At 39.0% G+C, this 64967-nt stretch overlaps 1 protein-coding gene and 2 long non-coding RNA genes across 3 annotated transcripts; all 3 read left to right on the forward strand.

Annotated features, from left to right (window-relative positions):
- Positions 1 to 21513: 21513 nt before the first annotated feature.
- On the forward strand, positions 21514 to 23859 carry LOC121395619. The gene is made up of 2 exons (XR_005962596.1): positions 21514 to 21742; positions 22924 to 23859. It is a non-coding gene; the product is annotated as an uncharacterized LOC121395619 (long non-coding RNA).
- A 4740-nt stretch (positions 23860 to 28599) lies between these two features.
- LOC108695896 (carcinoembryonic antigen-related cell adhesion molecule 16) lies at positions 28600 to 54090 on the forward strand. The gene is made up of 4 exons (XM_018224847.1): positions 28600 to 28668; positions 29283 to 29358; positions 53010 to 53372; positions 53799 to 54090. Exons 1-4 carry the CDS (start codon positions 28600 to 28602, stop codon positions 54071 to 54073), a joined length of 783 nt encoding a protein of 260 aa, XP_018080336.1. The 3' UTR covers positions 54074 to 54090.
- LOC121395618 lies at positions 38937 to 42710 on the forward strand. The gene is made up of 5 exons (XR_005962595.1): positions 38937 to 39023; positions 39202 to 39330; positions 41117 to 41181; positions 41953 to 41985; positions 42417 to 42710. It is a non-coding gene; the product is annotated as an uncharacterized LOC121395618 (long non-coding RNA).
- Positions 54091 to 64967: the final 10877 nt, after the last annotated feature.

Raw genomic sequence — 64967 nt, forward strand, 5'->3', positions numbered from 1 at the left:
TTCTAATATAGTTAGTTAGCCAAAAATGTAATGTATAAAGGCTGGAGTGATTTGATGTATAACAAGTCAGTCAGAACACTACTTTCTGCTTTTCATCTTGGTTTACACAGACTGGTTACCCTGGTTACCAGGCAGTAACCAATCAGAGACTTGAGGGGGGGGCCACATGGGTCATAACTGTTGCTTTTGAATCTGAGCTGAATGCTCACTGAACAATTATGTACCATGTGGCCCCCTTCAAGTCGCTGACTAACTCAGAGTTAGAGAGCAGAAAAGCAGAAAGTTGGATTCTGGCTATTATGTGAGACATCTGTTCACTCCAGCCTTTATATATGATATTTTTGGCTAACTAACTATATTGGAAACATTTTTTATTTTGCACAGCCTATCTATTTACACAGTTTTTATTTTCACACTGAACTGTTCCTTTAACCATATCTACAGACACCGTCCAGAGGTGGTTTTACTGCAGGAGACTCACTTAACAGGACCAAAATAGCTGGCTCTAAAAAGACACTGGGTAGGACATGCTTATCATGCCCCATTTTCAACTCATTCCAGGGGTGTTTCCATTTTGATAAAAAAAAAAAGGTGTTCCGTTCGATCTCCTCACATTGCACACTGACTTTTTCGGCAGATTCCTTATTTTGCATTGTAAGATTCACAACATGCCATTAATTCTGGTGCATGTGTATATCCCACCTCCATTCTTTCTCACAATCTTAGAGCAAATTTCCCAAAAAGTAATGGCCCTCCCCACTGATCCTTTATGCTACATGGGACTTTAACTTCACAGTGAACCCATTGGTGAACAGGAGTGGAAGGTACTGCTACTCATTAAAGGGCTGGATGGAAGCCCTAGCATTACAAGACCTATAGCAAAATAAATATCGACAGACCATCAATACTCATGTCACTCCAAAACTCATAAGATGCTTTCAAGAATAGATTTAGCCCTAGGGACAACATCTTTTGCACAACTCCTCCAGGAAATTCAATACTTAACAAGGGTTCACTCTGACCACTCCCCACTAGAAATTAAAATTTCCCTGGGCATTTCTCCAAAGCATGCCTTTTGGCGTCTGTCGCCACTATGGTTATCGAACTAATCAGTGGCCAATAGTTGTGTTACTGAATACAGGCAGTATTGGGAAACTAATGACTCCTCTGCAAATACTAACATAGTTTGGGATGCTTTTAAAGCAGTCTCTAGGGGTACCCTCATAACGGCAATAAAAAGCGCTAGGGAAACTACCAAAGAGGAAATGAAACAAAAAGAGACAGCAATGCAGGCGGTCCAGGCCGCATTTATCAGGGTAAAATCTGAGGAGAATCATACTGAGTTAGTGAGGGCTTGACCTGCAGCAGGTGACTTTAACTAAGAAAAACATACTGTACCAAAGCCAAAGAGTATTTGAGTATGGTGATAAAAATGGTAAGGTGTTAGCCCACCTATCCAAAATATCTGAAGCCATAACAGTAATATCAACTATTAGGGATAGAGCTGATGATCTGTGTATGGACCCACAAGAAATAGCAAACATTTTTGCTTCATATTATAGGATATTTACACTGAACAAACCCATAAAGTTCAAACAAATCTTAAAAATGACCTAGACTGTATCCCAATCCCCTAAATGTCCATTGAACAAAGACACTTTCTAGACAATCTCATTCCCTCCCAGGAAATTGAGGAGGCCATAAATAGTCTACCCTCTAATAAAACACCTGGCCCAGATGGGCTTCCAGCAGCATGGTACAAGGTTTTGTGTACAGATGTGCCCCCTCCCCCGCTTGCTAAAGTATTTAATGAGTTTCTAGATTCCCAGACACTTCCTGAGACATTCTGTGAAGCTGTGATTATTCTAATCCTCAAAACCGGGAAAGACCCAACTCGCTGTCACTCCTATAGGCCTACTTCTTTAATTAACTCTGATGCTAAAATATTATCGAAAGTACTTGCTAAAAGACTTGCTGGAGTTATAACGGAGTTGATACATTCAGTCGGGTTTTATGCCTAAAAAAACTACTTCAATAAATCTGAGAAGAGTTTTCACTCACCTGCAATACTCTAAACTAACACAATCAAAGGGACTACTAGCATCTCTCGATATAACGAAAGCATTGGACTCAGTTAGCTGGAAATTTCTATGGGCAGTGCTAGAACAATATGGGTTTGGCCCCAGGTTTAGTAACTGGATTCAGATATTGTACCAAAAACCTACTGAACGCGTTTCTGTAAATACCATTCTATCTGATAGAATAGGTCTGGGCAGGGGTACTAGACATGGCTGCCCCTTGTCTCCCCTATTGTTTGCATTAGCGGTTGAAAGTCTGGCAATTGCTATCCAGCTCAATGCAAGGATTAGGGGTCTAATGGTCAGCAGGGCTGAAGATAAAATTGCCCTATATGCCGATGACATACTGTAATTCTTTTTTTGAAAGATGAAGGGAACTCACTTACCCAAGCTTTGAACAAGGTGGAAACGTTCGGTGACTATAGTGGTCTCAGAATAAACGAGTAAAAAAGCAAAAGAGAGGGAGACACTTTGCATGGGTTATGCTGGGTATCCCAGTTTAGATACCCTGGTCTGGAGATCACCAGAGATACTTCTAATTTTTGTGACACTAATTTAGACCCTATAGTAACCAAATTCAAGAAAGATGCTATTCATTGGATTAAACTATCTCTAACGGTTTGGGGCAGAATTAATTTATTTAAAATTATATATCTTTCAAAATTTCTGTACCCCCTTCAAAACGCCCCAATACTAGTGCTAAACCGGTTCTTTAATAATCTCAATAGTGAAATTTATATGGGCCAACAAATCTCCTAGAGTTGGATGGGCCACCCTTATAGCTCCATACCATATGGGAGGCCTAGCTATGCCTAATATGCAACACTACTATCTAGCGGGTAAGTTAACCTATGTGCATAACTGGCATAATGTGACATACAGGACCATGAAAGATCTGCCTGCTATACCGGAGGTCCTTATCACCCCAATTAGAGTATGGGACAAGGTAATGAAACAGAAGTCAGGTACTTCTAAAACTCCCTCCCCTCAATTCCAACTTCCAACAGTTTTTATATATTCCTGATCACCACTATTGGCCCCATATGGGAGTAAAATTGTTGTCCGATCTAATAGTTGAGGAGAATTTCCCTCAATTCGAAGCTCTCAAAAACAAAGTAGGGAACCAAAACATTCAATTTTTTCAGATACTTGCAGTTATGTTATTTGTTTAAGGTGCAGTTTGGTTCCCTCAAACTGGAGATGTGCAGAGCTGCATGGGAAGCTAGACTATAGGAGCCCACAGCTGATAAACTACTTTCCCAACTATATAAATTGCTTGCACAGGCTACGCCTTTGCTAAATCGAAAATTAAATGGAATAATTTAGTTAGCACGCTTAATGATGGACAATGGGAGGAAGCAACTGATCACATTTATGATTTTTTTGATTGCCACCAGAGATCAATTTATACAATTTAAATGTATCCACCAAGTGTATATCACACTATGTAAATGGAAAATTATGGGGAGATTACCCAATGGTGAGTGTCCAAATTGTCAGGAAGTGAATGCTGGTTTTGAACATATGGTATGGGAATGTGTACATATTAATGGATACTGGTCCGAGGTGATGGGGTACATAGATGAGTAGTTGGCCTTGCCTAGGGTTAAGTCTCCTGGAGTTTGCCTCCTGGGGGCAGTTGATGACATCATTCTCCAAAATGGTTCTAGGCAACTAATGAGAGCAGTTTTGTTTTATGCAAAAAAATTGATTGCCATAAAGTGGATGAGGCCTGAGACACCAAAGTTGGTAGATTGGATAGCACTGGTGAACAAAACTTTACCACTCATAAAACAGATATATGTAGCATTGGGCGCTCCCTCTAAATTTGACAATATTTGGACCCCATGGGTTGATGCCAATCCAACAGTAACACTCCCCAATTTAGCATGTCCAAGACAACCCCAACAGTTGAGATAAGGATTGGTACTCCTAAATGCAATAGGCTGGTACAGGCTATAGGTATGGTGATTGTCCTGCTATAATATACCTTTGTTAAATTGATGCTAAGCTGTAATTGGACTGTGAACGTCTTTGTCTTGTCTTATGTTTGTTAAAAAACAAAATAAAAACCTACAAAAAAAAAAAGAAATGTTCTTTAGAAGGTTTCAAATTCTTGGTTTCACCCTAAATCTGTTTTAGGTGAAAATGGGAAATACATTTCTATTTCACAATAAAGATTAGATGCAGGGCAAGTCCCCCAGTCACTGTAGGGATAATGAAGAACAGAGAAAACCCTTTCCATGTAAATAAGGCACCTACTTAATGCTATTGATACCTATTTCTGCAGGGAAAATAAAAGTAGCTCAAACAGTTCCAGAATATCAGTACAATGCTTCCATCCTAGTTTTGTCTTTTTCTTTGTTTCTATCCCTTAAAAACTTTTTTGCTTGTTACAATGTGTTATTGTCACCCCCTACAATTTAATGGCAGCTATTGCAGATAGGATGCAGAATCTATTGGAATGGGATAAAAAAATGTTCTAGTATCTATATATTGGGCAGAATACCCAATCCCTAACATCTTGAAAAGTAAAGCCTTATACTCACCTCTACTAATGGGTCATATTAATAATAAATAATAATAATTCACTGCTGTCATTCCTTATTCTTAATCTAAATGTTACTCTAACTTTTTGTATGCTGTACAGAGCAATATTTTGATGCAATTTGCAATTTTTAGTTATTTCACTTTTTACTCAGTAGTTCTTCAGTTTGCAGTTTTAGCAATCTGCTTGTTATGGTCCAAATCCCCCCGATTTGAATAAGAGACTCGAATATGAACAGGAGAGGGCCTGAATAGAAAGATGAATAATAAAAAGCAGCAATAAAAAAATGTGTAGCCTTACAAAGCATTTTTTTAGATGGGTCAGTGACCCCCATTTGAAAGATGGAAAGAATCAGCTGGAAAGTTGGAGAGTCAGAAGATGAAGAAGGCAATTAAATCAGAAGCTATAAAAAATAAATAATGAAAACCAAATAAAAGTTGCTTAGAATCAGCCATTCTATAACATACTAAACGTTAACTTAACTAAACACTACTATAGTTCATATAAACAAGCTGCTGTGTAGCAATGGCAGAAATTGAAAAAAGGCTATATGGCACAGGTTAAATAGTGGATAACGGGGGGCGCATGCGCGGATCAGTGTAGGAAAGACGCAACTTCGCTGAGCTCCGTGATCGAGCGGTATAACAGCCGGTATATTAGCCTCCATACAGCCTACTACAGCACCAGAGACTAAAGCAGCAGTGACAGGACACGATGGGGAAAAAGAAACTGAAGGAGCCCGTCTTCCCAGCGCGCGCAACAAGATGCCGACGAGCTGGAAAGCCTGCCATCGCGCTCACATGTCCCGCAGTCCCCCTCCATCTCAGCTATGACGGGTTCACGGAGCCCGAGTCCGCCACATGTGGATACGCAAGAGCTGCTTAATACTATTTTGGATGCCCCTCCAGTAACGGAGGACATCTTGCTACAGCATTTGAATACTTTAAAGGACTCTCTCACTCACACAATCACCGATTCACCGATTCGGTGGCTCAGGCCCTTACTACAGTAAAAGCAGATATCGCTGAATTGGGCGATCGCACAGATAAAGTGGAAAGCTCCTTAGATGAACTGATTGAGTCTTACAATGTTTTGACGGAGGAACATAATACTCTACAGGCAGACCATGCTCAGCTCAAATTGCTCTGCGAAAACTTAGAGAACCGCAACCGCAGAAACAATCTGCGCATTAGAGGTATACCTGATGCGGTCAAACAAGTAGAGCTCAAGGACTATCTGCATAAGCTGTTTACTTTTCTGGTCCCTGACCATCCTCCTGACCTGTGGCGTATAGACAGGGCACATAGAGCCCTAGGGGCCAGACCACCTGAGGTTAAGTTACCTAAAGATGTCATTCTATGTCTACATTATTTTGAAAGCAAAGATCTCATTATCCAAACTACTAGGAGTCGCCAGTCCATCCCTTTTCAAGGGATAACTCTCCAAGTTTTCAACGATGTTTCACCTATCACCTTGGCAAAGAGGAGAGCCTTAAAACCACTCACTCAACGTCTGAGGGAGAACAACATTCCCTATAGGTGGGGCTACCCCTTCAAATTGATAGCTGTTAAAAACAGCAGGTCATATGTACTGCACAATATCTCTCAGGCTAAACAATTTTTACTAGCCTTGGAACTGTCAGCCGCCGATGTATCTATACAGCCATTGCGACGACCGATCCCCAACAAGTTACAGCCCATCTGGGACAAAGTATCTGCTTCGCCTAAACATGGGGCTACCAATGGCAGGCCCATACAACCTCTCCCTCAACGACCACGGGATAGAACAACAACCTCCGTCGGAGACCTCCAGATGTCAAATGTTGCTGCTGGACATTGAATATTTTGTTGCGCCGCTGAGATGGGCTCAGCGAGGACCTGGACATACTTTTACCTACTCTGATAACCGAGACTAGTTCATACCCCGAGATAGAGTCTGAGGATTATTCATCGACCTCGGCTAAATCTACTCCATTGAGTGTATCTACTCATTTACATAGAAGGATAAGAACTAGTGGACTGTGACTCACAACTCTGCCGTTTGGCATTCTCACTATGATTGCCCATTACAGCTGTGGCCTGCAGATGAGTACACAAAATTTCCACGCTTCCTTCATATTCTGTTTTATTTGTTTTTTTATTACAGTTTTATTGTTTTTGTTTTGCTATGCTCTCAGTTTAGCACTAAGGTTAAATTTATGTTTATTGTTACACTTGTGGTACTTAGACTTGTGTCATCATACTAGGCAATATAATATGGAGGTGACCCTGAGAGACCAAGCACCAAATATTGTGAAATGTCTGCTTCCAGTGGGGTTCAAAAGAAAAACGTATGTAAATCGTGATGGCTAATTTTGTCTCTTTAAACCTTAAAGGTGCCAATTCCCCATTGAAACGGAAATTGTTGTTTAAAGAATTACGCACTTTACATGCAGATGTAGCTTTCCTTCAGGAGACGCACCACAAAAAAAATGAGATCTGGCGATTAGCTGATTCCAGATATCCTAAATACTAATTTGCCTCGAATCCGCAAAAAAAAGCAGGAGTAGCCATCTTATTGCGTAATACGGTTAATACACAAGGAAGTGGACATGAATGGTCATTATCTATTGCTGAATGGTGTCTTGGAGGGGGTTCGGTTCACATCTATGCGCCCAATAGAGGCCAGATTAGGTTCCTTAACAAGTTAAGTACGCATCTTAAAAAATATCTAGGGGACCCTGTAGTCCTGGGAGGGGATTTTAATCTGGCACTCTCACAGGTTAGGGATGTCCTGAGGGTTAAAACAACTACGCCTTTGAAGGAGTTAGAGCTTTCCTCACAAAGATTGCGTCAAATATTAAGGAAACTCCCGGTCCTAGATATATGGAGTGTGTCTCTGATGAAGTACATAGTTACGAAACGCGTCAGACCATGTGTTAGCATTTCTTTTTTAAACTGATGTAACCAATAAAGGATGAATTTTTAACCAACAATCCATGAGCGATCCTTTGACTTTGGAGTGCGCCGCGACGACTTGGATGTGAAGAATTAAACATCCCACACTAAAACAATATACCTTCTACTCTCACCCCCATAGTATGCATAGCCGAATAGACTATATACTAATTTCGCCCCAACTTAGTCATCCTGATATTAAGGCTGAGATAGGCCAAATAACTTGGTCCGATCATGCGCCAATCACAGTTCAAATACCATTGCAGGATCTTTGTAGGGTCAAGACCTGTCAATGGAGATTAAATGAATCCTTACTGGGGTCACCAGAGCACTTGAAACTTTTAGGGACAAAATTAGAGGAATTTTTCCAGCTGAATACTGGCTCAGTACCAGATTTCTCCACTGTATGGGAGGCCCATAAGGCTTTTATACGTGGTGAATTAATTGCCCTAGCTAGCCAGCTCAAACGCGATAAACAGGTAACACTGAGGGACCTCCAGGACTCTTTACACTTGTCAGAGCGACGATTTTTGAATAGGCCCACCCTACCACAGTTGGCTACAATTACTAGCTTACGCAATAAAATTAAAGATTTACAAACACAAGACGCAGAGAAAACATTGCGGTGGACCAAACAAAGGTACTATGAATATAATAATAGAGCACACACTATGTTGGCTAATAAATTGAAAGACCGTACAACACTTCAAAGACCACTACTGATCGACACAGGACATCGAATAGAGTCCAACCCTAATAAGATTTTAGACTGTTTTAAAGACTATTATGCTCATTTATACAATTTACCCACTCCAGTTAGAGACCCTATTCAACACCAAGTGGCCTTACATAACTTTTTAAAGCAATCTGGACTTCCCATTCTTACTGAACAGGAGCTCAGTCAGCTAAATGCCCAGATAACAGTTGAGGAGTTAGATTCGGTCCTCAAGGAACTCCCAGCCAAGAAGTCACCGGGTCCTGACGGTCTGACATATAAATATTATAAATGCTTTCCCAAACAACTGTACAGCAGAATGTGTGATTTATATAATAGCTATTTACAAGGTGAATCCATGCATAGAGATACTCTGAGATCATATATTACGGTCATTCCCAAGGCAGGACGGGACCACACCAAATGTGCCAGCTATAGGCCGATATCGCTTCTAAATGCGGACCTTAAAATTTTTACCAAACTCCTAGCGAATAGGCTAAATGAAATTCTCCCTCGACTAATTCATAAGGACCAGGTGGGTTTTGTCCGATTTCGGCAACCTGGAGATAACACACGCAGAGTAGTCGACTTAATTGATATACTAAATGCAGACAAAAGAAGTGCCCTGGCATTGAGTGTCGACGCAGAAAAAGCGTTCGACCGCCATTGGACATAATGGGTTTTTCGGGGTCCTTTGTTACGGCTCTTAGGGGATTATACTCTGAACCATTAGCGCAGGTGAAATCGGCGGGCCTGCTGTCTGAGACGTTTCAGATACGCAATGGGACGAGGCAGGGCTGTCCCTTATCTCCGCTGCTGTTTGAGCTGTGCATTGAGCCTTTGGCAAATAGGATACGGCTTAACCCAGATATTAGAGGAGTTCAGGTGAAAGGAAAGTCTTTTAAAGTCTGCTTATATGCGGACGACGTACTTTTTACGCTGACTCAACTCCTCACCTCCCTCCCGAATTTGCACCAGGAATTGAGCTTGTACAGCCTTTACTCCGGATACAAAATAAATAATGATAAAACAGAGGTATTACCAATAAATGTCCCCCCAGCTATGCTGAAGCTGTTGAAACTGAACTTCGATTATAGGTGGAAATCACAGAATTTTAAATATCTGGGCATCTTCATTACTGCATGATATGACACCCTTTATAAGGCAAATTATGGGGTACTGTGGAAGTCTCTGACGAGTGAGATACATAAATGGGAGAGGTTAAACTTGTCGTGGTTTGGCAGAATTGCCACATTGAAAATGACCATCTTGCCTCGACTTTTGTATTTCTTCGAGACTCTGCCAATAGCTATACCTAGACCGGCCCTACAGAACTTCCAAAATCTATGCTATAAATATATATGGGGGGGTAAGAGACAACGAATACGTAGGGGGGTGTTGCAAACTCGGCGGACACAGGGGGGACTAGATGTGCCGGACTTTTATACATATTATTTAGCCACACAGGTTAGGCAAACAATACAGTGGTCCTTTAAGTTTGCATATACTAAATGGATGGAAATAGAGAAACTAGTTCTCGCCCCGATTCACCCGAGCACATTACTATGGTCCGAACATACTATTAAATTAGCAACCTTGGCCCCGCGTACTATATCGTTCACAAAACAAATATGGTCCAAATGTAAACATAGATTGGTCCCGACGGATAGAACGAGCCCCCTTACTCCCTTCCTTTTTACTGAAGCATTTCCTTTAGGATTGGAAAAACAGTTTGTTCAGCTTTGGCAACATACAACTGCACATCAGCTTGTCAATTTATTTGACCTCCGTACAAGAGTTTCCTAGACAAACAACAGCTGATAGAAGGGCATGAGCTCCTTGGGCTCAAAGACTATATGTATTATCAGTTGAGGCACTACGTTAAATCCCTATGCTGCACTATGAAATTACCAGATTTGTCCCTATTTGAGAAATTGTGCATTTATGTCGGGGAGCGGAAGGGCCATATTTCCCAGCTATATAAGGAACTAATTTCCTATGATGTAGAAGGCCACCCCCATTTGTACATGCAACTCTGGGATAGAGATTTGGAAACTCTTATCCCCGTCGATCAATGGGAACGAATTTGGGCTAATGCTACCAAAACCTCCATATGCACGACTACTAAAGAGAATATTTACAAGGTATTGTTTAGGTGGTATCATACCCCAGCCCTTTTGCATAAATTCTCCCCCACTATACCACCGAATTGTTGGAGATGTGGCGCCTCACCAGCCACATTGTTTCATATGTTCTGGACATGTCCCCTAATAACCACTTTGTGGTCTACGGTACAAATATTGGTGACAAAGGCTACTTGCCTAGATTTACATAGAGACCCCCTGACTTACCTACTGGGTCATCCGGTGTTAGGTGTAGGGAAAAGACTGCAGAAAGTGCTAAACTGTATATTTACTGCAACGAGGTGTTTAATTGCAGCTCGATGGAAAGATCCCACACCCCCATCATTATGGGACCTGATTAATAGAATAGAACAGGTGAGACGTATGGAATATTTAACTGCTATACTACATAACACTTCATTAGCTACAGAGGAAGACTGGTTTATGTGGAACTCTTATTGCTCTGAACTCCAAAAGGAGGTATAGCAACCAAGAAGGACGTTGGGCGTTTAGACACTACTCTCTTTCCATACTCCATCTCTGTTGGGTGCCTCTCCCTCTCATGAGGAGGGGAGACCGGATAGACTCTTAACATTGGAACGCATTACGGATCTCCCTACGTTTATAGCACTATGAGGTGAAGTTAGCTTCTTGCTCTCAGATAAGATGCACTGCCCAGTACCACGCATTTTGCCTTTTCTTTTTTGAGTTGTTCTTTTCTGTTTAATTTTTGTTTACTGTGGATATTGTCAATGAATGACCATATACATCATGTATGTCTACATTGTATCTTTCTGAAACTCGTTGTGTACCGCTTTATTTGTTTCTGACTCTGTGAACTTCAATAAAAACACAGTTGAAAAAAAAAAATAGTGGATAACAGATAACATTATGTTCTACAGAGCTTATCTGCTGTGTAACCTGAGCCTTTTCTCCTTTGAATGACTGCCCCCATTGCTACACAGCATCTTATTTATATAAGCAATAGTAGTGTTTATGAAGTAAACACAGCAGTTTTGACAGTGCAGGGCAACACTACATTATATTTTTATTACTTTAAAGCAATTACAATTGTTGATGTTACTGGTCCTTTAAAGGTGAACCACCTCAGTATTCAGTATTCCTATTGGTCTGTTGGCTTACAGACAATACATATATTTTGATTGTAATATATATATATATATATATATATATATATATATATATATATATATATATATATATATATATATACAGTATATACTGTACAGGTATGTCTACCAGCAGCCCTTTCTGCTGGTTCTCCATGTGTTTCTAAAAGGTATTTACTTTCCACTTCTTATTTCCTAATTTTAGGTCCAGTTTACAAAAAAGGAGTCTGAATATGTGGTAAGCTACCTGTAACTTTATGGTAAGTTAGGATTGCCCATGAATTATATTAGTATGCTTTTGTTCTCTGGACCAGTGCCCCTTACAAGTACCACATTGACATCATCTCAGGCATCCCTGGCTTAGACATGGGCATTGGCAGTAGAGTAAATTTACCTCTGGAGAAGCCTGGGAAACTTAGGGGTCCGTTTACTAAAGTGGGGTAAATCTGCCTTTAAGTTTCCACATGTTATCGCTGAGAATATTTTTACACCAGAATATTCACAGCGACTAAGTTTACTAAACAGCGATGCACTCAGAAGTCATTGCGATCACTTGCGGTAACTACGTTAATGAACCAGCTTACGTTAGCGGTAATTATAGCGAGTTTCGACAAATTACGTTTTTGCGAATATGTATGCTATACATGGCGGTTATTATGGCAATTTTTACTGTGACATTTATGGCCAGAAATGCATCTTCAAAACTCATAAACTTTATTGACTGATGATTATACCATCCAGCAACATTACCAGAGTAACACCAATCAAACATGTATGCATCATATAAACCCTTCTGCCAATAGAATCATAGGAACAAGAAATGATACCAGTCAATCTATTTGCTTTATAGAAATGCACAGTTTAATGTAGCCAATCACATTGAAACCAAAAAAGTGTCGAGGCTGACGAATCCTTGGACTGTGATGCCCGCTGCCAATAAAACGCCTCTGAGCTGAAACTGCTGCTGTTGCAACAGATAGAACCAGAAGCCAAAACATCTGTCAGCAATAACTACAGATCTCTCTCCTGTCAGCAAAGAATGATGGGTAAAATAAACAGTATTATGGGATATTTCCTGCCCCTTGAGAATATTCTGGTGAAAAAATACTTTTACGCCACTACATAGGTGGCGGTAAAATATTGCGAATATTCTTGCGTAAATTTTGTCTTTTGCACATTTCATTGTTTAGTAAACCAGGCGTTAATATGTACGTAGCGTTATTTTTAGCGAATGCGATAACTGGCGAAAACCTATTTTTGCGCAAGAAAATTCTTCAGGTTAGTAAACTGGTTAGTAAACTGGCGAAAACATATTTGGCGACTAATTTGTCTATATTTTGTGCGAATATTTTTATCGCGCTTTAGTAAACGGACCCCTTAAAGTCAGATTTACCGCACTTTAGTAAACGGACCCCATAGAGCTCTTAAACTGCTCCTTCTTTTAAATCCATTCTTGTCACTTATGTCATTCATTTAGAAACTAAATGAAAAAAATACAAATTTAAACAATTCATAACAAACTCGATATTTGTATTTCAGGGACTGGAGTACCCAAGTCAGAATACATACAACGAATTGAAACCACAATGTGATACAGAAAATACAAATCCACTGTTAGTGTGTAATATGGAATGAGACTGTGTGTATAAAATATGTATATACCTTTATTGTCACTCTAAAATATACTGTATGTAATATAGGAAATGACCCACAGTAGATGGACCATAGAAAGGATCAAAACTTGATAAGAAAGTAACACATAACTATGGGGGGGGGGATTTGTGGATGCACACCTGAGGCCAATTTCAAAAAGTTTAGTTAGGGACCACCATGTGGGGTTTTACCTTGACGTGGTATAGTGGCTTATCAATATTATGATCATAACTTTGTAACAAAAAAACCCTGTTTCAAAATTACATGCACTTGCATATTTACTTGAATTACTTAGACAGGGCTTTAAACTTTTTGAAATTGGCCTCAGGTGTGCATCCACAACCCCCCCATAGTTAAGAAAGTAACACAACCGTACAATATTTGTGTTTTAAATACAGTAACTATATGAATAAACCCCTTGACAAAATTCACCACAAGCTCATTCGTCATTTTATCCTTCCCCTCTCCTTCATAAAGGGATCTGGGCCGTTCCACTGTCTGTATAAAGACATACACATAAATATATGGTTTATTTATTTTAATGTGGGATACAAAGCAACCAGATATTTGTTGGTGGTCAAATTTATTATTATTAGTTGTGCCTGTGTTTGTAAGATAATAGTAATATATAAACTACAGATGGTACTTTTTGCTTAGACAGCAACATAGTATAGATGTATCTAGTATAGGTAAATCTAAAAACAACTGGACTTGCTGAGTAATCAATGAAGACGTTTCACTACTCAGCCGAGCAGCTTCTTCAGTTCAACTGACTGGTGTGGGAAGTTCTCGGCATATAAACTCTTCCACTAATCCAATCACTACGGCACATTGTAACTCTTTAAAGAGGTGACATCTGAAGAAATTCACAGAGGTGTTGATTCTGTGTAGTTACTGTGATAGGATAACCAATGTGTCATGCAACTCCTAGATACAGGTGTTACTTGTGAGAGTTGCATGAATGGATGTGTGAAGTGTTCTAAATCTGCCGGGGTACAGATGTTAGAACAGCACTGTATGTAGCAGACAGGTGGTGTCGAAGGCCCCGCCTCTGTTCAGGGTTGGTTTCTCCACCTTGACATGAATCGTCTCTTTTACGCCTATTTCAAACCAGTGGTCAAAGGAGTTTCCCTTTTGTTTTAGGTATAGAAAGACAGTCGAGTCCTGCCCTGTAGAGTTCGCCCTCCTATGCTGAGCCATTCGCTTGGAGAGCAGTTGTTTTGTCTCCCCAATGTATAGACTCCGTATACCACATTGCTTTGTTTTTCTTTTGGTGTTGGATCCTTTGGGTGTACCCAAGTACCCAAGTGTGTTGCTAGGTTTGAAAAACCCAGGGACGTGGCGTTTGTTGAAATTCCTCCTGTGTTTCTCTTACACTCCAGCTACATATGGGATGACTATGTTTCGCCTACTGTGTGTCTCTGGGCGGTTATATGTGTAGACCCAATCCAACATAAAAAAATCAGTCAAATCCCCCTTTTATATCTATACAAAAATTAGTAGACAGGACATGAGATAACAATAAAAATGGGACAGAATTCTCAGAACTCTACAGATACTTATAGGGGAGCACCCAATATTCCTAATGCAACACCCTGATAAAGTGTACTTTACAGAGCTAAATACAGAGGATTTCAATGATGTAAGCCAGAGCTTTCTAATATGATATGGCCAGTGAACAACAGGGAGATTGTTCCTTCGCTCTGCCAATGCTAGAATAAGTTTGCTGGTGCCTCAATCCTCCATAAAGGGTTACCGCAATCCCATATTAGTCCATAAAATAGTAGTTAGAGGAAAGCACTCATAGAAGCAGATACTGCTAAAACATTTTATTATTGACTACAAATCACACAACATGTTTCGGGCATGGCCCTTTCGGGGGGTCTCCGACACTCTAAACTGTTCTAAATTGATACATTTAGTTGATATATTTCTTATCTTTGTCCCTGCTTAACAGAATCCATGAGTTTCATTACAAGCAAGAATTGATTAATAGATGGTAATACTCCAGAGATCCTGCTGAGAATTGTATCAACAGCACAGAATCTGCACCCGAATTACTGAGCTGCCAGACTGAAACACTAGAGACAGGAACCTTAAACTTTAAACTTAGATTTTGGAAAAATGGTAAAAAATAAAAAAGGGAAAGCAATTGAAAAAAAGTCTGGTGAACAATCTGAAAACAACTCAACTGAAAAAGTGTTTGGAAGATGAACATCCCCTTTATACACCGGAGGCTTTTTCCCAAGTGTTCGATCTTGTAAAACAATCAGGCAGTGCCTTCAAATTATTTGTTCAATACCTTTACTTTGAGTACCAAACGTGGATACAAAGGGGAGCCGTTTGTTCCCCACTTGTTCTTATAACATAGCAGGTCTCTCCAATCTGTCTGTGCACCATTTGTTTATCATTCTGTGATTTCATGTGTGTGTTTCACCTGTTGCTTATCTGGCCACAGGTGATCCATGTAAGCCATTAGTCCGGTTATAAAAACCCCCTACTCTGTAATGACTCATTGACCAACGTTGGTCTATTTCCTCATAGTTCCTGGGTGTGATTATTGTTTGATCATCTGTTCCTGACCCTTGCTGTTTTTGACCTTTGCTGTATCGCTGCCTGAACCGACACTTGCCTGTTATTCAGACTCTGTACCATGCTACCGGTAGGTTTTGATCCTGGCCTAGTTATCCTGACTATACTCCTGGTTCCAGATCCTGTACTAACTGGTACTTACCCAATCTGTTTCATGACTACTCTGACTGTTCCACCTCCTTTCTGCATACATTACAGTTCCCTTGTCTGCCCAGAACTCCCCCTTGGTTCTCTCATTTTAAGTCCTGGTGGCATCTGAGTAGCAGAGGGCTCCTCCCAAAGCAAAAGGCTGAGACTGGAACCTTGGAGTTTGCTCTGGGTTTTGGGATACCATACATTACAGCTATGAGAAATGTCTCTAGATTATCAAAATAATTTTTATCAAAAGTAGTCTAGATGTGGTTGCAGTCGGTCATGCGCCTGTTTCTTGTAGTCCTTAATGTCGGCTTCTCTCCAATGTGGTCTGGAATCGTGTTCGGGTACGATTCGGCGATGTCCTCTATTTCTCTACAGGATTGTTTGGCTCAATGGATACTGTGCACTCATTCACAGTATTCATTGAGCCAAACAATCCTGTAGAGAAATAGAGGACATCGCCGAATCGTACCCGAACACGATTCCAGACCACGTGGGAGAGAAGGCCGACATTAAGGACTACAAGAAACATCTGACCGCTGTCTGAAAGAAAGGATCGTATTCCTTCCAGCGCAGTCGGAAGCGCAAGTGAACCAGCTTTGAAGAGGCCGGCTTGGAAGGAACCGTTCCCAGCAGAGAGCGCACTAACACTGACCTATATGCTAGCCTTACACTAACTCCAGGTAAGCGCATTATCGGCTAATGGTCTAAACAAAAAGTGACGGTACTACACTATCCTGCACTTTCAACCAACAGGCGCATGACCGACTGGTATTAGACTAGTTTTTTGTGACACGATCTCTTCACAAATGTGAGTAGACCTGATGTAAAATAGCAGCTCCGTGTACAAAGGATATTATACCATAGAGGCTTTGTCTTCTTTTCCTATAGGAATCTTCATTGTATTTCCAGCGCACCTTTCATTTCCCTTTCGATATATATATATATGACTGTTTACACTGTAGTGACTAAAAATATACTGGGTATATCGGATTGCTATTTTAGCACTTTTTGTATGTTATCATAAAATATTGTAAAAATGATAGGACAGCTAATATTATACTAGTATATATATATATGATATAAATAATGGTATGAATATGAGTACCCTGTAAAGGTGTAACTTTAACGAGATAGAGGTGGGGCAAATTTCATTGAGGATGGGATCACACTGGTTTTAAATTTTGTGATGTATGTGATACTGCCAAAGACACTTATGACTAAGTACCGGAGGGTACGAAACTTGGAATTAAAGTGAAAAAAATTTAATCGTACAAATTTTTCTTATTTTTGCCAAATAAACACGAAAATCTTCGGATTATTGCACGAAACCCAGTGCAGATCAGTATATCTTCGGGACTTCTGTACAACCTCAGCAAGTCTGAATCGAGTTTTTTTCATTAAAAATTCGGATTTTATGGTAAAAAAAAACTTGAATTTTTCGAGTTTTTGGCATTCAGACTTTAAAGGGGTGGTTCATGTTTAAACTAAATTTTAGTATGTTATAGAATGGACAATTCTAAGCAACTTTTCAATTGGTTTTCATTATTTATTTTTTATAGTTTTATAATTATTTGCCTTCTTCTTCTGACTCTTTCCAGCTTTCAAATGGGGGTCACTGACCCTGCCTAAAAAAAATACTCTATAAGGCTAAGGGTTGCTAAGGGTAACTTGGATTTAAGCAACCAGATTACTGACATTGCAAACAGGAGAACTGTTGAATAAAAAGCTAAAAAACTCAAGAACCACAAATAATAGAAAATGAAAACCAATTGCAAACTGTCTATTTCATTCTAACAGTTAATTTAAAGGTGAGCAACCCCTTTAATAAATAACCAGGATAAACAAGATGTGAAGAACTGTTCAAACGCAGTGGGTTGCTGCAAACTTCAGTGCTTTATTTCACACGACATGTTTCGAGCATAGCTCTTTTTCAAGTGTAACATGAGAGAACCCAACTACCACAATTTAAACATGGAGCTCCACCCCTCATTGACAGAAATTGCAACTGGTGATACTACCCAGTGATTCTAACCATTCACATAACCAATGTGCAACTACACCTCACTCACAGCGGTACAAAATGTAAAAACAAGTCTTTTTAAAAACTTTTTTGAAACCAATGTGCAAGTCCCCATCCATTGGTGAATGTAGAATCTGAAATATAAAACCACAAAAAATTTTTAAAAACAAAATGCTGGTACTACTCATAAAGAGTCTACCCTGAGCTAGCAATAGTACTTCTTAGTACATCAAACGATGTCTCAATATCTTAATTATTAAAAGAAAACATTCTTACCCTTAAGTAGAATTTCACATTCATATATATGTAAAAGTATCCATTTTATCTATAAAAGGAGAAAGATCAGAAAGGTAAGGCTGTATGCATTATTTAAAACACATTATTGCCATTAGAGGAAACTACTGATGTTCCAGTGTTCATTTAACCCTTCTGGATGTAGACTATTCAGTTTTTTGATCCATTTTGCTTCTTCTTGCAGAAGTAATTTAGAAACGTTACCTCCTCTCTGTGGTCTACTAATCACCCCTAACACTTGCCATTTTAATTGAGATACATTGTGTTTGGCAAAGCTAAAGTGTCTAGAGATCGAGGTGTCAGATTGAGACCCTGCTTTGAAATTGCGTATGTTAGATTTATGTTCTTTTATTCGCTCTTTAACGGCACGTGATGTTTGACCTATATAAACAAGCCCACACGGGCACTTTAGCAAATAAATCGCATTTACGCTCTCACATGTGGCATAGGACTTCAATTGTATCGCCTTGCCACTAATGGGATGGTACACAATGTCCCCTTTTATAATCGATGCACAGCATATGCAGTTTAGGCACGGAAAAGTGCCTTTTTTTGGTGGTCCCTTAAAGAGCGACGATTGTTTTTTTATAGTACGTAATTCAGCTGGGCATAGCTTATCCTTTAATGTCTGTCCCCTTGTGTAGCAGAATAAAGGAAGCTCCATGCAATGTTGTTTTAAAACCTTATCTTGTTGCAATATGGGCCAACATTTTTTAACTACTTGTTCAATTTGCATACTAGCTGATGAGAATTTACTCACAAAGGTTAACCTTTTAGTGTTTTTGTTGTTAATGGGTATGACTCTCTGATTAAGTAATTCACTTCTAGACATTCTGCCAACTTCATTGGCTACTTTTTGTAAGTTGGTTAAATTGTACCCTTTAGTTGGAAACCTTTTAATAAGCATATCAGCTGACTTCCAATACTTGGTATCGTCTGATGATATGCGTCTTGCCCTCAAAAATTGACCTTTTTATTTTTTATAGTTTTATAATTATTTGCCTTCTTCTTCTGACTCTTTCCAGCTTTCAAATGGGGGTCACTGACCCTGCCTAAAAAAAATACTCTATAAGGCTAAGGGTTGCTAAGGGTAACTTGGATTTAAGCAACCAGATTACTGACATTGCAAACAGGAGAACTGTTGAATAAAAAGCTAAAAAACTCAAGAACCACAAATAATAGAAAATGAAAACCAATTGCAAACTGTCTATTTCATTCTAACAGTTAATTTAAAGGTGAGCAACCCCTTTAATAAATAACCCCTATAGACTTACACATGCACAAACATTCAGTCAGGGTAAAGATTTGGCAGTACATCTGTGCCTGGTGGGAAACAATAAACGGTGGCTCCCAAATGCAGCAAAAACAAAATAAATAAAAAAAACTCAATAAGAAAAGTAATCGACAATCATTGTAGTTATGGTAAGCAGGCAGAGATAAGGAAAATAAAAAAGAGAAGTGGTCAGATAGAGTTTTCTTTGACATGAGATTTAGTAAGAAATTACATAAATTGCAGGCATAATTTTCAGACAAAAGTTCTGCAAGAAGACACTTTGCACAATGTAACAAAAGGGATATATCACTATTTTTAGTCAATACAGTTAAAGCCCCTGCTTGTTGTGAGGGGTAATCTGTTGGCTCTGTTCCCCAAAAGAGGGTATTTTTGCATTTATTACTTACAGACAAGGATACCATATGCTTTAAATGATTATTTTGATTCTTTAAATTATTCTTTAGATGGTACTTGTTATATAATAGGTTAGGGCTGGACTGGTTGGTATCTATAGATTGGTTGTAAATGTATGTACTATACACAGTGAATTGAACGTAGAATAGATTACTGTTTATGCAAGTAAATTCTACAAGATATTTATTGGTGATAAAACACAACCCAATATAAGTTTTGGATCTGTTATCCAGAAAGCTCTGAATTACAGAAACCATTAGACTCCATTTTATCCAAAAAAAATATTTTCTAATATTTTCTAATAAAATAGTACCTTGTAATTAATCCAGGCTAAGATATAATTAATCCTTATTGGAAGCAAAACCAGTCTATCGAGTTTATTTCATGTTTTGAATTATTTTCTAGTAGACTTAAGGTATGAAGGGGAGGTCTGTGACGTCAGTGGGCATGTATGTGACATCAGTGGGCGGACCCATGACAACAGTGGGTGGGGCTATGGTGCGGCAATCAGCGATTGGTCGATCACCGTGTCAATCAAGGGAATCCTGCCCGGTTTTCCTTATTTGGAAAACCGGGCAGGAAGTATAGACCCGGGCAGCCCCTCAAAATACCGGGCTGTCCGGGTCAAAACCGGACAGGTGGCAACCCTACTTGTAGTATATATGTATTTATATATGTATATATATATATATATATATATATATATATATATATATATATAGATATAGATATATATGTGTATATCTATCTATCTATCTATCTATCTATATATATATATATATATATATATATATATATATATATATGTATATATCTATCTATCTATCTATCTATCTATATATATATATATATATATATATATATATATATATATATATATATATATATATATATATATATATATATATATATATAGCCAGCTAGATGTCGGCACAACTTGTATAAGAGTGAACAGTGCCCGAGTGCAGTAGCCTGAAACAATAAATGCAGGACCAAAAAAGGCTTGCACTCACAGGTCTTATGAAAAAACCTGTGAGTGTTTATTTAGCAAAATACGACTAACATTTCGGCTAACACTCTAAGAAAGGCTAGAGAAGGCTTGGAGAAAGGCTAGAGTGCTAGCCGAAACGTTGTCATATTTTGCTAAATAAACACTTTTGTTTTTTCATAAGACCTATGAGTAAGAGCCTTTTTTGGTCCCATATATATATTGTAGCATGGTTGTGAAAATCATAGATGGAAAGTATATCCCTCCCAGAATCCTCTATGAAGCAGTGCAGAGGGATGTGACAATGAGGCACTGAGTAGCAGGGAGATAATTTTTTATTTTTTATTTAACAGTTTTTACAAAAATCGTACAATAGCAAAGATATAAATAGATAGAATAAAAAAAGTAGATGAGAATAAAGTAGAGTAGATTAAGAATATATAAGACACAAGCTACCTTGTAGCTGTACACTTCCATAATTCGCTTGCTTAAACCGCAAATCATCTCTTTAACTTTCAAGGTTACTTAAGCCAGTTACAAATTTTATTACTCCGACTGACTCACTTGCCCCATCCCCAGGTCAATCATGCTTATATACAGAAAAATCCTCCATTTGATCCTCTTTCAACCTGACATCCCTTTTATACCGATTTGTTTAGAAACCTAACCCATGGTTCCCAAATTTCCCAGTATTTAACACTCCTATTATGAATAATATGTGTTATTTCTTCCATCTTCCTAGTATCCTCTACTACCTGCTGCCACTCCATGCAGCTGGGGGGAGCTGACTCCTTCCAGTGTCTTGGGATTATTGACCTAGCCGCGTCCAGCAAATGTAAGGTGAGTGGGTCCCTTAATAAACCCTTTTTATCAATATCTAGGCTTAACAGGATCAAAGAGACATCTTTCGCCGACATATTGATGTTCGTTATTTCTTTTATTACTTTCAAAATATTAACTTGCAAATCCTTACACTTATACCATATATGCGCGTGTGTCCCCCTCTCCGTAGCACATCTCCAACGTGAATCTGTAAGTTCAGGGTACATCCTATTCAACTTAGCTGGTGTGAGGTGCCATCTAGTAACTATTTTGAAATTCATTTCCCTCACTCTTACCACTCTAGATGATTTGTGGGCTTGTAACTGGATCTTATTCCACATCTCGGGGGAGATCTTGATGTCTAATACTTTTTCCCACTCCCTGCGAGCTGTGTCTTTCCCCAGAGAAATATTTGATAATATAAATTTATATATAATGGATATTGCTTTATTAGGGACCTCTTTGCTTTCCAATAATTTTTCCCATTTGGTCAGTTCTCTGTCCCCATCTTCCTCTTTAAATTTATAAATATAATGTTGCAATTGGCGGTAGTTCCATGCATCTCCAACATGGTTTCCCCATTTCTTTAATATCTAATACTGTGGTTTGTCTTTTAAAAGGAAAGTTATTTATTAACCTCTCCATTATATTTTCTGGGGTATTGATATTCAGAATTTGGGATTTTGTAAGGTTAACCTTAAAATTTGATAGGGTTCCAAAATATTCTATAAGTGTTAGAAGGCAAGGTAAGGAGAACATCGGATTAGAGACAAAAATTAGCATATCATCAGCGAAGGCTATTGTTTTATACTCTTTCTCTCCAAACTTTATTCCCCCTATGTTTGCCTCCAATCTGATATGTGAAAGTAATGTCTCAGTCACCAGCACAAATAGCAGTGGTGATAGCGGACAGCCCTGCCTGGTTCCATTGCAAATATATACTGGGTCAGATAGTTTACCAGTCAACTCTTGCGTATGGATCTTTATATAGAGCTAAAATACGATTTATGGTGATCTCCCTTATTCCAAATCCTCTCCAAAAACCGCTTTTTCCAAAAATGGCCATCCCACTCTATCAAATGCTTTTTCAGCATCTGTTGTAACTAGTATTGATGAAGGTTGAACTTTGTGCCTATCCATTTGCCTTATTTTCAATAATGATAAGATTTTATAGATGTTATCTTTTCCCTCCCTTTTAGGTATAAACCCAGCCTGATCATCATGAATTAAATCCGGTAAGTATCTTTTCAGTCTGTTTGCTATTATTTTAGCGTATATTTTTAAATCTGTGTTTATTAGGGATATTGGCCTATAGCTTTCACAGAGCTGGGGATCTTTCCCCTCTTTTGGGATAATAGTAATGTTAGCTTCTTTTGCCTGTTTATGAAACCCATGAGTTCGATCAATAGTATTGTAATAGGAACACATCAAGGGTATTAGTTCTATTTTATACATTTTGTAGTACAATGCACTGAAACCATCCGGACCCGGACTCTTTTCCACTGCCAATGAATCTATAGTGTCACTTATTTCTTGAGGTGTAAAAGGTAAGTCTGTCTTTCACTCTTAAAGATGGTAATTGGGCTTCCTCTATAAATTTATCCATTTCCTCTAATTTATCTTTTTGGTCATACCCTTCCTGTAGTCTATATAATGTTTGATAGTATTGCTGAAATGTTTTGGCAATATTATGTGTATCATAATAAATCTTTTGGTCCTTACCTTTTATTGATGTAATATGCGTAGCCCTGTTCATTTTTTTTCAATCTTTGGGCAAAATATTGATTACATTTATCCCCCAGTTCATATCCCTTCTGTTTACTATTCATATATGCTTTGTATGAGCCCTGGTCAAGTATTGCTTTCAGTTGTATTCTTTTCTTTTCAAGTTGTTCTAATATGTCTTCTGTCATTTTTGTTTTATGTATCTGTTCCAATTTAGAAATCTCTTTAATTAAACTGTTAATTGGTTTCTCTTTTTCCTTATCAACTGGCCTCTAAGCACACATATCTTAGTTTCCCATAATGCCGCCAAACTAACATCTGGTCCTGAATTCTCTTTGAGTATTTGTTGTAGCATATCCCTGATTTTATTCTTTGTGTCTTTTCTGTGTAATAATAAATTGTTGAACCTCCATGTGTATTCTTTATCATTTATTTGAGGTAGGTCCAACCTGAAAGATATTGGGTACTGGTCTGAAAACAGATTTGTTGCATTTTTGACCTCTGTAACCCAGTGGAGCCTCCTTTGTGAGACAAATAAATAGTCTATCCGTGTATAAACCTTATACTTTTTTGAATAGTGTGTGTAATCTTTAACTTTCGGATGTAGAACTCTCCAAGTGTCAACCAAACATAAATCTTCCATTTTTTGCTTTATACTTTTTATCCCCTTATAGGATATTTGGCTTTTCCCATTGGAAGAGTCCATTATTGGGTTAAGCATCTAGTTAAGATCCCCTCCCATTATTACTAAGCCTTGCTTAAAATTATTTAACTCTTCTAAAAACTTATTTAAGAATTTCACCTGTGCTGTGTTAGGCGCATACACATTTGCTATGGTTATCCTGAATGCCCCTAGGTTCCCCTTTATAATAACATATCTGCCTTCTTTATCTATTTTCCTCTCTTCGAGTACAAAGGGTAAGTCTTTGTGAATCATTATCAAAACTCCTGTTGCTTTCTTCTCAGGGTTATTACTGTAATAAATCTGTGTATAGTGTCTATCCATTATACTTGGGGTATGACCTTCTTTGAAGTGTGTTTCTTGCAGCATTATTACTGTATATGTGCCTGAAGTTTTTTACATGTGTTGAGGATTTGGCTACTCTTAACCGGTTCATTCAGCCCATTTACATTATAGCTTAAAATTGAGCACATTCACTTTAAAATACCTTATTATGACGTGTACCATTGTAATTTTTATCACTTGTCCTATATCATCTACTCTAAGAAAGTTATAGTCCACCCAGAAAAAAATTTGGCCTATGGCCACAGAGAAAATAAACAAAAAATGAGATATAAGAAAAACAAGTTAAAGGATTGAAAAAGATGAGATATCCCACTTGCATGGTGGGAAATTAATATGCCGCCTCAGACTTATAGAGGATATATCCTCTTGCTGTTCCCCAAGGGCGGCTAGGTGTGGCTAGGCGCAATTTTGTGGGGAGTTATAGCTGCCGCTTTGCTATCTCCTTCAAGAGACAGCCGGGTTCTTACTCCATTTAAACCTAAGCCTATTTGGGTTGTTTGCCAGAGCTTATCCTTTTCACCCCCCCTTTTTTTTTTAATTTCCATTTTGATCTAACCTTTTCCCTCTGCCTTCTTTTTCTTTGATCTCTGATATAAACCTTGCTACTTTACTACCCTCCCTTAACCCTCTTCGGAAAGGAAAAGAAGAAGCAAAAGATCTTACATTCCATACCAATGTTACCCCTCAATACTTCAAAGCTGACTTGGCTCACGGGGGCATCTCATGCATGCGGGTATGGCAAATCGCAGTCTTCCAGGGTTTTCAGTGAACTTACTATATCGGTGCCCCATCCCCCCTTCTCCATGGTGCTTATCTCCCTTTGTTTATTTTTAAATTGTGTAGCCCTTATCACGCTTATCTGATATCTTGTACAATAACCCGTAAAAAAATTACTACTGCCCCTATTGTGTTGCGTTTGTACGCCTCAGGATTTCCTGTGGTTTGTGTGTTTTATGTGATCTTTTATTGCTCCTGCCCTCTTTAGGTGCCTGCTGTGCAACCCAACCCCACTCTAAATGTGTTGTACTTAATCAGTACTTATCTACACCTCCAGTGTACCCACTGTTAATTTTGTTACAACCTTCTCCACTCTCTATACCACTGTGTGGGAGACTCTCTACCCCCAATGATATATATATTTTAGCAGTGCGGTGTTTGTTTTCCCTGGAAGAATTATGCTATTTGCCCAACCACATGTCTAATCCTCCCCCCCTCCCCTTGTCGTGCATATCAAAAGACCATTTAAAAAAAAAACAGCAGCAACAAACAGTAATTCACATGCACATATCTGTACTTTATTTTTCTCCCACTCTTTCCTTCCTTAATCTATTTGGATATTTATGTAAAGATAATTAACATTTCATTACGACCCCCCCCCTATGCATAGTAAACTCAGTTCAGTTTGTAACAGTTCGAACACCCAGTCTCTGAAAGTCATTCATATTTACCCATCCTGCGGGGTGCACTCTCCTTCTAGTGTCTTCTGCTTGACCTTACAGGACTCTCGCTGAGATCTCTAGAAGTCGGGGTACTTGATTTCTTTTTGGATACTTCGTTCTGTTGCCACAATCCCTGCTGTGCAGGGCCCCAATCAATTTCACAAGGTTCTTCTGTTTTCCATCCTGGGAGATCCAGATCAGGCAGCTTCATCTTCCTCAGAAATCTCTCTGTGTCCTTTGGGAAACGAATCGTCGCTTGTTGCCCTTCGCTGTTTGCACTTTAAGAGAATGGAAACCCCCATCTGTACTGTATGTCTTTATCTTGAGGGCTGTTGTCAAAGGCTTCAGTAGTCTGTGTTTATTTAATGTGCTCCATGAGATGTCTTGAAAGAGTTTCAATGAAGAATTTTCAAAGTTAATTGTACCTCTCTCCCTTGCCTTCCTTAATATTTCTTCCTTTAATGTAAAACTTTTGATGCAGCAAACTATATCTCTAGTTGCATTTAAAGGTGCTGATTTCGATTTTTGGACTCTGCGTGCCCTCTCGATGTCGGTTTCTAGCACCAGTTTTCCTTCCAAAATGTCTGTGAACAGTTTACTTAAGGCTTATTTTATATTCTCTTCTTTGTCCTGTTCTCTCATCCCTCTAACTCTTATATTGTTTCTCCTTCCTCTGTTCTCTTGAACTTCCATCTGTCTTTGCAGATCTGACAACCATGAGTTGTGGGATAACACCGTCTTATGTATTGTTTTCTGATTAGTAATTATCTTACTTTGAAGCCTTTCCACCTCCTCCGTTCGGTTCGCCAGAGTCTCAATCTTTCTTCTGATCCTTTAATTCCTCTTTTATTGTGGACGTTACTTCTTGCAACATTTGTCTTATGTCCGCTTTGGAGGGCAATTTAGTCAGGTACGAGGCTATGTCTGTATTTCCCTCACATTCACTTTCATGTTCTGAGGATTTCTGTTGTATATCAGCTGATTCATCTAGTTGGTCTTTTGCCAGCATCTTTTTCCTTTGCATCCCAGCTGCTTTCCCTTTTGTAAACATTGGAGCAACTTCTATTTGCCCATATGTTTGTTGTTTTTATTTGATTTCTCTTTCTCGCTTTTGGCTTTTTGCGATTTCCCCATCCTCTTTTCCTCCCTTGGCTTCCCAGCAAATACCAATTTGCTGTACTTATGTGCCTTTATAGCGAGCCGCCTTCAACTTCTAGGGGTTTAAAATGCAAATACTGTTGTAATATATTAATGGAGTAAGGTAGATAACTGCGTAGCCGTGAAAATTAAATGGCCGTGGAGCTTGGTACTAGGCAGTGATACTGGTTGTGTCTTAGAATTTAAAATACAGTAATTTCTTTCCAATAACACCTTTTATGTGTAAGGAGGTTGTGAGGAAGTTATATAGGAGTATAATCAGACTGTGGACAGGGTAAAGGCAGGGTATTTTTCTCAAAAGCAGCGGTTATCTAACATCCCAAACCAGGTGCTGTTAAGACTTAATCTTGGAGCCTCTTTAAGCTTTTCACAGGTCTGGAGGTCAACCTACCCTCAACCTTCCCTGCTTACCCTTTCTTGGCTTTCTTTGCTGCTCCCCTGCTCCTCCTGGACGCCTAGATACTTTAGCCTCTGAGCCTGGAATGGAGGCCCCTCTAGGCCCCTCCACGTTTTTCAGGCAGCTCCAGTCATCCAGCACCCCTACAGCTCCTCCATACCGCTTGTGGGGCTTGCGGGCGCGTATTCCTTTCACTCCGCAACTACTTATTGCGGGGTGCAGGCGCTCCTGCTCCCGCCCGTCCTCTCTCCTCCCTGTCAGTGGCGGATGGCTATCGCCGCTCCCCCAGCGATGCGTATAGAGCTCCTCCTTCGTATCTGGCCACACAACGGCTTGGGCCTTTGAAGCTCTCTCGCAACCTCTCTCCTCTACCGCCGAGCTTCTCACAGCCGCTCTCCTCCGCTCGTCGCCACCTGGACCTTCCGCCTTGCCCCCCCCCCTCCACGGCCTCTACAAGGTATTTTATTTATATCCCCTTTGCGCTGTTTAACATCCTCTGGCCCTGGCTTGTTCCCCCGTGCTTAGGTGCATGCAGCCATCTTGCTGACGTCACCCCTAGCAGGGAGATGATTAGCCTCACCTGGAGTAAAAAGGTGGCTGCTCTCTGCACTGTCTGAGAGAGAAAGGAGAGCTACTGGGGCTGTGTTAAAAGTGTTAAAAGTTTTCAGTGTAACTGAATGTGACCTGTGTTGTTGAGCATAAGGACTGTATTGCTGGACACAAGTTTTGACAAGGAGATATGGGGTGCCGTTTGTCCCAAATACATTCTGTATACAAAACTATCCCTAATACACAGAATGAATGTCTGTCATGGTATATAAGTATTTGTGATATAATGACATCCGTTTGTGCACTAACCAGATTTTGTTCTTTCTTTAATAGAAATAAGTCTTTTGTATATTTTTTTTATCTGTGTATGGTCACAAATACTTATATAACATGAGAGACATTCATTCTGTGTATTAGGGACAGTTTTGTATACAGAATGTATTTGGGACAAACGGCACCACATAGGTGAGTGGGTAGAGCTATGATGGTCTCATTTGTGATGTATGTCTCAGATGACATACACACACACACACTACAATACAGAGGAACCTTATTTGTATCATTTAATTTCATGCTTGACATGCAATACTGCACCTGGGAAAACTTAAGACCTTCTATTACACATGGTGTAAACAGGGGCATCATACGAGTAAATTAAAAAGTGAATAAATACATCAGTGCTATGCAGTTTCTAAACACAGTTGGAATGAGGAACCTGTCCTGATGTGCTTTTAAATCAATGCACCTTGAAATTGTGCATCAGTGGGTTCTCAAAACTCCTGACCCCTTCCCAAGCAGTTGCAGATTCTGATTCCCGTTTTTATACCCCATTGATAAATAAGCTTTCTGTATAATTTATACAGGTATGGGCAATATTGTCCAGAATATTTGGATTGCAGTACCTTATGGTAGAAAAAACATTTAAGCATAAAAAAAACAAACAGGATTTGTTAGCCCCACTAGGGATCCATGCAGCTTTATTGCCATTAATAGCCAGGTATTTTATTATTACAGAGGTTAAAGGAAATAACAAATAAAAAAAATGTTTTTAAGTGAGATGCCCTTCTTTTCATTCTGAGCTTTCTGGATAGTGGATTCTGTATATATATATATATACTGCATTGCATCTTTACTGTTATCGAGTAGATTGTGCAGAAAAGTATTGCACAATAAGATGAACAATTTCCTGCTGGTTATGATAGAATATTAAGATATTCTGATGTTGACATGCAGAATAAAAATACTTCGGACTTCCTCATATAGTTAGAGACTAACACGATGGCCAGAGAGAAAGCAACAGCAGCCCAGGCCCTTTGCATGAGGGGATATCTGCTCACAGGTAAGTCACTTACTTAAGGGGGTTGTTCACCTTTGTTACCTTTTAGTATGATGTAGAGAGTAATATCCTCAATCAATTTGCAATTGATTTTCATTTTTTATAATTTGTGTTTTTTGTTTTTTTTTAGTCATTTAGCTTACCCTAGCAACCATGCTTGATTTGAATATGAGAATAGGAAAAGGGCCTAAACAGAAAGAGGAGTAATAAAAAGTGGTAATAATAATATATTTGTAGCCTTACAGAGCATTCGTTTTTAGATGGGGTCAATGACCCCCATTTGAATGCTGGAAAGAGTCAGAAGAAGTAGGAAAATCATTAAAAAAAAAGAAATAATTAAAGGACCAGTAACATCAAATTTGTTTTTTAAAAAAATTTGTTAGTACACAACGAAAAAAAACACCAACACGAATTATACTTTTAAAAAAGCAAAGTCTTTATTAAGAAATAACTTACAGAAACTCCTGTCTTGTACAGAAACGGCGAAAGGGTGACCATCCATTGAGCGGCACTTGATTTCTCCTCCCTGGCTCTCTGCTGCTTGATCTTTTAGCTGCCACATTCTGTGCTTTCTGTAGTACAGCAGCGCTTCCAGCATTCTGCAGATCTGCGGTGCCTTGCTCATCGGTTCCAGCTGCGGTGCAATTACCAACATCCCGAGGTGCCTTCTGCATTCGCTAATTATCCCAGATGTATGGGTACAGGACGGGAAGGTCTGGACATTAAAAGCCGGCTCTGGATGCTGCTGCTGCCCTTCGCCTCTTGAGCCAGTTGATCTCTTACTGCTGCCCCTGCGCACCGGCACCGTATCTTCCTGGCCCAGTCTTCCCTCTTGCTGGCTGCCCGGGAACAACTGCCGGCGAATTGCTTTTGTTTTGCAGTAAGAGATCAACCAGCTCAAGAGGCGAAGGGCAGCAGCAGCATCCAGACCCAGCTTTTAATGTCCGGACCTTCCCGTCCTGTACCCATACAGTACATCTGGGATAATTAGCGAATGCAGACGGCGGGGATGTTGGTAATTGCACCGCGGCTGGAACCGATGAGCAAGGCACCGCAGATCTGCAGAAAGTTCATGCTGGAAGCGCTGCTGTACTACAGAAAGCACAGAATGTGGCAGCTAAAAGATCCAGCAGCAGAGAGCCAGGGAGGAGAAATCAAGTGCCGCTCAATGGATGGTCGCCCTATCGCCGTATCTGTACAAGACAGGAAGCAGAGTTTCTGTAGGTTATTTCTTAATAAAGACTTTGCTTTTTTAAAGTATAATTTGTGTTGGTGTTTTTATTCGTTGTGTTTTTAAAAAAAAAATTGACGTTACTGGTCCTTTAAGATCAGTTTAAAAGTTGCTTAGAATGAGCTATTCTATAACATACTAAAAGTGACCTTAAATGTGAACCACCCCATCTCTGTGTTCTTTGTACCATATATAGGAGCAATGGATCCCCTACTGTAATTTATAAGACTATTAGAAGAGAGTTATGCAAACAAGTACTCCTGCAGTTGGTCTGAGCATCCATGTCATTGTTGCCGGGCATGCAGCTCTGACTGTTCCAGTGTTAGTGTCAATGAAATACCAAATGAGCACCTTATCAGAGCAGCACCCATAGTAAGGCTGGATGATATCAGCACCATTTGAAAATACACAATACACAAAAAACATAAATATCTTGTAAAAATAGTGTTTAGTGATGTCATCGGTGGCAAGTGATGCAATTTGTGTCACTAAAGTCCTGAGAGTATTAGAAAAAAGAAATAATATACCCCTTGGAAAAGATTTATCAAGGGCCGAATTTCGAGTTCATGGGAATTAATTTAAACTTGGGTGAATAGGATCGACCGAAATATTCGAATCGAATTTGATTCGCGTTTTAAAACTCGATTCCAGTTTTTTTGTTCGAAAAAAACCTCAAATGTCAGGAAAGCAGCAAACATAGGCTAAGAAAGCAATTCGGCAGGTTTTAGATGGAAAATAGTCAAATTTTGAATTCTTAAAAGGCCAGTGTATGATAAATTTTCGAAAATTTAATTTGAATATGTTAAAAAATATGTTAAAAAATTCTAATCAAATTTTAACAATTCCCTAGTTGAATTTGACAGTTTTGGCCATGAAAATTCGAATTTCACATTTCAAATTTTTCCTTTCGACCCTTGATAAATCTGCCTACTTGTGTCTTTATAAGGTCAGAGAACTACTAGGTGGCTTGTAATCTCATTATATTTTATTACAATTAGGATTACTTTGTTCATCATTTACTGAGTACCCAACTTGTGCTGGAGTCTCCTGAATTAATCTCACTCCTTTCTCCGTATCAGCTCTCTTCAGTGTCTGGATAAATCTGATCCATGGAATCACAATTCAACTGAATCCGAAATATCCAGTAGCCAATCAGCCTGTCACTTTCAGTGTCAGTGGATTCAGGGGGACGGTTCTTTCTTTCTCCTGGTACAGAGGTTTACCAGTTGACAATTCCTGCCTAATCTTAACTTATAATTCATCTTCTAATCCTAAAGAAACACGAGGGCAACGATACTCTTCTCAGTTCAGCGTCCTTCCAGATGGATCATTAAAGATCTCAAGCCTTTCTTCTTCATACAGAGATTATTACACAGTGCAAGTACAGGCAGAAAGTTTAACCCAAAAAAGTATTTACCCGCAGTACTATGGTGAGTACTCCTCTGAAGCTCCAGTGACTTGCTTAGTAGTGATGGGCGAATCGGACCCATTTTGCTTCGCCAAAAATTTGCGAAGTGGCAAAAAAATTGCCAAAATGGATTATCTATAGGCGTCGATTTTTTTTTGATGTACAATTTTTTTTAACCCATTGGAGTCCATGGGCATCATTTTTGCTGCAAAACTCTGAGAAAAATGTCGCTCGTCACTATTGCTTAGTATTTTTATTAGCTATACGGTACGTGAAATTAATTGCTTCTTCCGAATAATCATTGGCTTGCTACAAACCATTAGTAATGATCCTTGAAGTGGTAATTTCAGGGGTACAGTCATGGAAAGCAAAGCAGTATGTGCGGTGGCTGTGAGCAGCAAGTCTGCACTGCATTCCAGTAAAGGACAAGTGGGTTATATGATAAAAGGCATTACGTTTTCCCAGTAACCCATAGTAACTAATCAGCAGGTAGCAGTTACCTGTTTAAAAGCAAACATCTAATTGGTTGCTATGGGGTACTGCTCCTGGGCAAACTTAGAGCCTTTTATTATTATATGGAGGTAAGTCTTCAACAGCCTCCATCATCTCAACTTAAAATTTTTTGCAATTTCACGCAAAATTTGCGAAACGGCGAAAAAATGTGCGAAACGCTCCCGTAAATTTTTGCGGCGGTTTCGCAAATTTGATTGCAGACGGCGAATTTGCGCCTGCCGAATAAATTCGCCCATCACTATCTGTCACCACAATGTTATAGGTTCCTGGGGGCCTGATCAAATGTTGAGTTGTAAAAGCGAGTTAGGGGTATGATATATGAGCCCAAAAACAATGATTTTTTTTGTTGTTACTTTATAGGGAACAATTGTCATTTTTTACCTTCTAAAGCAGCTCTGGGAGGGGGGGGGGGGTTGCCGACTCTGTTAACTGTTCTAAATTGAAACATTTCTTATCTCTGTCCCTGCTGAGCAGAATCACTGGGTTTCATTAACCCTTTCCCTGCCAGCCGTTTTGTCCTAGATGCGAACATCTTCTGCCAAGCAGTTTTTAGATATTTTGCACTCTTTCACTTTAAGGGCCTTTCCTGGGGCAGTCTTTTAGTTTACCCAGGAAAACAATATATTGTATATTTTTCAGGACAATATGAACTTTCAAAATATGCAAGAATTTTGGTGTAATTCTACTTCTGTAAAAAAATATAGGCTTCTAAGTGTCTAATAAAATGAAAAAAAATCATGTTTCACAAAGAACAATCACATATATCAGAAAGATCATTTATTTTATGTACGAGAACACAGACGATTTGGAAAGGTCTATGTCTCCTGAAAGCGGCAATACCAAATATAAAGAGTTTTATGGAGATTTCTCACTTGTATAGATCAAAATCTACAAGCAGTACACTAGGAAATTTCCAAAGCACCGCTCCCCAAACGGCATACTTCTGATTTCAAGGCCAAACATTCCACTAACAGTAGGTTTACCCTAGAAAACGACCCATTATTAGAAAGAACAGATTCTGGTGAATCAAAAATGGGTAAATAAAAATCTTTGTACTCTAAACTACCAAGTTGCAATTGTTTCCTAAAGTTATAACGTTTTATAGAAATTGGTGATTTTTTTTAAACATGACCTCAAAGCTTCCACTCTACAGCATCATATCTCCCACACATCATTAGGTATCAATGTAAAACACCCCGAATATGAAAGCCTGGGGTACAATGAACAGTTTGATGCCCAATATGTATAGGTGTACCCAAGCATGTGGTATATAGGGGTCCTAAAATGTAGACACCTCATTTGAGCTATCAGTTCTGTAATTCCAGATACTGAAAAATCAACACATTTACATAGTTTGGGGGGGGGGGGGCAAAGTTAGAAAAAAGTACGTTCACCCCAGAAAATCATATATTTTTGGAAAGTACACATTCCCCCGAATCCAAATTGTGTATGCATGTCTTTCTACTCCAAAGTACCAAGCCGCAAACCATTCCTAAATTTGGTGATTTTGGCGACATTTCCAAAAATCACTACAAAATTTCTATCCTGAAGCATCGTATTACCCACATACTTTTAGGTATCAAGAGAAATCACCCCAAATATGAAAGCCTAGGGTCCTCTGAACAGTTTGATGCCCAATATGTATAGGTGTACCCAAGCACGTGGCATATAGAAGCCCCAAAAGGAAGACCCCCATATGGTCTGTCATTTCAGGTACTGCAAAATCAACAAATTTACATCGTTTTGGGCGGGCAAAAGTAGAAAAGGGTAAGTTCACCCCAGAAAACCATATATTTTCGGAAAGTACACATTCCCACGAATCTAAATTGGGTATGCATGTCTTTGTACTACAAAGTACCAAGCCGCAAACCATTCCCAAATTTGGTGATTTTGGTGACATTTCCAAAAGTCACCTCAAAATTTCTACCCTGCAGCATCGTATTACCAACATACTTTTAGGTATCAAGAGAAATCACCCCAAATATGAAAGCATAGGGTCCTCTGAACAGTTTGATGCCCAATATGTATAGGTGTACCCAAGCACATGGCATATAGAAGCCCCAAAAGGAAGACCCCCATATGGTCTGTCATTTTAGTTACTGCAAAATCAACACATTTACATCGTTTTGGGGGGGGGGGGCAAAAGTAAAAAAGGGCAAGTTCACCCCAGAAAACCATAGGTATCAAGAGAAATCACCCCAACTATGAAATCCTAGGGTCCTCTGAACAGTTTGATACACAATATGTATAGGTATACCCAAGCACATGGCATATAGGGGCCCCAAAAGGAAGACCCCCAGATGGTCTGTCATTTCAGGTACTGCAAAATCAACACATTTAGATCGTTTTGGGGGGGCGGGCAAAAGTAGAAAAGGATAAGTTCACCCCAGAAAACCATATATTTTCGGAAAGTACACATTCCCACAAATCTAAATTGGGTATGCATGTCTTTGTACTACAAAGTACCAAGCCGCAAACCATTCCCAAATTTGGTGATTTTGGTGGCATTTCCAAAAATCACCTTAAAATTTCTACCCTGTAGCATCGTATTACCCACATACTTTTAGGTATCAAGAGAAATCACCCCAAATATGAAAGCCTAGGGTCCTCTGAACAGTTTGATACACTATATGTATAGGTGTACCCAAGCACGTGGCATACAGGGGCCCCAAAAGGAAGGCCCCCATATGGTATGTCATTTTAGTTACTGCAAAATCAACACATTTACATAGTTTTGGGGGGGGCAAAAGTAGAAAAGCGTAAGTTCACCCCAGAAAACCATATATTTTCGGAAAGTACACATTCCCACAAATCTAAATTGGGTATGCATGTCTTTGTACTACAAACTACCAAGTCGCAAACCATTCCTAAATTTGGTGATTTTGGCGACATTTTCAAAAATCACCTCAAAATTTCTACCCTGCGGCATCGTATTACCCACATACTTTTAGGTATCAAGAGAAATCACCCCAAATATGAAAGTTTAGGGTCCTCTGAACAGTTTGATGCCCAATATGTAAAGGTGTACCCAAGCACGTGGCATTTAGGGGCCCCAAAAGGAAGACCCCCATATGGTCTGTCATTTCAGGTACTGCAAAATCAACACATTTACATCGTTTTGGGGGGGTCAAAGGTAGAAAAAAGTAAGTTCGCCCCAGAAAACCATATATTATCGGATAGTACACATTCCCGCAAACCCAAATTGGGTATATATGTCCATGTACTCCAAAGTACCAAGTCTCAAGTCTTTCCTAAATTTGGCGATAAAAGCAACGGTTTTTACATTTTTGAAAGTAGCCTAAAAATATTGCAATTGGTCGCATTTATCTCACCCAATTTCTTTCATACAATTGTAAAATAACATAAATATTGATGCCAAGGGACTACTGAACAGTTTGATGCCCGATATGCATAGATATACCAAGGCAGCAGGCATGTGCGGGCCCCAAATAAAAATAGTGAATATGAGTTTTCTCCGCTGCCGATTCGCCTTCTGTAAACATAGACCATTGACTTCATATATGTGCCTCAAGACCCTCCTAACAGCAAAGACCCCCCAAAACCATATGTTTTTGGAAAGTACACATTCTGACGAAAACAACCAAGATAAAGACGTGTTTCTACACCAAACTACCAAACTGCAAAGCTTTTCTAAACTTAGAGGTTTTTACAACATTTCTGAAAATTGCCTAAAAATGTTGCAGTTTGCCGTTTTACGTACAAAGAAAAATCATCCTAAATATGGACGTCAGAGGTCTACTGAATAGTTTGATGCCCAATATGCAAAGATTTACCAAAGTATGTGGTGTGTACAGACCCCAAATGAAAAACATGCATATGAATTTTTACACTAGCCAACTAAGCTGCTGAAAACAGTACCCCAACTGTGCGTTATGTGTTGTAAGACTCCCAAACTGTAAAAAGCCCCCAGAACACCATATATTTTTGGAAAGTACATATTCTGACAGAACAAACATAGTAAAATATATCTTTCTATACCAAAGCACCAAACAGCAAAACTATACTAAAGATACATAAGGAAAAATAATGCAGGGATAAAATTGCAATAAAACCACAAAAATTGTGTAAATCAATGAAATAACAAAATGACTGATCCAACAGTATAATTAGTGGCCAAAATCGATTACCCAATAGTCATACTGCCAAAACAAATGGTGTTTAGGGGTAAAAAAACACAAATTAGTAAAATGAAAAAGCAAAAAAAAAAAAAAGCCCTCTTTGTGAGTTTTTTGTGTATACATGTGTATACACTTCTAAAAGTGGTGTGACAGTGTGTATATAAGTGTGAAATAAGTGCAAATAAGTGTACATAACTTTACAAAAAAATAAATAAATAAATAAAATCTTTACTAAAATGATTGTGTAACTGTGTATAGATCTATACCAGTGTAGTGTGTATGTATTTTGTGTGTAGTGTGTAGGGTTGCCACCCGGCCGGGCTCGGTATTACAAATTTACCGGCAATGTAGCTGCCGGTAAATTTGTAATACGATCAAAAGGAGCCCTCGGCCTGCCCTCAATCCCTGCAACTTACCTTTTTTTTGCCTCTTCTAGCGTCCGCGGGTCTCTGTCGCGTGGCCCCGTCCCTTTTGACGTCACGCCCCACCCCTTTTGACATCACACCCCACCCATTTGAGGCCCCACCCACCAGCAGCCGGTAAAAAAAATTATAAAAGGTGGCAACCCTAGTAGTGTGTAATTTGTAAAATAAAGGCCACTTACCATTGCTGGAGCAGGAGGGATAGTCCGCGGGTCTCCGTCGCGTGGCCCTGCCCCTTTTGACGTCACGCCCCACCCCTTTTGACGTCACACCCACGCGACGGAGACCCGCGGACTATCCCTCCTGCTCCAGCAACGGTAAGTGGCCTTTATTTTACAAATTACACACTACTAGGGTTGCCACCTTTTATAATTTTTTTTACCGGCTGCTGGTTATTTTTTAATAAAGACTTTTAAAGTTATATTTTAAAAGTTACATATGTCTTGGTGGGTTTTTTTTTTCGTTCTATACAAACAAATTTGATGTTACTGGTCCTTTAAAGGGGTTGTTCACCTTCCAACACTTTTTCAGTTCAGTTGTTTTCACTTATAAAGACTTTGCGATTTTAAAGTTACACATGGCTTGTTTTTTTTTTTTTTTTTTTTTTTAAATTACGTTACTGGTCCTTTAAGTGAACCCTATAAAGAAGCAAGGCTAAGCACTATTATACCATTCGTGGCATTACACAATCACTTCTTATATCCTCCTACTTCATTATATTTTATAATACAGACGTTTCAATGCATCAAGCAACATTATAAATCACTAATTAGGGATGTAGCGAACCGCCGATAATGTGTTCGCGAACGCCGTTCGCGAACACCGGCAAAAAATGCAAACAGTTCGCGAACAGTTCGCGAACTTCGAACATCCGAAAATCGTTCGATTCGAACGATCGAAGGATTTTAATCAATCCAATGGCTTCGATCGTTCGATTCGAACGAAAATCCTTCGATTTTAGCGATCGAATGGTCGAATGGTCGAACGATTTTGACGCGAACGCCTATTGGCGAACGTCGCGCGACGTTCGCGAACTTGCGGCGGACGCGAACAGTCGAAGTTCGCGCGAACTAGTTCGTCGGCGAACTGTTCGCTACATCCCTATCACTAATTATAGCTGTCATACATACCTCCCAACATTTTGGAAGTAAAAAGAGGGACAAAAATTTTTTTTCTGCACCTAGCGCAGCAATTTTTTTGACCACACCTATTTCTGTGACCACACCCCCTAATTACCATGTTTGTTTTACAAAATTTGGCAGTTTATGAAAGTTTGAAAATATTTCTCCTTATCTAAACTGTGTTTTTGTGTCTCAAAATTGTTACCAAGTATCTTATTTGCACCTGTTACCTGTTCTGGGCTCTCTGCTAAAAGCCAATTAAGTGAGAAACTTTGTTTCTTTTTCTGGCTGTTCAGTGCAGAGAAAAGAGGGACTTTCCAGTACAAATGAGGGACTGCTGGTTGAGCTGTCAAAAGAGGGACTGTCCCTCTGAAAAAGGGACAGTTGGGAGGTATGGTCATAGTGATAATAATACATTACTAAGCACAGTAATAAGCACATATTTTAAAAGTCACTCATGGCTCCTCTGTATTACATGCACATTTTTGTATTATACTCTTTTTATTTTCCAATGTAAATGTGAAATAATTTGAAATAGTCCCTGTGTTGTTGCTTCATTTACAGTACCATTGACTCAGCCAGTGATCAGCATAGCCAACCCACGGCCAGGGGAAGGTGATAACGTTACCCTTTTGTGCAAATTAGAATCAAAGAAAGCAAAAGTCTCCTGGAGCAGAATCAATGGCAGCATTCCTTCTGAAGCCACATTTGATGCAAACAACAGAAATATGAATATTCCCAGGTTCACACAGTCACATATTGGACAGTACCAGTGCACAGCGGTAAATAAAGTCAGCAAGAATATTAGTGACCCCTACACACTGTCCTTATACAGTAAGTGATATTTCATTGTGATTCCCATACACACAGCTACTGTAGCTGTACATACTGTAAGTCACTGCAAGTCTATTATTATTACATTTATTTTATTTATTTTGACATTTCCCATAACATATATTGCAAAACAGCTCTTTTGACCAAATTGCGTTATTGTGTGTTTCCGATTTAATAGATAATGAACCTCGTTCAGGCAACTCTGCGGCCTTTACAGCCGCCATCATCTGTGGGTGCATCTTGGGGACTGTGCTCATCATCTGTGCAGTGCTCCTACTGTACAAAAAATATATTCTTCCCCTAACAGGTGAGGCTTGAGATAGTATTGAGATAATAGAAGATTGAGATAATAGAAGTGGGGATAATTCCCTCCAAAGTAGGAGTATACAGGGAGAACAGCAATGGAAACAGATGCCCCTACACTATAGGGAATGGGTTAGAAGGGTGGTTCATCTTTAAGTTAACTTTTAATATGTTATACAATGTCCTATTCCAAGCTGGGCTGGGTTCATTATTTATTTTTTACAGTTTTTGAATTATTTTCCTTTCTCTTCTATATATTTACAGGTTTCAAACGGGTCACTGTAGCTAAAAACTGGATTACTCTGAGAGCTTACAATTGTTTTTATTATTGTTACTTTTTATTCCTAGTCTTTCAATTCATTCCCTCTCCTATTCATATTCCAGTCTCTCATTCAAACTATTGCCTGGTGGTTAAGGTAAACAAGACCCAAGCAACCAGATTGCTGCTAAATTAACAAACCAGGGCCGCTGAACAAAATGTTAAATAACTGAAAAACCACAAATAATAATAAAAAAAATTAAAACCAATTGCAAATTGTCTCAGAATATCACTCTCTGCATCATACTAAAAGGTAACTCAAAGGTAAACAACCCCTTTATGAATGTTAGTAGCATAATAAGAAGAATACTTTTATTTCAGATAAACAGAGCAAATGGGAGCCATGTATAGCAGCAGGGACTTGGAGGAGGGGGTGACATGTATCAGGCTCACCTCAATAAAGGTTCCCCTCGGTCAGTATATTATTGTCAGGGGAGTTATATCTAGGGGAGGAGTTGGTTCTCAGTTAGCGAGATTTGTTTACCCAACATTTAAAGGGGTTGTTCACCTTAAATTAACTTTAAGTATGATGTAGAGAGTGATATTGACATTTTTTTTATTTGTATTATTTGTGGTTTTCGAGTTATTTTTTCCAGCAGCTCTCCAGTTGTAATTTCAGCAATCTGGTTGCTAGGGTCCAAATGACCCTAGCAACCATGCATTGATTTGAACGAGAGACTGGAATATGAATAGGAGAGGACCTAAATAGAAATATGAATAATAAAAAGTAGCAATAACAATAAGGGGCAGATTTATCAATTACATTCCAGGTGAAGTTTCGAAGTGAAGAACTTCGAATTTCGAGCTATTTTTTGTGTACTTTGACTAGGGAATAGTCATACTTCAATTTGAAGTTGAAAAAATAGGTCGAAATTCGATGGTCGAATTTTTTTGAAGTACTGCCTCTTTAAAACTTCGACTTCAACCATTCGCCACCTAAAAGCTGCCGAAGTGCTGTTTTAACCTATGGGGGACCTCCTACAACCTTTATGGAGGCAATTGGGGGAGTTTGGGAGATCGAAGGTCGAAGTTAAAAAAAATTTGAAGTAGGTCGAATTCGGCCCACTTCAACCCCAAAAAACTTCGACCACCATTTGGTTGGTCTTTTTAAATTCGAAGTTCGAAGTTTTATTAACTTTGACCTTTGATAAATATGCCTTATTGTATCGTGTAGCCTTATAGAGCATTTGTTTTTTAGATGGGGTCAGTGACCCCCATTTGAAAGCTGGAAAGAGTCATAAAAAGAAGGCAAATCCAAAAACTATTAAGAAAAAGAAAAAATGAAGGCCAATTGAAAACTTGCTTAGAATTAGCCATTATATAACATAATAAATGTTATCTTTAATATGAACCACCCCCTTTACGGTAGGTAGCTGAATAACATGGCTGCATCCCAAGTTTTTTTTTAGTTTGTTGTTTGGCTAGTTGTCACTCATGTTGTCTGTACTGAGTATTTGTATCTATCATTTAGGACAATCAGGTGACACAGAGGAGGACCCATCCCAAATATATATTAACATTCTCAATACTGCAGGGGTAAGTGATCACTGTACAGGCAAGTAACGCTTTGCACTACCAAGTACTATGCATAATTCTCCCCACTCTATCACTGCTCAACATATAACAAGACAGATTATATATAGTTTACATATATATAAATATACTGTACTTTCTAATATGAATGGGCACATTTTTTCGCCTCGTTTCGCTGAAAAAATGATGCCCATAGACTTGTATGGCTGCGTGCGTCAAAAAAAAAAAAACTCGCATCAAAACAATTTCGCCGCGCAACATCAATTTTTTGACGCCCATAGACTTTAATGGGCGTCTGAGACATTTCGCCGGTGGCGATTTTTTAACGAAACGGGTCAAATTCGCCCATCCCTACTTTCTAACACACAAAGATAAGTGGAGAAGAGGACTAATCAAGACAATACATTTGGCATGGAAAGAATTCAAGTTGCTGAAATGTCTGAAAAACAAAATGCCATGTTTAGTACAGGACCTGTTAGACAGATACATTAACCCTTGCAACACTTTCCACTCTCTCTACCTCTGTTTATAAAGGCAACTATATTTCTATGCAGGGATAATGAAAGCAGAGCAAAGAGTAGCCTCTTGTCTCTTTCCCTGTAAAAAGACACCTTCCTAGGGCTATCAATTCCTTTTGCAGGGGAAATAGAAATAGACAGCAACAGTTTCAGCTCTGTATATATGTATCTACCAGCCACCCTTTCTGCTGGTGATTAAGCCCTCAATGCATAAATAAAAAGCATTTTCCTTCAATTTCTTATTTACATATTTTAGGTTCAGTTGGCAAAAAAGGAATCTGAATATGCGGTAAGTTACCTGTAACTCTATAGTAAGTTAGGCAACCCTATGAATTAAATCACCACTTTTTTCCCTGGGCCAGTGTTCCTTTCCAGGAAAAAAAAAAGCCCTGGCAAGTGCCGTGCCAACATCTTATTCCTTTTTCAGGCATCTCTAGCTTGGACGTGGGCATTCACATTAGAGTAAATTCACCTCTGGGGAAGCCTGTGAAAATTGTGGCATGGCACTTAGTTTTTTCCTGGGGTCAGTTCCCCTAAAAGGAGCCCCAGCCAAAGGCAAAAACATATTGGATAATACAGAGGATACTGGTTAAGGAGACAATTCTGTCCTTTTATTACCCACACCCAAAGCATAGCGAGCAAAGAGAAGGGTGGATCACGAGGAAACTAAATAAAAAAAAAGACAAAAAATGATTAACAAAATTAATTTTTCTATTTCAGACACTGGAGTACCCAAGTCAGAATACGTATAGCGAGCTGAAACAATAACGTGATACATACAGTTGGAGCATGTGTAAAATATGTATATAAAATATGTATATGGCCATAAGACTTGATAAGGAAGCAGCACAACTTTTTTTTTTTTTTACAAATATTTTTGCATTTTAAATTACTTCAATAATAAAACCCCTAAACAAACAAGGGTGTCGGCATTTGTATAAATCAGTAAGCAATAACCATTTCCAATGGAAGACACTTCTAGTGTAACAATCAAATTGAATAAAGGGTAAGAAGAGGCCGGTATTACATTTATGTTTCAATAGTTCAAAAGATACATATAATACACAAAAGCCATGAATATCTTGTAAATTATATCCTTATAAACGGTGAGTTCTGATGTCATCAGTTATAAACGGTGAGTTCTGATGTCATTTCTGTCACATGACTCTCCGAAACTTGTGTATTATAATAAATAAAGTACCCCCAGTTGCAAAATATGAGGATATTAGAAGTTACCTCGGAGTTCCATGACCTGTATAAAAACACTTGGCCTTCGGCCTCGTGTTTTTATATGGTCATGAAACTCCTCGGTAACTTATAATATCCTTATATTTTACAAGAGGGGATACTTTATTCACTATATATCCACCATGATAACAAAGAAAATCTCATGTTCACATATAACATATTTAACATACTCATATACTTCAGTAGTGTGATACACCATCTAATGTCTGTGGGGCTATTAAAGGAGAAGGAAAGATACTGAGGCCACACTATTGCAAGCTAGAACTCTATGTTTATTCTGTAGAATGCTTTACCATACCTGAGTAAATGCTCTGGAAGCTCTGTCTGTTTGTTTAGTATACAGCTGCCATATTGGCTTGGTGTGACATCACTTCCTGTCTCTCCCTGCTCTGGGCTCAGATTAGAGCAGGGAGGGGAGTAGGGAAAAGGGAGAAGGAGAGGGACAGAGGAGCAAACTGAGCATGCTCATGCCTGTGCCTTGAAGGTTTTAGCTGAAAGAAGGAAGTCTGATACAGAAGGCCATGTGTAAACAACAGAAAGAAATGCAGTGTTCAGAGCTGGGCCACACCGGGCAGGTGCCCTAGGCCGGCGCACATGCGAGAGGTGATGCCGGTGCGCATGCAAGAGGCAATGCCGCAAGAAGAAGCCGGGGAGTAGGGGACCGGACGTGGGGTAGGTGATAGAGCAGGTATGTGCATGGCGCCCCCCCCCCTGCTTTGCACCCTAGGCAAGTGCCTACTCTGCCTACCCCTTGGCCCGGCCCTGGCAGTGTTTCTTTTGACAGAGGACTCAGAGCAGCATTACTTTGAGGGTTTACTGGTGTAAAGAAAAAACTCAAGATGAGTTAAAAAAGAAATGAGGGAAAGGTGGAAAACAAAGACCAGAGAAAAAGGGAAAGAATCAGTAGCATAACTACATATACAGCAGACCCCACAGTCTCAGGGGGGCCCGGACCGCAGGTCTCCTGTATCCTTTTCCCCTCCCCCAGCCGCTCTCATACTTTAAACTGCATCAACAAGAAGAAATGCACCGCAAGTATCGAGTGGGCCAGGAGGCGGTGGAAAAGTGGGAACTGTTCACGCCAGACCCTCCAAAGATTTTCTGTGCAGGGGGGCCTGGCTCTTCCAAGGTAAGCCACTAAAAAGAATTCAAGTAAACCGTCAGAATAGTGGGCCATTTTCCTCTCTTTTCCTTTGCTTTTTAAATTGTTTATTAATGACCTGGAGGTGGGCATTATAAATACTGTCTCTGTTTTTTTGCTAATGATACTAAACTGTGCAAAACTATACGGAGCTTGCCACTTTGCAGAGAGAGTTGACTAACTTGGAAAACTGGGCAGAAAACTGAGACATGAGGTTAAATGTAAATAAATACAAGGTTATGCCTGGTAAGTGCTAGCTGCTGATGGTTACTATGGATAACTAGACAAGTAGAATGCGTATGGCCATTTATTACATTACCTACTGAACATAGTCTACAATTTCTATCCTGATGGTTTCAAATGTTTTGCCATGTTGTGTCTGTGCCAGTTATATACATGTATTAAAGCAATAAAATGCATGGTTTGTATTATTAGTTATAATTCTATTTTTTTAAATACATGGGGGCAAATTCACTAAAAGACGAAGCGCCTAACGGTACCGTTAATTCGCTAGCGTAGCGCATTTTCGTTAATTCGGAAACTGGCGTAAATTCGCTAGTGTTACTTCGCACCCTTACGCACCCTTTGCTCAATGGACGTAACTACGCAAATTCACTGACGCGCGCATTTTTCTGAACGCTACCTTTTACACCAGACTTCCTTCGCCACCTCAGACCAGGCAAAGTGCAATAAAGTAGGTAGGGATTGCTTAAAAAAAAGTTAACATTTTTCTATGTCCCAAAAAACTCTGGCGTTTTTTCTTTTTTAATGGGTGATAGGCTGAAAAAGATCGAATTTTTTTTTGGGGCTACCCTCCTTCCCCCCTACATTTCCTAACTCATGGCAACTTAACTATACAGTGGGCACATGTGTAGGGCAAAATAAAAATTTTATTTGCTGTTTTGAAGGTTTCCCAGGCTTGTGTAGTGATGCTGCATATACCTCCAAATTAATCATCGCTAGCGTAACTTCGCAACCTTACGCTTCCCCTGAGCGCAACTTCGGATTTTAATGAAATTGCGTAGCGCTGGCGAAAACTTGCCTGGCGAAGTGCGGTGAAGCGGACGCAGGCGCAACTACGAATCTTAGTGAATTTGCCCCTTGGTGGGGTCTTAGTATAGTATATTGTGAATAAGAAAAATAGACAGAATAAAAGAAGATAAAGCGACAAAAAAGATTAAATTCTGAAAGGTAAAAATGTAAGATACGCACAGGACAGACCAAACAGAAGTAGCATAACTGAGTCAGTATATATAAGGAGAATGTATAGCAACTATATCCCAACACCCACACTCTCAGCTCTTCCCTTTCCTAAAATGGTCAGGGGTTCTTACATAGCCTTTGCCAGCAGAGGGGGTGAACCTACAAGACCAGTGCAGTTCCTGAGAGCATGCTGCAGCAGAACACGGTCTATGAGACGAGCTAGAAGGTAAATAATAAAAAATGGCCACAAGGGGGTGCAAAGCTCTGCATTATTTATAATATTTATAATAATCATTATACTGACTACCCTCCCACTAGATGTGGCAGGACCAGAGGAAACATAGGTTAACATGCAGAATATACAAAACTAAAGTAGGCTTCCTCTTACTGTTAGAGAGACACACCATGGTCAGACAGAAAACAACACCAATGCGGGCCCTTTGCATAAGGGGATATCTGCTCACAGGTACAGTGCCTTTGGTAATTTACTTACGCATATGCTCTGAAATACACAGGGAATAATGTCCTCCCTACTGTAAAATGTAAAAAGAAGATTATTAGGTATATATACAAATTTCATTATATTCATGGCTCCAGTTACTTGGCTATATTGAGGTAGTATTGCTACCAGTCTATTATCTTACTAGCCTGGTTACTAAGAAACATACTGTACTTTAATTGTACACTTATTTTATAGACTGCTGTGTCTCCAAGCAACAATTACTTTAAAGCACTTGTGCATGGCAACGAGGATGCCTCCTGCTGCGCTACTAGAAGTGACAGGTGCCAAAGCACTTGAAGTCTCTTCATCTATGGCCATTTTCCCAACTAACTCTGACCCTAATAAGCACATAAATTTCCCAAAACTTCAAAACAAATAAAAAAAAGTCGATTTACCTTTATTTTAAGTAAGAGTATAACATTAAGTACTGCAGACAGAGTGGCTGCTGAAGGGGTGACAATTAATGGAGGCCTGATTGGGACCCTTGTTGTTGTGTTGTAGGCTTTGGCGTCCTTATGTCATGAGAGCATTTCATTATGTTGGACAGAAATATTATTGGAGCTAATGAAGAGTTCATATTACTACAGCAAGATGTAAAGGCCACTGGGAAAAAGCCAACAATCAACCTACTTCCTTCCATAGTGGTAAAATCAAAAGTGGTACAGCCAGTACTTAATATGATCATCGCTCCTCCAAGTTCTAAAGCAGTGTGTGGAGTTGTTTCTCACTGAGGTTAGCCACATCGATGAACCTGACACGCTACTTTTTTGCCCTTTAGAACTGATGAGCTGATGGTTTTTAAGTACTGCAGACACCGGCTGTATAAGGATTGGTGCAGGCTGTAGCATGTGCGAGCAGAGAGAAGGAAGAAGTGATCTGCAGAAGATCATGTTTTTTTTTTTAAATAAAAACTGTACAGATTTTTTAATTTAAGTATATTGAAGATAGGTTTCTTTTTCAGCTGTGGGCATGATAATGGGATTTTATTTTTTGACTTGACATTCATTTTAAATAGAAGTTGTCTGAACTTGATAGAAGAGTTTCTACAGATCCAGGACTTAGTCAGCTTGGGGTGGGCTTCAAGTGATCTTAAATGATTCATTGAATATTGTGATTCCCTTCTATAAAAACATTGGTGATGCTTTAAACCTCTATTACCCCTTACTGGGTACATTACTCATTAGATAGCATTTTGAGATCACCCCTTGGTTATTGTCTAGAGTGTTGTTTGGCTCAAAGGTGAACTAAAGCCCCCTACAGAGCCCTCCCTTAGTCTCCTAAACAGTACCTCTTGTTGCCATTTGCAGTAACTTGTTCTGAAAAGCAGAGCAGTGGTTGGTGGGTATGCAGGGCCAGAACTAGGGGTAGGCAGAGTAGGCACGTACCTAGAGCGCAAAGCTGGGAGGGTGCCAGGCACGTACCTCCTCTGTCGCCTACCCCAAGTCCGGTTCCCTTCTCTGCCCGTTTCTTCAGGTTTTTTTGCGCTTCTGCACGTTCCCTTCTCTGCCCGTTTCTTCATGCTTTTTTGCGCTTCTGTGCATGGGAGTGAACTTCACGCATGCACACTATATTGCAAATGCGCGCATGCGCATGCGAATGCGAGCGTAAATTTGCGCATGCGCACACCAAACAGGCGCTGCGACTGCCCGGCCTGCCTAGGGCGCCTGCCCAGCGTGGACCACACTGACACTAGTTTTAATTAATCATATGTATCCAAATATATATAATTCTCTGTGATCAACTCTTTTTAGTAAAAAGGAGGTAGGGCATTGTTTTTGCTATAGATGGGGTATCCATCTTAATGAAAACTATACCCCCAGAATAAATATTTCATCAACTTATTATATTATATGTTGCCTACCAAGAAATCTCATCAAACTAGAATAAATATATATATATATATATATAAATATTGCCTTTTTACATCTTTTACCTTGAGCCCCCATTTTGTGATGGTCTGTGTGCTGCCTCAGAGATCACCTCTAACTGTAACTGGAAAAAATGTGGGAGCAAAAGACAGAACTTTGTTTGTTAATTGGCTCATGTAACCTTTAACATTTATGTGTAGGATACGGGGGGGGGGGGCAGCCCTTAAGACAGTAAATGGCAATTTTCTCTTTAGGATTACCCAATAGCACATGCTATTAAAAAAATTTATTATTATGAAAATGACTTATTTAGATGAAGCAATTTTTTATATACAATCTGTTTTATGCTATTTATTTTTTTATGGAGACCTACATGGGTATAGTTTTCCTTTGAATCTTTTTATTCATATATATGTAAAAATCTGTTTTTCAGAGGTATTCAGAAATTTCCTTTGTAACAACCATGACAATTCCACAAACCTGTAAAGTACCTTGTACGATGCCTTTGCTTGGATAACAATGACCCAGTGCAGAATCTTATTTTAAGACATGCAAGAAAGCCAATCATGTTTAGGTCATATTTATGCAAAAATATTTCTGCACACTTTCAAGCTCCCCTGCGGGTATTTGGAAGCATATTAATTACAGAAGTGAGACTATTGTTTCACTTCTGTAAGTTCACCTAAGAAAATGCACCTAAAGTAAAGATCACGCAATAGTGACTATATGTTGATAATTAAAGTATGAAATCTGGTTGATGTTAAAGGGTAAATCATCCAAAGCATGGCAGTAACTTTTAATGATAACTTAGTAGGGTCTCTCTGCCTGAAATCAGCAGCCTCATATCTGCTACTTTATTTAATTTCCATCCAGAGATTGGGCCCCCTGCTTGCTCCCATAAAGCTGAGAGAGCGGTGCATTTGAGTCAGAGACTCCTTCTGCTTTAATGTGGTTGACACAGTTTTGTTTCAGTGTATCATACCTCCCAACATTTTGGAAGTAAAAAGAGGGACAAAAATTTTTTTCCCGCACGTAGCGCAGCAATTTTTTTGACCACACCCCTTTATGTTGGCCACCCCCCCTAATTACCATGTTTGTTTTACAAAATTTGGCAGGTTATGAAAGTTTGAAAATATTTCTCCTTATCTAAACTGTGTTTTTGTGTCTCAAAATTGTTACAAAGTATCTTATTTGCACCTGTTAGCTGTTCTGGGCTCTCTGCTAAAAGCCAATTAAGTGAGAAACTTTGTTTCTTTTTCTGGCTGTTCAGTGCATAGAAAAGAGGGACTTTCCAGTACAAATGAGGGACTGCGGGTTGAGCTGTCAAAAGAGGGACTGTCCCTCCGAAAAAGGGACAGTTGGGAGGTATGCACAGAGATTGACTAGGATGCTGGATCACATATATAGTGCAAGAACGCCATTGAATGTATTAATAAACATATTAAGTAGGAACTGTCTGAGAAATTTTAGGCTGGGGCAAAAGAAGTGCTTGCTTGATGTCTTCTGTGAATGCTAGTTTGCTGACTTTAAAATTGTCTCACAAGGTTTCCTGATGTTTTATGGCTTTGGCCTAGATCTCACAAAAGGCAGGAACGTAAATAAGGTAATTGAGAGGCTTTATAAAGAAATTTATTATAAAAATGGAACAAAATAAAATATTGCTTATATATATATAAAATATAGAAATAGATCATTACTAAATAGTGAACCACTCCTTTATGTTGGCCCCCAACACATAAATAGTATGTTCCTTAACTGAGAAAAAGGTGGGGAGTTTTGTGGATAATAGACTGTAATACATACATATAATAGACTATAGTACAACTCTAGGCAGTGTCAGTCAGTTAATGCCTTTAGAGTGCCTGGAGTATCTTCTTGGACAAGCCTAATACACAAGGGTGGATTAAGTAAACCTCTCAACATGTGAGCCCCACAGGTGTTGCAAATTTTCCCCACTCACACTTTCAATAGTGGAAAGTGAAGTGTAGCTTTTTGCAGAGTTAATGGACATGGTTTTCTTTATGCAGATACAATTTGCAGTGAATGGACTACTACCATCAGCTACAAATTTCTTTGTAGGCTTTCTAGGCAGAAGGTGCTTACTAGATCTTAAGAACATCATACAGTCCCAGCACATAATGTAGAGAGAACAGTGGGTACCGGCACCCACATAATATTATACATTAGTTAATATCATCCCCATGTAAGTTATTATTTAAGTCTAATTGGTAATGCCTACCCCAGCATATTGTTCAATGAGAGCAATAAAAAATGATGACCCTTACACTTTCTGCAGAGAGAAAAATGGATACTGGAATAGCACACCCATTAGAAATTATACTATAAATGGCATCCCCGGCACAATAATCTGTTGTGTACCACTAGAGGGGGCTGCATGTCTAAATGTTATTTGAGTTAATACAGTATACATTAATGTGGTGAGATATACTTCCTTCTTGAAAATATCTGTCCATAGTTAGTTATGTTCGAGCTCTAATAAATAAGATGCATAAGTATTATCTGCTAATCCTGCACAACATCACTATAATCAGTTAAGGCTGTTGGATAAGTTAATTGTTTATATAGTTAGAAGCAGTGTGTGTAATGATACCCCAAGCACATATTTAAAATGAAAGGCAGTGGCTTCTGCCACAGTAGCCACATAATATACATTATATTAAATAAGAGGCAGTGGGTTCAGACACACTAAACACACAATGCAAGGCTTTGGGTATTAGCACCTTAAGTACATTACATATACTGGAGTAAGAGGAAGTGGCTACTGATACCCCAAGAACATTATATACAGAGGCAGACAGTAGGCACGGACATCCCAAAGTAAAATATAAACAGACTTTATATTAATTTATATAAATTGGTTATTGCTCTCCTTTTATCTCTACTATTATATGCATGCATTGCTTCTGGAATTGTCAGCGAGTTACTCCCATAGAACACTGTAAATATAAAAGCGCCTGATATGTTTATGGAACCACACTCTAGACCAGAACCACTCCTTTATGTTGGCCCCCAACACATAAATAGTATGTTCCTTAACTGAGAAAAAGGTGGGGAGTTTTGTGGATAATAGACTGTAATACATACATATAATAGACTATAGTACAACTCTAGGCAGTGTCAGTCAGTTAATGCCTTTAGAGTGCATGGAGTATATTCTTGGACAAGCCTAATACACAAGGGTGGATTAAGTAAACCTCTCAACATGTGAGCCCCACAGGTGTTGCAAATTTTCCCCACTCACACTTTCAATAGTGGAAAGTGAAGTGTAGCTTTTTGCAGAGTTAATGGACATGGTTTTCTTTATGCAGATACAATTTGCAGTGAATGGACTACTACCATCAGCTACAAATTTCTTTGTAGGCTTTCTAGGCAGAAGGTGCTTACTAGATCTTAAGAACATCATACAGTCCCAGCACATAATGTAGAGAGAACAGTGGGTACTGGCACCCACATAATATTATACAGTAGTTAATATCATCCCCATGTAAGTTATTATTTAAGTCTAATTGGTAATGCCTACCCCAGCATATTGTTCAATGAGAGCAATAAAAAATGATGACCCTTACACTTTCAGCAGAGAGAAAAATGGATACTGGAATAGCATTCCCATTAGAAATTATACTATAAATGGCATCCCCGGCACAATAATCTGTTGTGTACCACTAGAGGGGGCTGCATGTCTAAATGTTATTTGAGTTAATACAGTATGCATTAATGTGGTGAGATATACTTCCTTCTTGAAAATATCTGTCCATAGTTAGTTATGTTGGAGCTCTAATAAATAAGATGCATAAGTATTATCAGCTAATCCTGCACAACATCACTATAATCAGTTAAGGCTGTTGGATAAGTTAATTGTTTATATAGTTAGAAGCAGTGTGTGTAATGATACCCCAAGCACATATTTAAAATGAAAGGCAGTGGCTTCTGCCACAGTAGCCACATAATATACATTATATTAAATAAGAGGCAGTGGGTTCAGACACACTAAACACACAATGCAAGGCTTTGGGTATTAGCACCTTAAGTACATTACATATACTGGAGTAAGAGGAAGTGGCTACTGATACCCCAAGAACATTATATACAGAGGCAGACAGTAGGCACGGACATCCCAAAGTAAAATATAAACAGACTTTATATTAATTTATATAAATTGGTTATTGCTCTCCTTTTATCTCTACTATTATATGCATGCATTGCTTCTGGAATTGTCAGCGAGTTACTCCCATAGAACACTGTAAATATAAAAGCGCCTGATATGTTTATGGAATCTGGTCCCCCATGAATAACAGGATGGTGGTATAAGGATGGAGCCTTTCTTCCCAAATTACCAAATATTATTAATTACTGTGTTTAAAAATAGTGAACTGCTTTCTTATCATTTCCTTGCTCTTCTTTAACTTCATCCCCAGGTTTCTCAAGAAACTACTCACCTGCAACAACATTTTCCAGACTCTGTATTAGCTTACAACCTAGATTTGATCAATACATTCAATAGTCCATGAAAACTGTAATGTGTTGCTGTAATTAGTTTTGGTTATTGACTTGGCTCCTACCCCTATGATGACTGAGCCTGTCCTTTCCACCTTAAGCAAGTGTTCATGGCTTTGGCGGATGGCTCCAGAGGTTACAGATGGTCGCTGAAATTTTTTTTTTAATTGTTGGCCCAGCCTGAGTTAGTTTGACCAATGATTTCTCCCCATTTAAAAAGATGACTGGGAGAGAAAGAAGAATAGGAAGAGATAATCCAGATGGGGAGAGACAATGATCTAATGAGAGAAACAACTGCCCGTTCCACGTGCTGTAGAGACCATTTACAAGTGCAGTTGGGGTCAAGAAAAATGGCTACAGGCATTGCACAAATTGATGCCATTCATAAAAGGTACTTGCATCCAAAGCCAATCTTGTGCTTGGTGCTGCTGTGGACTTTCCTGTTCCAAAACTGCCCAAGTGCTTCTCCCTTGAGCTACCAACATCTCGAAGGTAGCTGCAGCTCCAATATTCCCAAGACAGCCAGCATTATTAAGAGCGGGTTAATTGTCCCTAAAGAATTATAAAATGTTATTTTGACTCTAATCTCAGGAAATTACACAATTCCTCCTCTGATCCAGTAGTAGCCTCTGTTTATACCATGTTAAACAAAGCCAGGGAAAGTGAAATTCAAAGAAAGGAATAAAACAGAGACAGAGAGACATACAAGCTTGTACTGCCTGTTTACCCATATATCAAAGACATAGGTTCTTCTCCTTTAGAATTGCACTGATCCTTCAGCCTCCTTGTCCATTGCTTCCCCTGCTCTACTGATCTTGCTTTATTGTCTCTTTCAGTTTGCCTCAGTGTTTGGATGATTTCAGCTCATGGAATTGGGGTTCAGCTGATCCCTCAGTATCCGGTGGTTAATCAGTCTGTTACTCTTAGTATCACTGGAGTCACTGGCACAATACGACAGTTCTCATGGTTTAAAGTTTCAAGTGTTCTTGGTTATAGCCAAATATTCAGTGTGAATCCATCTCTAAACACAGCGAAACCAGGGCCTCAGTATTTCCCTCGGGCCAGCTGGTTCCCAAATGGCTCATTGCAGATCTCAGGCCTTGTTCCTATTGACCAGGGGACTTACTCAGTGCAGATATGGGCTTCTAATACATCACATACAACATCAAATACAACTTCAGTTTTCCTGACAGTTTATGGTGAGTATTTTGTGATCTGCAATAATAATAATAATAATAATAATAATAATAATAATAATATACTCCGCATCTTGGTTTGTATGAGTGTAAATATAACAAAGTGTTGCACTATGCATGACACAATGACAAGTAATTAATCCTGTTATTAATGGGGCTCAGGTTCAATATCCATATTAAGTTCTTGGGAATTCATTTGGTTTCCCTGTACTTATGACACTAGCACTTAGGGCCTGATTTAAGAATGTCAGAGCCTCTGTGCTTGAGCATGCGAGATTTCCTAAACCTTGAATTTTTAGTATATTATAGAATGCCCTATTCCTAAAATTATTTAGAATTTGTAATCCATTGAACACAGTGCAGGCAATAACCTATGGGACCCTCTATTGGGTGTTGTCTTGTAACCAGAGTGTTCTCCTAAATCCACAGAACGTGTCACTAAACCAGTGATGAGTTCCTCCAGCTCCCAGACACTGGTAAATGACACTGTCACTATTACATGTGTAACTGCTCATGCAGAGAGGATCCTATGGAGAAAGGATGGTACTGACCTTCCTTCTGGAGGAGATTTGTCTTCAGACAACAGGACTATGACCTTCCACAGGATTAATCGCTGGGATGCTGGGCGCTATCAATGTGAAGCTGAGAATCCTATCAGTAGAAATATCAGTGACATCATCACCCTGACTGTCATTTGTAAGTAACACACTGTTTCTTATAATTATTAAAGGAATGAAAATCATAACTTAAGCCTCATGTTTTCTTGTAATACCTAACAGTTTCCCATCTAGATGCGCCTTTGCTGAGACAGGGCAATATTCCATTCTTCAGATCTGCTAGAAATAATTAAAACATGAAATAAACTCAATAGGATTCTTTCCCCACCAATAAGGATTAACCGTATTTTAGCTGAGTCTATGGGAGATGATCCCATAATTCAGAGCTTTCTGGATAACAGGTTTCTGATTAACAGATCCTATATCTATACCGTACCTATTGTGCAAAATAGCATTCATTTGATCAGGAATTATAATCAATACATTTAAAATGGTATAGCCTTCGTTTTATTTTGTATAACTGCAGGAGACCCAAGGGGTTTATTCCCATACTGGTTCCCAGTATGTTACCTATGCCCTGGGGGGGAGATGTAGTCTCATAGGACTGGGGATAGTGTGAGTATCGTCCATAGGTTATGTAATGGAAGGGGAGAACATGGCTTATCCTCGTTGGATCCCACCTAGTGCAGGGGGTGCATTTTATGGTTAGCTTGGATCTCTATAATAAAATTGTACACTTAAGCTGGTCATAGATGCAAAGATCCAATCGTTGGAAACCTCAAAAGATTCGACTTTCCCATCTCCCGACTTGCCACTAACCATTCCAATCAAATAAAGTAGTAAAATAAAAGAACAAATCAGCCCCTGACAGCAATCGTACGAAAGTTATGTCCGACAAAACTAGTGACCGGCAATGCATGCAGAGATATTATCGCCATCCGACAGAAATCTTTTAACCTGTCTGATTGACCATTCGAAAAATGTCAAGACTCTCCACACAAGGTCTGAAATCGAAGATTTGTACTATCGGATCTTTGCGTATATGGCCAGCTTAAAGAAACCAACCTCTTGATGAATTCAGAGAGAAAGGATCATGTGAATGAGGTGTAGACTAATAGAAGGAGTAAGTCAGGCAGGTTAGTTAAAAATAGTAGTTTGTGTTCCACTGACGAGATCTAATGTGGGGTAGTTCCTATGGTAAGGTACTTACAAACTATATGGATTCAAGTTTAGAACATTCAGCCATTCCTCCAAGTAAACATGTTGCAAATGTTGAGCAGGTAACATATTGTAGATATGGCTTGTGTGCACAGTGAGTATGTACACTGTTTATTTCCACTATCTCTGTTGCAGATGGACCAGAGAATGTTAAAAGTTTGCTTCATGTCAACACTGGATCAGACCCGCCATCATTACAATGTGTTGCTGACTCTGTGCCTGCACCCACCTACCTCTGGAGAATCAACGGGACTGTTATTCCACATGACACTATTAGTGTCCTACAGGACAAATCACAGGAGCAGTTGGTGTATATATGTGAGGTGTATAACTCAGTGACGAGGCGCTCGGCTACCATTTCTGTACATGTGGCTAAAATTGGTAAGTCCTAATGCCCAGAATTGTATTCTGTACTCTATGAGTTTACAGATACATTTGTTTGACCCCATCTTCATAAGTTTATCTATTAGGAAAGTTTTTAGCTGGGTGGTGGAGAATGGATAAATATGAATGTATCAATGTCTGCTACAATGTGTAATGTGAGTGTTAAGATTTCATCTGAGGAAGGGAGAGTAATTGTCAGCTATCTGACTTGTCTTTTGATTCTGATCTAAAGCTGTGGCCCTTTCCAGTCCTGTTCATTTCTAACACGTTTGCAGAACTGCTTGGGCATCTCTACTTGTTACAATATTGTAAAACTAATAACAAACCGAATCAGGTTACCACCAGTTTCCACGGGCCCCCAAGCAAGGGGGTTTATGACCAAAAACCTCAATGGCATAAATAACAAGTCATCATACTCTAAATAGATTGGGAACACATTTCTGCAGGTAGCAAATACAGTCATATTATCATACATACTGTATATACTGTTTATGTAATAGATATATATGTATATACTGTACCTGTGTGTGCGTGCATTAAATCTAAAAATAGTCTGGTGTAGGGCACAGACAGCTTTAGTTAGAGATATCGGGGGTTAGTGATGGGCAAAAATATTCGGCAGGCACAAATTTGCGGCAAATTTCCATGTTTCACCGGCAGCGAATAAATTCGCAAAACTGCAGTGAAAATTCAGCGAAAAATCAGCTGCGTCAAAAATTGGTGCACACATAAAAATTGTTGCGTGTCATAATTAGTGATGGGCGATTTTATTCGGCAGGCTCAAATTTGCGGCGAATTCCCGCGATTCGCCGTTGTCGAATAAATTCGTGAAACTGCTGCAAAAAATTTTTTGGGTGCCGGCGAATGCGCCGGCTTCAAAAACGAGGTGCTGGCGTCAAAAATGCGACAACGGCACCATTTCGTGAATTTTTCGCCGTTTCGCGAATTTCGCAAAACGGGACAGATTCGCCCATCACTAGTCATAATTATTCTGACGCCCTCTGATGCATTTGGACAAAATAGTCGCGTAAAAATTGTGGCTTGCATCAAAATTATTCTGACGCCCAATGACTTCAATTCATTTTGGGGACTTTTTCACCGTTTCGCAAATTTTGCGGTAAATTCATGAATTTTAACGGCCCAGGTGAACATTCCTTTACATACATTTTTGCGTTGGAAGCTGACATCAGAATGGATACCATAGCTGTGAGCCGACCTTTTAGCCTGCTCACAATAACTATGTTTTTGTCCTTATTCTGCCAGATCAGCTATTAAGGCAATGAAATAAATGGCAGAATTGTGTTATGGCTTTTTCACAAAATACATCCATTATCTAGAAACCCATTACCCAGAAAGCTCCACATTACACGAAGGTCACCTCGTAGAGAGTTTTAATCAATTCACATTTTTACAAATAACTTTCTTTTTCTCTGCAGCAATAAAACTGGGATATAATTAATCCTTATTGGAAGCAAAACAGTCCTATTGAGTGTGTTTATTGTTCAAGTGTTTTTTAGTAGGCTTAAAGCAAAGTGACCCAAATTACACAAAGACCCCCCCTATCCAAAAAACCTCAGGTCCTGATCATTCTGGATAACAGGTCTCATACCTGTATATTGCATATTAGCCCCTGTTGACTAGTGATGAGCGAATTTGCGTTGTTTCGCTTTCCTGGAAAATTTTCAAAATTCGCGAAATGGCGAAAAATTTGCGAAACGTCGCCGGCTTCTCGTTTTTGACGCCGGCACCCTTTTTTTGACGCGTATTTTTTCGGGCAAATTTTTGCGGGTGTTTCCCGAATTTATTCGCTGGCAGCGAAGCGCGCAAATTCGTCACAAATTCGCCCATCACTACTATTGACTGATTTTATTCATCTTATACTTTACTCTTTCAGGTTGTCAATCTTACTGTGTCACCTCAATATCAGGAATCATCTGCGGGTCGATTGCAGGAACTATAATGATCACCTGTTTAATGTTTCTGCTGTACAAGAGATATGTTCATCCTCTGAGAGAGACCCAGAAAGGTGAGATAGAGCCTGTTAATGTTGATGGAACAGCTGGTGACATTTGGAGGGTGGAGGGAGCAGACAGCTCTTTGGTAAGGAAATGCAGTATTTGGCACATGCGCAGTTCGCTATTCGTACCAACTGCGAATGAGACGAAAAGTTCTGAAAATTGCAGTAGGGAAAGGAAAGGATCCGAAGAAGACCGAAGACCCAAAATATGGCGCCAGTGCGTTACTTTGCATGAATAAGGGAGCATGCTGTCTAGGGGCACTTTCTGGAATAATGTACTATGAGGGTAGGAAGCAGGGAGGGGGGCTTTTTTTATTGGGGTTTAGTTCTCCTTTAACATCTTCCAGTGGTTCAAGGGACCTCTGCCATTGACTCTTACATGAGCTCAACAGGTTTTAGATGGTGTATTTTCAGATTCAAGCTATTTCCAGGGTCAGGGTACAATAAATCTCTTTTTAAAGAGGACCCGTCACCCAAAACAATTATTCCAAAATCTATTTTATCATGTTAGTCAAGCAAAATTAACTTCAGGTACACTGTATAAATTATTTGAATCATGTTTCCTTCAGTCTGGGAATTCATAATTATAAGAAGCAGGCAGGAGCCATTTTGTGGTTTTCCATTTTCCTGCAATTTTCAGGTTATTAAGGCAAGCCTTGCATCATCTCAGAATCTTGTTTGTACACCAGAATGGGGGACCTAATGTCCATCCCCATGTCCTGGCTACACAATTAGATGGTTAAGAGAACAGGGGAATGTGAGGAGAGCAGTTATATCTAGGAAGTGCTGAATGGAAAGTGAACGTAATTGCCTAAGGCATAGAGGAGGGGCAGGCAATATTTAATTGACAGCTGAGATTTTTAAATGTGTTTACAACAGCATAAATGCTTTAATAAAAAAAAGAATTTGGATTTCAAGTTTAACTTGAAAAGAACTTTTATTAAACAGATTTTTATGTCCGAGTGACAGGTCCACTTTAACCCTAGAAAAATAGAATTTTGACCAAAAAAAATAACCTTGAAAACTTGGAACTCGACCCTTAATAAATCTGCCCCTTACTGTTATTGTTACTTTTTATTACTCATCTTTCTTTTCAGGCATCTCCTATTCATATTCCAGTCTCTTATTCAAACCAATGCATGTCTGCTAGGGGAATTTGGACCCTAGCAAAAAGATTGCTGAAACTGCAAACTTAAAGGGATACTGTCATGGGACAAAACAGTATAAACCTGGTGTTATTAATTGATTCACACAATATATTGTGCCATGGTGGACGTAACTGCTCACCTTAGTTAAAGGGATACTGTCATGGGGAAAAATTTTTTTTCAAAATGAATCCGTTAATAGTGCTGATCCAGCAGAATTCTGCACTGAAATCCATTTCTCAAAAGAGCAAACAGATTTTTTTATATTCAACTTTGAAATCTGACATGGGGCTAGACATTTTGTCAATTTCACAGCTGCCCCCAGTCATGTGACTTGTGCTCTGATAAACTTCAATCACTCTTTACTGCTGTACTGCAAGTTGGAGTGATATCACCCCCCTCCCTTTTCCCCCCAGCAGCCAAACAAAAGAACAATGGGAAGGTAACCAGATAGCAGCTCCCTAACACAAGATAACAGCTGCCTGGTAGATCTAAGAACAACACACAATAGTAAAAACCCATGTCCCACTGAGACACATTCAGTTACATTGAGAAGGAAAAACAGCAGCCTGCCAGAAAGCAATTCTCTCCTAAAATGCTGGCACAAGTCACATGACATGGGGTAGCTGGGAAATTGACAAAATGTCTAGCCCCATGTCAGATTTCAAAATTAAATATAAAAAAATCTGTTTGCTCTTTTGAGAAATGGATTTCAGTGCAGAATTCTGCTGGAGTAGCACTATTAACTGATGCGTTTTGAAAAAAAAACATGTTTTCTGATGACAGGATCCATTTAAGAGTTGCTGAATAAAAAGCTAAATAACTCAGAAACCACAAATAAAAATGAAAACAAATTGCAAATTTACTCAGCAATTCACTTTCTACATCATACTAAAAGTAAACTGAAAGGTGAACAACTCCTTTAATATAGTGAGATCAGACAATCTTAACTGATCTCCCACCAGAGAGTTTTTCTTTTCATAACGTAATGAAAAATAATTCTAATATAGATTAATTAAAATTGATTCTAAAATTGTTTGTAAATGTAATTTCTATTAAATGCTATTATATTTATATTTAGTATTAACCCTAATACCGAACCCTAACTCTAACCCTAATACTGAACCCTAATACCCAACCCTAACCCTAATACCCAACCCTAACCCTAATACCCTAACCCTAATACCCAACCCTAACCCTAAAACACTAACCCTAATACCCAACCCTAACCCTAATACTCAACCCTAATACCCAACCCTAAACCTAATACCCAACCATAATACCCTAACCATTATACCCAACCCTAATACCAAACCCTAATACACTAACCCTAATACCCAACCCTAACCCTAATACCCAACCCTAACCCTAATACACTAACCCTAATACCCAACACAAACCCTAATACCCAACCCTAGTCCTAATAATCAACCTTAACCCTAATACCCAACCCTAACCCTCATACCAAACCCTAATACCCAACCCTAACTCTAATACACTAACCCTAATACCCAACCCTAACCCTAATACACTAACCCTAATACCCAACCCTAATACGCTAACCCTAGTACCCTAACCCTAACCCTTATACCCAACCCTAACCCTAATACACTAACTCTAATAGCCAACCCTAACCCTAATACCCTACCCTAGCCCTAATACCCTAACCCTAATAGCCAACAATAATACTCATCAATAATTGTAATACCCAACCCTAATACCGTAACCCTAATACCCAACCCTAATCCCTAATACACTAACCCTAATACCCAACCCTAACCATAATACAGTAACCCTAATACCCAACACAAACCCTAATATCCAACCCTAATACCCAACCCTAACCCTAATACTCAACCCTAACACCCAACCCTAACCCTAATACCCAACCCTAACCCTAATGCACAACCCTAACCCTAATGCCCAACCCTAACCCTAATACACTAAACATAATACCCAACCCTAACTCTAATACCCAACCCTAACCCTAATCCACTAACCCTAATACCCTAACACTAACCCTAATACTGAACCCAAATACTGAACCCTAATACCAAACCCTAACCCTAATACCAAACCCTAATACCGAACCCTAATACCTAACCCTAATACCCAACCCTAACCCTAATACCCTAACCCTAATACCCAACCCTAACCCTAATACCTTTACCCTAATACCCAACCCTAATCCTAATACACAACCCTAACCCTAATACCCGAACCCCAATACCCGACCCGAATACACTAACCCTAACCCTAACCCTAATACACCCTAACCCTAATACACTGACTGGGGAGGGTTTTCACTGTTCAGTTGTCCGTAACTTGTTGTACCGTCGACCGGCATGTCGGTCTGAGTACTTGTTAATTGTATTCCTTTTGTCGAGTTCAAATAAAATAATTATAAAAACATAAATGTCTAACCCTAACCCTAATACACTAACCCTAATAATCAACCCTAATACCCAACCCTAACCCTAATACCCAACCCTAATACCCAACTCTAATACCCAACCCTAATACACTAACCCTAATACCCAACCATAACCCTAATGACCAACCCTAATACCCAACCCTAACCCTAACCCTATTAAATATAAAAAAATCTGTTTGCTCTTTTGAGAAATGGATTTCAGTGCAGAATTCTGCTGGAGTAGCACTATTAACTGATGTGTTTTGAAAAAAACATGTTTTCCGATGACAGGATCCATTTAAGGGCTGCTGAATAAAAAGCTAAATAACTCAGAAACCACAAATAAAAATGAAAACAAATTGCAAAATCACTTTCTAGTTTCTACCTCATACTAAAAGTTAACTGAAAGGTGAACAACTCCTTTAATATAGTGAGATCAGACCATCTTAACTGATCTCCCACCAGAGAGGTTTTTTTTCATAATGTAAGGAAAAATAATTCTAATATAGATGAATTACAATTGTTCAATGATTCTAAAATTGTTTGTAAATGTAATTGCTATCAAATGCCATATCTGCCTGGCTGTTTTATTATCTTTTTTTTTTTCAGAGCCAGAGAACAGATACTGGTTTAACTTTAACGTCATTGAAAATGTTCACATTTTTACATAGAGGTAGAACAAGTGAAAGAAAAAAACACAACACAGGGGCATTTACTAAAGGGCAGAGTGGCCGTCGATAGCGAAAATTCACCAGAAATCTCATCCGCAGGGACATCGCCAATTTACTAACAGGTGTAGAGGACAATAAGCTAGCGAAAGAGACCATTGCTAGCGTACGTTTGCACCCTATCGGCAGGTGACATTTCCCTCTGGCGAAGAGTCATTACTCCCTAATTTACTAAAGTGCAAATTTTACAGATGGTTACCTCTTTCTCCAGAGTTTCCCTTGAAATCTTAGGTTCTGATGATAACAGATAGCACTGTTGTTACAAATGGCTTAACATCTATATAGTTGAATGTATATGTCTCCATATTTGCTCACCAATTGTTTTTATCAAACATTTAGAACAATCCAGTGGCAGACAGGACTCAGTGATATATAATAATGTTTGCAGTTGTGCCATGGTAAGTAATCCATTATCAGTCTATAAAATGGGTGCTGTACAGATTGGAGCAGGTAAATACCATCCAATACCCTATGCCCCTCTGGTTAATCAGCCCAACAAAATTGTCACCCTATCATTAAAGATAATTTGGATGAAGGCAACATCTTTCCCATCATCACTACACACAGTTCAGATTTGTACATTCAATATATAGGGGCACATTTACTTAGCTCGACTGAAGGAATAGAAGAAAAAATACTTCGAATTTCGAACGTTTTTTTTTTGGCTACTTCGACCATCGAATTGGCTACTTCGACCTTCGACTTCGAATCGAATGGTTCGAGCTAAAAATCGTTCGACTATTCGACCATTCGACCATTCGATAGTCGAAATACTGTCTCTTTAAAAAAACTTCGACCCCCTACTTCGCCAACTAAAACCTACCGAACATTAATGTTAGCCTATGAGGAAGGTCCCCATAGGCTTTCTAACAATTTTCTGATCGAAGGAAAATCGTTCGATCGATGGATTAAAATCCTTCGAATTGTTAGGTTCTAAGGATTTAATCGTTCAATCAAACGATTTTTCTTTGATCGTTCGATCTAAGTATTTGCGGTAAATCCTTCGACTTCAATATTCATAGTCGAAAGGATTTTACTTCGACGGTCGAATAGCGAGGGTTAACCCTCGCTATTCGACCATTAGTAAATGTGCCCATTCCTGTTACATATGTACTGGCTTACTGGTTACCAAAGTAAATCATTTTCTGGGGAACAATCTGAAAACAACTGAACTGAAAAAAGTGTTTGGAAGGTGAATAATCCCTTTAAATGTCCCACATGGGATAACTAAAGGCAGTTTCTTTCCATCTCTCTTCCTCTTCATGTAGAATCACAATCAGTCTGCAAATGAGGAGCCGGCATACATGGTAAGTTAATATAAAAGCTTTAACACCTATTTGTCTGTGGTTCTGAAGAACACAAATAATGTACAGGACACCAACATATTTTATAAACCATCATTTCCCTGTATTGCAAAGCCAATAGGAATTAGCAAAATCAACCTTGACTAGGAAGGTAAACTGGTTGTCATGAGCAGAGAGATGCCATGTAGAAATAGAAATAGAAATGATTTGTATTTTCATACGAAAAATAACAGAAGGTAGGGTCAGCAAAGTTTCAGAAATAATACTAGCCTACCTATGGCACTGTTGGAACAAAATGCATTATACAGGTATAGGATCTGTTATCTGGAAACCCATTATAAAGAAAGCTCAGAATTATGGAAAGGCTGCCTCCCATAGACTCCATTTTATCCAAATAATCCAAATTTTTAAAAATGATTTCCTTTTAGTCTGTTATATTAAACAGTACATTGTACTTGATCTCAACTAAGATATAATTAATCCTAATTGAAAGGAAAACCAGCCTATTGGGTTTATTTAATGTTTACATGATTTTCTAGTAAACTAAGGGGCAGATTCATCAAGGGTCAAAGTGAATTAGAGGGAATTTTCAAAGTAACAAAATTCGAAATAATTTTTTGGATACTTCGACCATTGACTAGGATACTACCACTTTGAATTTATTTCGACTTCGATTCGAAGTAAAATCGTTCGAATATTCAACCATTCAATAATCAAAGTACTGTCTCTTTAAAAAAACTTCGACTTCAATACTTCACCAAATTAAACCTGCCGAAGTGCTATGTTAGCATATGGGGACCTTCTAGACCATTTTTCTAAGTCTTCACACATCGAAGTAAAATCCTTCGATACAAACGATTTAATTGTTCGATCGAACGATTTTACTTCAATCGGTCGATGGCCAAATTCGGTGAAAAATACTTCGACTTTGATATTCAAAGTCGAAGTATTTAAATTTGAGGGTCGAATTTCGAAGTATTTATCACTTCGAAATTCAACCCTTGATAAATCTGCCCCTAAAGGTATGAAGATCCAAATAATGGAAAGATCCGTTATCTGGAAAACCACCGGTCCCGAGCTTTCTGGATAACAGGTCATTTCTATTTTCTGAGACTAGTCTTTGTTAATCTCACTAAAATTCATAAGCTGTCTCTTCCAGTAAGAATATTTTACATATTTACACTATAATTCTGCAAAACCTACTACCAACTGGCATTGTATTATAGCACATTTCACCAACTAAAAAGAAAAGAAAAAAAACATTGAAGAGATAATTCATAACAATGTAAATTCTTATTTTTTAGGGACTTCTGGACCTGCCTCAGAATGCATACAGCGTGCTGCAACAATAATGTGGTACATACTGTATAAGGCACATCCAATATGGGCATGAAAAAAATACATCGACACCCTGAGATAGATTTTAATACAGGAATGGGACCTGTTATCCAGAATGTTTGGAACCTGGGGTTTTCCAGATAAGGGATCTTTCCATCATTTGGATCTTCATACTTTAAAGGAGAACTAAAGCTTAAGTAAAGAAGTAGGCTAGAAATGTTGTACATTATGTTTTGGGTTTCTGTACCAGCATTTTTAGTTATATTCATTTTTAGGGTTTAGTTTTCCTTTTAAGTCTACTAGAAAATAATGTAAACATTGAGGGGCAGATTTACCCTAATTACCCTTAATTAACCCTCAATATTCGACTGTCGAAGTTAAATCCTTCAACTTCGAATATCGAAGTCGAAGGATTCACCGCAATTTGTTCGATCGAAAAGGAAAAATCCCTTGATCGAACGATTTTTCTTCGACCAAAAAATGCTTAGAAAGCC

Source organism: Xenopus laevis, chromosome 7L (assembly GCF_017654675.1).
Source record: "Xenopus laevis strain J_2021 chromosome 7L, Xenopus_laevis_v10.1, whole genome shotgun sequence".
Lineage (NCBI taxonomy): Eukaryota > Metazoa > Chordata > Amphibia > Anura > Pipidae > Xenopus > Xenopus laevis.

Bases quoted from the DNA above. Each gene is read 5' to 3' on its own strand.
- LOC108695896 (XM_018224847.1), top strand. From the start codon at position 28,600: ATGCAATACTGCACCTGGGAAAACTTAAGACCTTCTATTACACATGGT. The intron at 28,669-29,282 runs GTAAATTAAAAA...TTCCTCATATAG, and splicing joins TAAACAGGGGCATCATACGA to TTAGAGACTAACACGATGGC. The intron at 29,359-53,009 runs GTAAGTCACTTA...TGTCTCTTTCAG, and splicing joins GAGGGGATATCTGCTCACAG to TTTGCCTCAGTGTTTGGATG.